Source organism: Antechinus flavipes, chromosome X (assembly GCF_016432865.1).
Source record: "Antechinus flavipes isolate AdamAnt ecotype Samford, QLD, Australia chromosome X, AdamAnt_v2, whole genome shotgun sequence".
NCBI lineage: Eukaryota > Metazoa > Chordata > Mammalia > Dasyuromorphia > Dasyuridae > Antechinus > Antechinus flavipes.
Window position 1 is genome coordinate 19,115,898 of NC_067404.1, and position 72,089 is coordinate 19,187,986.

Consider the following 72,089-nt stretch of genomic DNA (forward strand, 5'->3'; position numbering starts at 1 on the left):
TAGCACTAAAAAAAATAGATTAGTTTAGGTAGTATTGTAATCTTTATTATATTCACTCAACTTATCCAAGAGCACTTGATATTTTTCCAGTTGTTTAGATCTGACTTTCTTTGTGTGGAAAGTGTTCTGTAATTGTGTTCATATAGTTTCTAACTGTCCCTTAGCAAATAGATTCCCAAATATTTTATACTATCAACAGTTATTTTAATTGGAATTTCTCTTTGTATCTCTTGCTGTTGAATTTTGTTGGTAATATATAAAAATGCTGATGATTTATGTGGATTTATTTTGTATCTTGCACTTTGCTCAAGTTGTGGATTATTTCTAATAACTTTTTGGTAGCTTCTCTGAGGTTCTCTAATTGTGCCATTATATCATCTGCAAAGAGTAATAATTTGGTTTCCTCATTACCTACTTTAATTTCTATAATCTCTTTTTCTTCTCTTATTGCCAAAGCTAACATTTCTAATACTGTATTGAATAGTAATGGTGAGAGTGGGAAGCCTTGTTTGACTCCCAATATCATTGGGAATTTTTCTAGTTTGTCCCCATTACATATGATGCTTGCTATGATTTTAAATAAAGCTTAAAACCAAAAAAAATTGGTTTTAAAATGCTACTGATCATTTTAAGGAAAAGTCCATTTATTCCTATACTCTCTAGTGTTTTTAATAGGAAAGGATGTTGGATTTTATCAAATACTTTTTCTGCATCTATTGAGATAATCATATGATTTTTATTAGTTTGTTATTGATATAGTTGATTATGCTGATAATTTTCCTAATATTGATCCTGCTCTGCATTCCTAGTATAAATCCTGCTTGGTTATAGTCTATTTTCCTGGAGATGACTTTCTATAATCTTGTTGCTAATATTTTATTTAAGATTTTTTGCATCAATATTCATTAGGGAGATTGGTCTATAATTTTCTTTCTGTTTTCACTCTACCTGATTTAGCTATCAGCACCATACCTGTGTCATAAAAGGTATTTGTAAGACTCCTTTGGGAAAGGTTCTTTGTAATTCTCAAAGCACATGTTATCTCCAGAGTATTCCTTAGCATTCATAGATTCTCTTTGGGAAATTCAAAATTTCAAACATATATTTGGCCTAGGAACAGGTTTTTGGGCACCTTAATATGAGGTCCTTGAATGAAATTATGGATTCCATGTTTGTTCCTTCTCCTGACTCAGTTGCTTTAGCCACATCTGCTTTACATATCTTGTTTTACACATTGTTATTAAATTAGCTTCCATTTCTCCCCCTTTATATTATTTCCTCCCTCCTTATTCTCTTTATCTTTATAGACAGACAGATACATAGATAGAGGTATATATATGTGTGTGTGCCCATCAGCTTTCTCCTCAGATGATTCGGACTTCCATTGGCATTCACTTCCTTTATTAAAATGTTGAAAAGGGGATTGGGGAAGAAAAATCAAACCCACTATCTGGCTTCTACTTTGTCCATTTCTCTGATTTATTCCTGTTGTCAAGACTGTCTAAAATAATATGGTATGATATAGACTCATGCTTTAAATGTTAAGCTGATTACATCCTTGTGTTTGTATTTTTGTTTCTGACATTTATTTTCAAGGTGCTAAGAGAAATTAAATTATCACAAAATTAGAAAAAAATAAAGCCTCTTAAAAAAAAGAAGAATGTTTCCCCCAATGGCTGAGGGATACTTATAAAATTGGTCTACTAAAGAGTTATTACTAGAATCAGTAACTCAGGATAAGATTTCCTTGGTAACAGACAAGTTGCCATGACAACCAGAGATTGGGGAGCCTAGCTAATGCAGCTTTCAACAACACAATTGTTCCTCTGCAGGGTCCACAGCCCATAAGGGAGGGGCTGCGGCAGAGAGTCCATTTTGGTATTCTGTCATCCTTTAAAGACTTTGCTGGCATTGCACTGCCCTCCATCCCCACAAGCCAAAAAAAAAAAAAAAGAGAGAGAGAGAGAGAGAGAATTAGGATAAAATAAAATCAGTATTAATTGACACAAGAGGAGCACATTCATTTTTAAAGCACTCCCTTTAGTCCTCCTCCCCCACCAGCACCCATATTCCCAGGAAGATGAGGTGTAGCTTCCTAAAACCTATGTGGACTTCTTCCTTGCTGTAGAGACTTTATCACATCTCCTTTCAATTAGCAGCAGACATGGCTTCTGTACAATCACTTCAGAAAGAAAAGGTGGGAGGTGGGATTGAAAACATGCTCCTTTCTGTCTGGGGCCAGTCCTTGGTTAGGGAGTCTTGGCTTTGCAGAGACAGATCAAATTATACTTTAGAACTTTCCCATTTTGAGCCTTCAATGACCATAATACAGGGCAGCTCTACATTCAACCAAGACAGAAGGGAAAGTGTGGACTCAAGTAGGATCCAAGCTTGTTGCCCTATCATCCCAGTGCTTAGCCCAATACTTAGTACATAGGAGGTGTTTAATAAATGTTTATTGATTCATTGATTGAAGTCCAAAACCAAAGACCTTTCATCTGAGTCACAATGAATGAGTGGAATTTGCAGGGTGAGAGCAGGAGGAATAGAGGTTGGTATGGGGCTGGCCAGCTACAGTGGTCTAAATGAATTTTTGCTTACCCACCAAAGAGGGAAGATCAGGGTGATGGATGGGGGGAGATTCCAAAACTGCAAGGATCAAGTCCTCTCTGGAGGTCTGAAAAGTGAGTGATGAGAATAACTAGAATAATAGTAATAGCTAGAGTAATTTGGGTTTAAGGCATGATCTTTAAGACAGAAATCTAGTTGGTAAACCTCAAGATATTTTGGGAAGTTTCAGCAATCCAACAACAGCAAAAACCATTACATTTCTTTGGGCAGAGTATCAACAGGTAAATAAAGAGGAAGGCAGAAATAGAGTGTTTGTTGCCCTATCCTCAGTGGGAAAGTGCCATCAAGGAGCTCACAATCTAATGAAGAGGGAGAAAAGAAGGAAACCAGTTGAAAAACCTTTTCTATTAAGGGCCTAATATGTGCCAGAATGGAAATACAAAGGAAGATGAAAGAGAGTCCTTAGCCTCAAAGAACTCAATATAATCAGCTAAAATAATTCATTTTAAGATTAAGTTTAAGAGCAGGAAAAGAAAGAAAGACAAAGAATTATGGAAGCTCAAAAGAGTCTTATCAGGTTAGAGTTTATACGGTGACAGAACTGGCCCTTAAGACAGGAGGATACTAAAGAGGTATGAGTTTTAAGAGGTGATGTGATATTGCAGGATATTGCAAGATTTCTAAAATCATGTTGGAGGGAAAGGAAGAAAGGAAGGAAAGGAGAGAAAGGAGAGAGAAAATGAAAAAAAGAGAAGAAAAGGGGAAAAAAGGAGGGCTAGGGAACAGAGCAAGGAAGGAGTTAATAAGAATCTCTTCTGTGCCTGATGCTGTGCAAACCATTTTATGGGTTTTTTTAATAAATATTTTTAATAAATTTTTGATCTTATTTGATCTTGGGGATAGGTACTTTTATTATCTCCATTTTACAGTTAAGGAAATTGACACAAAGGATAAGAGATTTAATCAGGATTGCAGAGCTAGTAAATATATGAAGCTGGATTTTAACTCAGATATTCCTAACTTCAGGCTCATAAATTTATCCATTTAACCATCCAGCTGATCAATAGGAGATACAATATGCAAACGACTATGTACAAACAACATCCATATACAGGATAAATTGGAAGATAATTACAGAATGAAGCCATTAAACATTAAGGGGAATTTTTTTCAGAAAGTGGGGTTTTAACGGAGAACTCACAAATGTTTTATTTTTTGTCCTTTCCTATGATTTCACAAGTGTAGATTAATTCCCCATAACTAAATTCTCTCAAATCAGTGTGTTAGAGTAAGGTCAAGTCTCTGCAGAGAGTGACTAACTCAGGATATCAGATTTCCTTGGTAACAGACAAGTTGTCATGACAACCAGAGATGGGGCCCAGCTGATACAGCTTTCAACAACATAATTGTTCCTCTGCAGGGTCTCACAACCCGAAGGGAGGGGCTGCGGCAGAGAGTCCATTTTGAGATTCTGTCCTCCTCCAAAGACTTTGTCAGCATTCCCCTGGCAGGACAAAAAAGGAGAATTAGGATAAAGTAAAATAAGGATTAATTGACACAGGAGGAGCACATTCATCTTTAAAGTACCCCTTTAGCCCTCCTCTCACCATCATCCACATTCCCAGCAAGGAGAGGTGTACCATGTGACTTGTGGCTTCCTAAGATCTATGTTGACTTTTTCTTTGCTGTAGGGACTTTGTCACATCTCCCTTCAATTAGCAGCAGACATGGCTTCTGTAGAGTCACTTCAGAAGGAAAAAGTGGGAGGTGGCCATTGAAAATATGCTCCTTTCTGTCAGGGGCCAGTTCTAGGTTAGGGAGTCCTGGGTTTGCAGAATTATTCAGTGCCTTCAATGACCATAAAGCATGGCAGATCTGTATTCAACCAAGACAGAAAAGGGAAAGTGTGCCAAGGAAGGACCTGGGTAGGATGCCATGCTAGTTGCCCCGCCGTCCCAGTGCTTAGACCAATGCTTGGTACATAGAAGATGTTCAATAAATGTTTATTGATTCATTGATTGAAGTCCAAAACCAAAGAATTTGCAGGGTGAGAGCAGGGAAACAGGGCTTGGGGTGGGGCTAGCCAGCTACAGTGGTCTAAGTGAATTTGTGCTCACCCACCAAGGAGGACAGCTCAGGGTGATGAGCTGGGGGGAGTTTCCCAAACTGCAAGGATTAAGTCCTCTCCGGAGGTCAGGAGGGTGCGTGATGAGATAGGTATGGAATGAAGAAACAACTGGCTGTATGACCCGGCCTTAGTCCCCTGGCCATCCTGAAAACAACATACTTTCCAGGCAAGACATTTCCCTTTTCGAGTCTCTGTTCCTTCATCTAGGCAATGAACATCTTAATACTTTCACTTTTTATCTAGGAGTTAGAATAAAAACCCTCCCAGGAGGCTTGTAAAGATTGAATGTGGCATGTGAAAGGTGTTATAGTTCTAAAAGTGCTTATGATCTGTAGAATATTCTTTAATATTCAGATATTCTCTTAGAAAAATCAAGATTTGCAGACAAGATTTCAGGATCATGGACAGATTTATGTGCACCTGATTAGATGATCAAATAAATGGCTTGAATAGAATGATGGACAGCACAATTCTTCTTCCTTATGACTCAATTCTTGCATCCAGAACTGGTTTGTATGTCTTTGTGAATTTATTATTGACTTGGTTTTTGCTTTTTTTCTCTCTTTTTCTCCCTATTTCTCTGTTTCTGTCTCTTTTTCTCCTTCTTTTCCTCCATTAGATTGTGAGCTACTTGAAGAGTTCACTTGACTGTCTTTTACATTTTTTCAGCACTGGGGCAGCTAGATAGTACAGTGGATAGAGCACCAGCCTTGAAATCAGGAGGACCTGAGTTCAAATCTAGTCTCAGACACTTAATACTTCCTAGTTGTGTGACCCTGGGCAGGTCACTTAACCCCAATTGCCTCAGCAAATTAAAAAATAATAATAATAATAACATTTTTCAGCACTCACCACTGTGCCTGTCATAAGGCACTTAACAAATGTTCTTTGATCAGTTTATTAATATAAAAATATATTGATTTTATTGATAAAAATAGACATTTTTTATGATTCTGTGGATTCCAATAGATTCCGGGGTTTTAGCCAGCTCATAATCAAGAAGTAGTAAATGTTACATTTTCCCTAAATATATTTCCCTTTCTGACTCAATAATACCTGGACCTCCCAGAATAGAAACCTAATCAGAATGAAAAGTAAAGTGGGTTGGGGGAGGGAGTATATTAAAATGATAACCCCAGCTTTTCATGGTGGTTTTGATAATCAGCAGTGCTTCAGGGCTCAAAATAATGGGACTTCTTTTTGCTGATGCCAAGTATCAGGAGATATAGAGGTAAGCTGCTCATCATTTCTTACAGTACAGTTCCACCATAATCATACAACAAATCCTATTCAACTATTCCCCAATTGAAGAATATACCAGCAACCTCCAGATCATTGCCACCATAAAGAAATATTTTAGATCATATAGGTTCTGTTCCCTATTCCATAACTGTCTTTGAAAATAGACCAAGTCGTGGTATTGATGGGTCAAAAAGCATAGATAGTTTAATTATTCTTTGATATAATTCCAGATTGCTCTCCAAAATAGTTGTATCAGTTCATAATTCCATCAACAATGAATTAGTGTACCAATTTTTCCACATCTTCTCCAACATTTGCCACTTTTCCCTTCTATCAGTTGTTTTAATTTGCATTTCTCTAATCAATAATGATTTAGAGCATTTTTATATGACTATAAATTGTTTTGATTTCTTCATTGAATATTACCTGTTCATATCTTTTTGATCATTTATTAATTGGGGAATTTTCCCAAAAAAATTTCTGCTTTCCTTCTGATCTTGTCTACATTTGTTTTATTTGCACAAAACTTTGCAATTCAATGCAATCAAAATCACAACTTCCCACCGATTTCAATGACAAATCTTTTGACAAACCTTGACGGTTTTCAAAAGAAAAGAATCCCAGTTAAAACTTTGAATATTCTTCATTAGAAATGTTTGCATTTTATTTTGTTTCATTCTGAATTTCACATCCAGAAAAAATAAAGAATATTGACACATACAAAATAGACCAAAATATAGAATTCATTCAGTGCAGATGTTTAATTTGGTTTGGTTTTTGAGAAAAAATAACTTTCAGCAAAATCACTTATAGAAAGAAAATAATGGGATTGTAGCCAATGATCTCCAAATTTTCCTTCAGCTTTGATATCCTAAAATTCTAAGACCCTATACCCTTTCCTCCCTCCATGCACTGCAGTCAGGGAAGGTTTCTTTCAGATTTTTTGTGAAGGATTCCAAGTACTCAATTTGAAGAGGACCTGTCTGACAGGGAAACTAGATTTTGTTTGGATTCCTGGGAGGCTGAGGAGGTGACTAAATGGACTGAGAACAGTGAGCTTACAAAGGAAAATTGGGCTTTTAGAGTATCTAGTAGTTTGATGTGAAGAATACTGGTTTGAAAGTTAAAGATCCTGCCTCCTACTTCAAGGCTCCCTGCCTAAGCCTCTCTTTGTTCTTCTGTACAATGAAGGGAAGAGTTTTCCTAGAAGATCTGAGACCCTTCCAGCTATAGAACCTATGGGCTTCATTCCCAATCTGGACCTTTCAAGTCACTTCAGTAAGCATTCACTGAGTCTCTACTGGGAGGTGACAGGGCTCTTGTTGCTTCCTGATATGATTTATCATATAAAGTTAATTATATAATAGCCTTTGGGTAGGGAGTGATGGTTAAATTTGTAGGAATAGAGAGGCAAAAAGGGAAGAAAAGTCAATATAAAATAAAAATAAACAAGAAAAGATAAAAAGGTCAAAAGCAGGCATGGAAACAAATTAGATAACTTCTTTAATAAATACTTTAAACCTACATATAACAGAAACTTTGTGTATCACTTATGATCCTCTTTGTGTGTGTGTGTGTGTGTGTGTGTGTGTTTGAGTTTTTCAGTGATTGCTAAATTCATAATCCAAACATAAAACGCTGAATTTTTTTAAACCCCTAACTTTAATGACTTTAGTCTGCTGGGAGTTGTGAATGGGGGGTGGAAGCAGAGTGAAGTGAGAACAAGGATGATCCAGAGGAAAACTCCAGTGATTATGCAAACTCTAAATGCCAAAGTTATTAGTCTGTGTGATGGGGGTGAAACTGTGTCCCCTTTAATCTGTAAAATAATCATTCTGCCCCTTTGATTCCTGGCCTTTCAGACTCCATAGGGTCTGAGAGAGCATATTTTCCAGGCTGGGCTTTTCTGAGGCAAATCACCCCCCCCCCCATTGATCTTTTGGGGATGCCGACCCTTTTCAGGAAATTCCAAATTCTTTCAAGCCTTCAAAGGGATTTTCATTCAATTGGGAGATCTGGGTCTGATATTGAGTGGCTTGAAACTCCAAGTATCGAGGCCTGGGAGCATTGGCTTTCTTTTCAACTGGAAGCTTTAGCCTCAGAGTCCCGTAAAGGACAGTTTTAAACTCCACATTTTTCCAGCAGTCCTAAGTAGAATGCTTTGCTCCTTGGCATAGCTGCCTGCCAGTACTCCTGCCTGCTGTGAAAAGACCCTCTTCTCAGTGCCAATAAACTTCCTTTTTTGCCACTAATATTTTGGGTTCATGAATTTTTTCACATAGGACCTGCACCGACCAAAAGGGGATTTCCACCTCGACTCTCTTCACTGCCACTAGAACAGCATCATGTGGAAGAAGCAAATGAGGAATCCAGGAAAGAAGGGACTTCAGTTAAAGTAGATGGAGAATCAAGGATTTCCAAGCATGGGAGCCTGTGTGAGTAAAGGCGTGGTGGTGGGAAAGAGTAAGGAGAAAGGAAGTAGTTTGATGAGTCAATTCCATCCAGGGCTAATAGAGAGCAAGCAACTGCTGCTCAGCAATGAAAAGGCATTTGGTTAATTAGTACAAGGGGTAAACACAGGGTCAGCAGGAAGAAGTGGACATAGAGCAAAGTTTTGAGAATTAGAGGGCTTGAGTTCAAATTCTAAATCTCCATGACTCTGGGAGGTGAAATCTTCTGAAGGCTCATTTTCCTCATGTGTAAAATGATGGGATTGGACTAGTTGACCTCCAAAATCCCCTTGCGATTATGATATTTATATTCTAATATCTTCCCAGATCTAATTCACATAATGTAAATATTTCACATCCACATCCCCCCTCAAAGAAGGAGGGTCAAACCAAGGACCTGTGACTAGCATCTTTATCCTAATCTAAATCCTAATTCTGAGCTGCTGAATTTGACAATGACCTCTCTTGTCTGTAGAGATCTTTGTTTTTAAAAAGCCTGAAGCATGTTGCCTTTGCTTGTCTGGCTGAGCCAGATCTTTAGTTGCCATAGTGACTGGTCTGTCTCCAAGGATACTGTCAATACTGAGTTGCTGACCCTCATGCCAATTCGGTATAGGGCTTGTGTTATAATCTCTAGGTCAAAAACAGAGGTGGGCACAAACATCAATTAATTGGAGCCACAAAATAACAGGAAACGTGTGTGCACAACTAGGTACTTCATAAACCCTTCTACATATACTGAAAAAATAGGCAAAAACATCGAGTCAGAGATAGAGGAATACAGAAGCTCCCCTAAAAACATATGTAAATCATCTGTGGCTACAAGACTTGAGAAAGGAGAAGGAACAAATGTGCCCATCAGGAATCCACCAGAATTCATGGGTCATCTCCGAGCCACGTGCCAGAAAGTCTGTCCGCAGCCTAAATCCATAACAGAAATCTTACCTTTCCCAAGATAGTTTCTGAATTGTTGATGGCATATTAAGCAATTCACAAGTGCTTTAATATTTTACAAAACCTTTTTCGTAGGTCTTATTTAATCCTACAAGACCCTTGTGAAGCAGAGCATTTAAGTATTATTTTCCATTTTCTAGATGCAGTTATGTCACAAAGAAGGATTTATGAGAGACTATCTATGTGGTAGGCACAGTGCTAAGCTCTAGGAATACAAATAGAAGTCTGCAGAGTGGAGGAATGTTCCAGATGAGAAGACTGCTGGGTGATGGTGGGGAAAGATGTCCAGAGACTCAGCAGCAACACTTGAAGCTTTTAGTCTCTCCCTTCTGTAGAAAGAGGAAGGGACACCTATTAGTACTGGTACACTTCAAGAATCCAATGTTTTATGAGTGCAGGTAGTGAAAGAAAATCATCTCAGTGAGCCACCTTCAGCCTGCACTTCAGAAGGCTTAGCAGAGGAACTTAGAGCTAGAGCTGGAAGGATTTCAGGGCTATGGAGTCCAACTCTCTCATTTTACAAGTGAGGTAAATAAAGCTCAAAAAGGGTAAGTGATGCCAAATGTGGTACTGTGGTAACAAATGTGAGTGGCAAGATTTGTTCTTTCTACTGTATAACTGTCTCACAGGAAGCCTTCGGCCCCATACTCATGGCTTCCCCAAGAAATATCAGAACTTGGAATCTGCCTAAGTCTCCAAAACAATAAATAAATTAAAATAAAAGACTCTAGTTCCCAATAAGTATAACAACACTGAAAACATAGAACAGGTTTTATTTTACCTGATGGAAAATATAAAGTTCAAAGGATCTGTGCTTCGTTACAGTTCCTGACACTGATTTGGCGGTGGAAAACACTTGGGGTAAGTAGAGTCCATGCTATCCTATTTAATGGGCCCCAATTTCTTAGGGATTTCTTTCTCTAGACTGATAGTATTCATCCATCCCATTCAACCCAAAACAAACTTTGCGTGACCTACTCTACAGAATTGCAGGGGAAAAGAACGTTGCAAATCCGACAATTTATATTGATGAAAGGTAATATTAGCTTTATTATTCTCATTAGGCCTTTGTTTTTTGCATGATCATTCTTGGAAGTGTTTGGCTCACTGATGGAAAGGCAGATCTCGATTCATATGCTGTCACCAGAGACCTTGAGTACCATCTGTTGAGTGAGGCTACACTGCCATCTGGTGACCAAAAACAAGATCCCACCGTTTGCTAATACTATCCATTCCAATCAATAAGCATTTATGGAGTACCTTGTATGTTCCAGGCACCGGGGCTACAAATACAAAGAATGTAACAACCCCTACTCACAGGAGCTAAGAATATTTCTTAAGTAGCTCTCAGAGGTGACAATCTGACTTACAACTCTGATAAGCCATCTCAGAGAGGAAGATTATTGATCTGAAGTAGGGACTGGGATGGCAAGTGGGATTGTCCCAGGGAGCCCATTCCCCACAGGTGTAAGAACACAAGGAGAGCCCACAACCTCCTTTGGCACCGAAAGATTACTGTGCATGTCCTGGTTCAATAACTTCATTCCTTAGCCTGGTTGGGGGCAGAGTAAACTACTGAACTATGCATTTCTTGAGAAATGAAATGTTTTCCCATTGGATAGATTCTGATATAGGCAACAGTGAAGCTTGTTTATAGGGCTGACCTTTTCAGTGTATGAAATGTGATTTCAGAGACACAGAAAGTGCTCTATCCTCTATCCCCACTGACTTGTAAAATCTACTCATGATACAGTAGAAAGGCATTTCCTTTTGGATTTGGAGTCAGCAAGTATTAGCTGTTCCTTAACTTTCCTTGGCTTCTTTGTCTGAGCTGAATCAGCATCTACTATATCTCTTTGTCAGACTTTACAACCTGGAGATCCCTATTCTAGGGCCAACTGTAGGGAGAAAATAGCATATTTTCAGTTCTCCCCTCCCTCTTTCTGAATAAAAGAGCAGAAAGCAGTATCTATTGCTTATTGTAGAACAATATGAGAGTGGAACAGGGGCCAAAGAATATGTTAGCAAAATCTCTGAAGCAGGAAAGGAGTCCCAAGCACAAAGCAGGTGGCCCTGATAGAAAAGGGGAGATTGGTAAAGAGGGGTTCTGAGTGAGTTTTTTAATGAATTATTGCACTCTTTCAGTTTAGATTCAGCCAAATTTTGTCTTGTCGAGTTTTTCTCTTTGTTATTCTGTGGATTTTAATATAATTGCTCTACATCTGGTGCATAATTCAACTTTATTGTAGGTTTAGGGATTGAATAGGGTCTGGACAAAAATAATAAATTTTGTTTGGTTGAATGGCCCAAAAGGTTTTCTGTTCCTCTTGAAGGAGGTATAATATGCCCTTGGCACAATAATCCCATTCCACCAAGTCTCAAAAATTTGCCTCCTTGAATTAGGTTACTCTGACTATTAACCTCATTTTTGTATATTTTAGTTGACCATATGTGGACAGGGTTTGATTGTTATCTATCTATCTTCTTAGGTATCAATCTCCTGGAAATTACTGGTTCTCTTGAATTTAGTGCTATGATTTGAGATTGGAGGTCAGGAAAGAATTTGGAGTTGGATACATAAGTTTGAGGATCATCTTCATGGAGATGATTATTGAACCAATGGGGGCTGAAAAGTTCACAAAATGAGAGTATACAGATCAAGAAGAAAAAAAGGATCCAGTCAAGACCCTTGGGAGATGCCCTGGCTTGATGTGACCTGGATCAAGGTCCAGAAAAGGAAACTTCTAAAAATAATTAAAATTTTTTATCTTTATAATATTGCTGTTGTTGGGTAGATTCCTCTGTCCTTTGTCTTTTTTCCTATATCACTACAGTATTATATCACATCATTGGCCATAATTTCTTCAGCCATTCTTCAACTGATGGATTCAGTTGTTGATTTCCCCACCTCCCCTCTAGTATTTATCATTTTCCATTTTTACCATTTTATCTAATCTATTAGATATGAAATTTTTATAGGAGTTTAGGGTTGTTTTAATTTACATTTTTCTAATTCTTAGTGATTTAAAAACAGGTTTCCATAGGTTTTTGGTAGCTTAGATTTCTTCCCCTGAAAACTGGCTATTCATCCCCTTTGACCATTTATCAATTGAGGAATGGCTGTTATTTGTGTGAATTTGACTTAGTTCATTCTTGGGGATTTGAGAGAGAAGAGTTTCAATTGAAAGTTGAAGTGGGTGAATGACCTCAATTTATAGAAGTGACGACTCCCGTGGGAGAATTAGACTCTTTGAGTAGGTTGTAACCTTTGTAATACTCAGCCAAGAGGGAATCAGGGGAAGGACTGAGTTACATCCAAAAAGGTAAATGCCAGGGGATGATGTAATGATGTAATTAGGGATGGGTGATTCATACTTAAGTGGAATATTAGGTGGTCTAGATAGGCTGTGACCTCTGTGGTACTAGTCAGTGGGGAATTATGGAAGGGACTTATATTTCAGTTGACAAGGTATAAAAAGACATCTCTATTGATTCCAAGTACTCCTGTTCTATAGTCACCTAACTTCTGCAGTTGTGTAATTAAAAACGTTTAACTTCTCCTTTCCCAAATCCAGTGGAGTTATTTCTCACAGGCTAGTCTCTGAAAGGGCTTTGTTGTTTTTTGTTTTGTTTTGTTTTGTTTGTTTTTTAGTTGATACTAATATGTTAACTTAGATTTTTGGCTATAAAAGGCACACTTTTACTTGACTACATGCTTATCCTGGTAAGATTAATTGAAATTATATTTATTTTAGAATTGGGAGACTTTATAAAACTTGTTCATTCTAATCTCAACTATAACTGATGACAATTTAAAAGTTGAGCTTAAGCAAGGTTTGAAATGAATACATTTATATATTGATATATTGAGGTACTATCTTGAGAATCATCTGATGAAAGTAATGGTTGACAAACACGTGGTCATATATTTGAATGACTTTTTAATTAGAGGCCAATTACATTTATTAATTATGTGCAGAACATTGTACTAACTGCTATGAGATGAACAAAACAAACTTGCTTAAATAGGACTAGTTATTGGTCTTGGAAATTGTATTATTGTATAAATTAGGGCTAGGAAACACTCAAGCCCTTGGAGTTTGATCAGGATCTGTTGGTTCTTTCTCTTCTTCTTTCTCTCCCTTTCCTCCCTTATATTAGTAAGCAATATGGTTGGCCATCAGTTTTCTAATGAGGTGTTTTTTTTAAGTGGGGAGGAAATGTTTTCTGACCTCCAAAATTGGGGAGGGAAGATACATAAGTAATATTTTTTTAATTATAAACTCTAACTTGGCAATGACAAAGTTGTTTTATTGCTAGCTTAATCTAGTAAGGTTTAGGCTCCAAATAATTGTTGGAAATGAAAAATATCATAAACGAGATGTTTAGTATAGTTTAATATATGTGCTAGTTTGTGTAGCTGTTTCCATATTCTGAGTTCATTCTATATTGTTCTTTTGCAATTGAAGATCACACTAATGATGATGAATACTTAAGAAAACAAATATGAGATCTGAACAGACTTTATCATACTGGGAGGTGAGGGATGGGGAGGACAAGGATGGCTGCAAGCTACCTATCTGTAAGATTGCCTTCTTTTCCCTAGAGCCAGTCTTCAAGGTTTGATTTACCCTACTTTACTACACTAAACAATAGTTAAATTAAAGTAGCCTTAGTAATGGTAATAATATGCAGTTATGTATCACATATTCTCCAGACTCTGAGAGTTGTTTGGATTATTATCTCATTGACCTATCCATGATTTTTTTTTGTCTTCAGATTGGTAGATAAAAATCACCTATGAGGACATTTTCATCAATATTTACTATACAAACTTCATTTAAATTTGTTAATATTTTTTGACTACAGAGTGCTGGGATATATTCTTATATATATTTTTTAGAATAAAGAATACTCAGAGGTCAGCCAAATATTTTTGTCCCAACTCACAATCAAATCTGCTTTTATTGTTAATATTTCGAATGTGCTTTTTGACCTTGCTCCAGCATAATATGTGACTTATAGTGTAGCCTTTCAAACCTAAAGGCAGTTCCTTGTCTTTCTACTTGGGAAAATGAATACTTAGATGCCTGAAAAGATTTTTTAAAATAATATAAATACAGGTCAATTTTATCTGACCATTTCCCAGTCTGGTTAAACTCTACTTAATTCAAATAGTATTCATAGAATCATGACACTTAGTCCTGGAAGACCCTCCAGATTAATTTGATGTACTTTTAGTTACTTTACCTCATTTTATTTTTTTCAAAACAACATTAATTTTGTAATACTTAGAATTTAAGCTCCTTAAGGTCAGGGAATGTTTGCTTTGTCTTTGTATTGTGTTTAGCTGTGTGTCTTTCTCTTTTTTAAAAAATGTATTTATTGCATTGAAAACAAAATAAGAAAAAAAAGACAGAATAGAAAAAAGAAAGACAGAAAAGGCAAATAAACAAAACAGAGCATTGTCATGTTCCCAGCAGAACATCAGGGAGGATTCAAAATATATAACAATAAATTTCCACTTCAAGAAAGCATAAAAAATAATACAAGAAATTACATTCATGAGCATATATATATATATATATACACACACACACATATAGAAAGATATATACATGCACACATACACATACACACCCATCCATAGACCCACCCAAATACACACACACACACACACACACACACACACACACACACATACATAGAGCAGAAAGCATACATACTTACACTGAGACACAGATACACATATTTGTACACATACATGTATGTATTTATACATGCATTTACCTATATGTAAACATTCATCTAAAACAATATTAATATGGCTGACATATAGTGCAGATTTCTGTCTTCATTGAATCTTTAAGTTTGACTTTGTCTAAGGTCAATGATTACTAGACCTACTTTTTTTCTAATAAATTCTGCTCCTGATCCTTAATATGTTTGTGCATATCTCATATTTCCTATCCCTGCTAACTCTTCTATTTTAATTCTGCTCCTTAACTTGCCTTGCTATTACTTAATCTTCCCTCACCCATGGATCCCACCCTTGAATTCTTCCCCTAACCTTTCTTTTGCTCTATTAATCCTAGTCCCTCCCCCCCCCTTTATTGCCTTATAGATTTTGGAGGGTACTATACCTTTCAGTGTGTGTGTGTGTGTGTGTGTGTGTGTGTGTGTATAATTTCCTATTTAACCCAATCTTGATGTGAGTAGGTTTTCAGAATTACAAGCCCTCTTTCCCCCACCCTAATGCCTCTGAATTGATTCTTCCTGTACCTCATTTGTATAACATAATTACTATTTTTACATTTTCCTAGATAGCATTGCTTTTTAGAGTCAGACCTTACTCAACTTTGCCCCAATCTTTCTTTTGAGCTATCCAATTACTGATGTCAGTATTAAATATATGGTATACATTTCCATGTACAACACATAAACAATTTGTTCAAATTGAGTTTCTTGGAATTAATCTTTGATATTGGCTTTTATGTTGAATTTTCTATTAAGTTCAAGTTTAGTTGAGACAAAGTCCTGAAAATCTGCAAGTTCATTCGATGTTCATTTTCTTTTCATTTTGTTGGATGTGATATTTTTGGCTGCAGGCCTAATTCTTTTGATTGCTGGCATATATTATTCCAGGGCCTGTAGTCTTTTATTGTGATTGTTGAAAAGTCTTGTACAATTCTAACTGTATGTAGTTCCAGCATATTTGAATTTTTGTTTGTTTGTTTCTGGCAAAATTTTCTCTTTGATCTGGGGGTTTTGAAATTTGACAATAATATTCCTATATGTTTTCCACAAAGAATCTCTAAGGTGGTGATAGGTGGATTTTTTTCCATTTATACTTTCCCCTCATGTTCTATCATTCCAGGACAATTTTCTTTGATTATTTCTTGCATTATTTTGTCAAAGTTCATTTTAAAGTCACAGTTTTCAGGTAGGGGTAAGAGAGGCTTTTTTAAAATTTCACTATCCTCCTCTGAAAATGAACCCCAATCTTCCCTATTCCCCAAATTTTTATGGTTGGGTTCTTTCTTATTTGTCTGTTCATTTAAAAAAAATAAAAATGATTACTATAAGCACTCTAATCTTGGGGTGGAGGGATTGTCCCTCTATCTTTACTTCAGCTCTCCCCTCTGACTCGGAACTTCAAACCAAGAGCTCCCCACTCCAGCAAGTGCCCACAGCAAACAACATTTTTGTCCCACTCCCTTTGCACTCATGGATGTGCTAGTTCTTTCTTGCCCAGGGTCGCCATCTTAGCAGCACATCCAGGCCTGGTGTCCCTGGTTAACAGTCTTTCCACACTCAGAGGCATGAGGACTCTTCTTGCTATCCAGAAGGCGAAAGTTTTTATAGTTTCTAGCTGTTTCTGCAGACCTAGCCTGAAGGTGTTTGCACTTCACACTGGTTAATACCTGAGGTCTTTTTTTGGGTCTTTTCATGTTATCCCAGGAGGACCTCTATTCTGCCCTAAATAGTCTTTGTTTTTTCCCCACTCTATGTTCACTCTGAGGTGCAAATTTGTTCTGTTGGTGGGGGATATCTGGAGAGCTGGAAATTTTCTAACCTACTCTGCCATCTTCCAAGAATCCTTCCTGTATTTTTCTCTTATTCCCTTTTATTTCTACCCTGCCATCACCTTTTTAATGCTATAATAATTTACTTTTATATTTGGCTAAAGAATGACCTGAATTTCTTCAGGTTTGCCTAAATCATTTAATAAAATGCTTGTTGATTGTTAATAGGGATGAGAAGCCATGTGACATCATAATTAGAGAGTCATCCTCAGCATTAAGACTTGGGCTCAATTCTAATTTCTGGCTGAGTGACCCTGTGCCAGTCATTTAACCTGATGATGCCGCAGACAACTTACTACCAGAAGTTCCAGAATAATGCCCATTTATGCTAGTGGAGGGGCTTTCTCACTAAGATTTCCCTACTCAGATGAAATCACAAGTTAGGTCAAAAAAATTACTAAGATTTATATTAACCTAGTTGTCCAACATAAAATTGAGAAGTCAGGGGCTGGCTTTAATTATTACTGAAGAAAGACCTCAAATATTTACTCTTGGTGAGAATGCTTGTGTTTTGTCTTCTACCCTCTCCCTCCCAATGTGCTTCAGAGAATTTCTGAATGTAAAGAATGACCAGAAGTTCAAATGATTCAAAGTGTAAAAATGAAATTAATTCTATATTCTCCCCTATAATTAGAATTAATTATAATTATCATTCTATAATTCTATGGAACTAATTCTATATTCTCCCCTCAAATATCACAGTGAAATGCTGATAAGCTATTTCTGGTACGCTAACTCAAACATCTCCCTCAAACTTGTCTTCTAATTTCTTGCTTCTATTGGTAGGATTGCCATTCTCCTATTCATAGGATTTAGAAGAATTTCATAATTGGAAGGTAGTCAGTCATGTAGCCTAACCCAGACCAGTATAATACAACCAACAAGTAGCTCTTTAGCCTCTTCTTAGAAAACTGTGCAGGGAAACTATATCATTTCCTGAGGCAGTTCATTTCATTCATTCATGGTTCTAAATCTAAGGAATTTTTTTTTCTGATATTAACCCTAACTTTTTTGCTTTACAATTTTCACCCATTTCTCCTGGATCTTCCCTCTGGAGTAAACCAAGACAAATCTAATAATCCTTCCATGTGTCAGTCCTTCAGATACTTGAGCATATCATACAGTTTCCCTGGGTCTTCTCCAGGCTAAACACCTATAGTTCCTTTAACCCCACTTTCTTCATATTTTATAGACTCTAGCCCTTTCATCAGCCAGATTGTTCTTCTGGAGGCTCTTAATCTTCCTAATGTTCTTCATAAAAAGAAGTATAGAAGGCTGAACAAATTATTCTGGATGTAGTCTGAGCAGGGCAGAATCCATTGGGATTTGAAGCTCCTTATTCCTAGAAAGCTCACCTACTCATTAGCTTTTTAGATTGCTATATTATACTGACTCGTAATGCTCATCCAGTCAACTAAAACCCTTAAATCTTTTTTCACATAAACTATTACCTAATTAAACCTTTTCCCATTTTGTACTTGTAAAGTTGATTTTTTAAATCTAAGTTTAAGATGTGACACTCCTATCAAAGTTCAAGTTAAATTGATCCTATAATAGTCCTATGAATTCTTTCTGGGTTCTATTGGGTTATTTATCTCTTTCAGCTTTGTATCATTTATAATTTTGATAAAATTATTAAATAGAATAAAACCAAGGCCTCTTCTGCACTTACTACCAATTTGATGTCCAATCATTAATAACTTTTTGAATCTACCCTCATGCAGTTAAGTCATATAGGCATCAATCTTCAGGCCATTTCTTTAAAGGTAAATTTTTATTGATATCCACATTTTTGTGGATTTGATTCTGTCATTGTCTGAATTTTCCCCATCTCCCTCCCAGAGGACCATCTCTTAAAATAAAGAAAGTGAAAGAAGAAAAAATTCAAACAGATCTCTTTGCATCATTGCAATTGTATATGTTGTTCTGTACTTCATCAATCCATGCATCTTGCCAAATTTTTCCAAATCCTTCAGATCAATCATTTCTCATAGCAACACCAATAAAATAAAAAATACTTAATTTTCATATTTAATGCTATATTAAATTACTAAGTGGATATTTTAATGGCACTAAAGAAAATAGCAAAAAAGTTTTCAGAACACAATGCAATAAAAATGACATTCAATAAAGGGCCAGGGGAAAACAGACCAAAAAGAAATTGGAAACTAAATAATCTCATCCTAAAGAATGAATGGGTAAAACAACAAATCATAGACACAATCAATAATTTCATTCAAGAGAATGACAATAATAAGACAACATACCAAAATTTGTGGGATGCAGCCAAAGCGGTAGTAAGGGGAAGTTTTATATCTCTAGAAGCCTATTTGCATAAAAAAAGCCTACTTACAACTAAAAAAGCTAGAAAAAGAACAAATTAAAAGCCCCCAAATACCAAACTTGAAATTCTAAAAACAAAAGGAGATTAATAAAATTGAAAGAAAAAACTATTGAATTAATAATAAAACTAAGAGTAGGTTTTATGAAAAAACCAACAAAATAGATAAATCTTTAGTTAATTTGATTAGGAAAAGGAAAGAGGAAAATCAAATTGTTAATCTCAAAAATGAAAAGGGAGAATTTTCCACCAATGAAGAGGAAATTAGAACAATAATTAGGAGTAATTTTGCCCAAATTTATGCCAATAAATTTGGCAACTTAAGTGAAATGGAGGAATACCTACAAAAATATAGCTTTCCCAGATTAACAGAAGAGGAAATAAATTACTTAAATAGTCCCATTTTAGAAAAAGAAATAAAACAAGCTATTAATCAGCTCCCTAAAAAATCCTCAGGACCAGATGGATTTACATGTGAATTCTACCAAATATTTAAAGAACAATTAACTCCAATACTATATTAACTATTTGAAAAGAAGGGAATGAAGGACTCCTACCAAATTCCTTTTATGACACAGACATGGTACTGATACCTAAACCAAGTAGGACAAAAACAGAAAAAGAAAATTACAGACTGATATCCCTAATGGATATTGATGCAAAAATCTTAAACAAAATATTAGCAAAGAGATTACAGCTAATCATCTCCAGGATAATACACCATGACCAAGTAGGATTTATACCAGGAATGCAGGGCTGGTTCAATATTAGAAAAACTCTTAGTATAATTGACTATATGAATAACCACATTAAGAAAAACCATATCATTCTCTCAATATTTGCAAAAAAAGCATTTGATAAAAAATCCAACACCCATTCCTATTAAAAACACTAGTGACTATAAGAATAAATGGACTTTTCCTTAAAATAGTCAGTAGCAGCTATTTAAAACTATCAGCAAGCATCATATGTAATGGGGATAAACTAGAATCGTTCCCAATAAGATCAGGAGTGGAACAAGGCTGCCCACTATCACCATTACTGTTCAATATTGTATTAGAAAAGCTAGCCTTGGCAATAAGAGAAGAAAAAGGGATTAAAGGAATTAGAGTAGGTAATGAGGAAAACAAATTATCACTCATTGCAAATGATATGATGGTATACTTAGAGAACCCTAGAGAATCAATTAAAAAGGTATTAGAAATAATCCACAACATTAGCAAAGTATCAGGATACAAAATAAATCCACATAAATCCTCAGCATTCTTATACATCACTAACAAAACCCAAAAACAAGACATACAAAGAGAAATTCCATGCAAAATAACTGTTGATAATATAAAATGTTTGGGAATTTATCTGCCAAGGGAAAGTCAGGAACTTTATAAGCAGAACTACACAACACTTTCCATACAAATAAAGTCCAATCTAAGCAATTGGAAAAATATCAAGTGCTCTTGGATAGGTCGAGCAAATATAATAAAGATGACAATACTCCCTAAACTAATCTATTTATTTAGTGCTATTCCAATCAAATTCCAATAAACTATTTTATTGAACTAGAAAAAAATAACAACAAAATTCATCTGGAAGAACAAAAGGTCAAGAATTTCAAAAGAATTAGTGAAGAGAAAATCAAATAAAAGTGGCCTAGCTGTACCAGATCTAAAACTATATTATAAAGCAGCAGTCATCAAAATCATTTGGTATTGGCTAAGAAATAGACTAGTTGATCAGTGGAATAGGTGAGGTTCACAGAACAAAACAGCCAATGACTATAACAATTTAGTATTGACAAACCAAAAAGCCCCACCTTTTGGGATAAGAAATCACTGTTGGACAAAAACTACTGGGAAAATTGGAAACTAGTATGGCAGAAAGTAGGCATAGACCCACACCTAACACTGTATACCAAGATAAGGTTGAAATGGGTTCATGATCTAGACATAAAAAATGATACTATAAACAAATTAGAAGAACATAGGATAGTTTACCTCTCAGATTTGTGGAGAAGGAAGGAATTTATGACCAAAGAAGAAGTAGAGATCATTATTGATCATAAAATAGATTATTTTGATTATATTAAGTTAAAAAGTTTTTGTACAAACAAAACTAATAAACAAAATTGATTAGAAGGCAAGCCATAAACTGGGAAAACATTTTTACATCCAAAGGATCTGATAAAGGCCTCATTTCTAAAATATATAGAGAATTGCCTCTAATTTATAAGAAATCAAGCCATTCTCCAATTAATAAATGGTCAAATGATATGAACAGATAATTTTCAGATGAAGAAATGGAAACTATTTCTAGTCACATGAGAAGGTTCTCCAAATAACTATTGATCAGAACAATGCAAATTAAGACAAATCTGAGGTATCATTGTACACCTCTCAGATTGGCTAAGATGACAGGAAACTATAATGATGAATGTTGGAGGGGATGTGGGAAAACTGGGACATTGATACATTATTGGTGGAACTGTGAATGGATCCAACCATTCTGAAGAGCAACCATTTTGAACTATGCTCAAAAAGTTATCAAACTGTGCATACCCTTTGACCCAGCACTGTTTCTACTGGACTTATATCTCAAAGAGATCTTAAAGGAGGGAAAGGGACCTGTATGTGCAAAAATGTTTGTGGCAGCCCTTTCTGTAGTGGCCAGAAATTGGAAACTGAGTGGATGTTCATCATCAGTTGGAGAATGACTAAATAAGTCATAATATGAATGTTATGGAATATGATTGTTCTATAAGAAATGATCAGGGGGATGATTTCAGAAAGACCTGAACAGATGTATATGAACTGATGCTAAGTGAAATGAGCAGAACCAGGAGATCATTATACACAACAATAAGGTAATACAATGGTCAATTCTGATGGACATGACTCTTTTCAATAATGAAGTGATTCAGGCCAGTTCCAATGGTCTTGTGATGGAGAGAGCCATCTGCATCCAGAAAGAGGACTGTGGGGCCTGAGTGTGTATCACAACATAGTATTTTCACTTTATTGTTGTTGTTTGCCTGCATTTTGTTTTCTTTCTCATTTTTTCCTTTTTTGATATGATTTTTCTTGTGCAGCATGATAATTGTGGAGATATGAATAGAAGAACTGCATGTTTAGCATAATATTAGATTTCTCACCATCTAGAAGAAGGGGTGACAGGAAGGGTGGGAGAAAAAAATTGGAACACAGAGTTTTGCAGGGGCGAATGTTGAAAACTATCCATGCATGTGTTTCAAAAATAAAAAGCTGTATCAAATAAATAGATAAATGAAATTTTTAAAGTTTTTGCACAAACAAGGGAATACAACCAAGATCAGAAGGAACACAGAAAGCTGAAATGATATTTATTGCCAGTGTTTCTGATAAAAGTTAAAATATAGAGAGAACTGAGTCAAATTTATAAGGATACAAGCCATTCTTCAATTGATAAATGGTCAAAAGATATGAACAGGCAGTTTTCAGAGGAAGAAATTCAAGTTATTTATAGTCTTATGGGAAAGAATGGTCTAAATCACTGTTGATGAGAATAAATTAAAACAACTCTGAGATATTACCTCACACCATCAAATTGGCTAATATAACAGAAAAGAAAATCATAAATGTTGGAAAAGATGTTGGAAAATTTGAATGCTAATCAACTGTTAGTTGAGTGATGAACTGATCCCGTCATTTTGAGAGTTATTTGGATATGTGTTAGAGTCCAGCTCCTGTAGTGATGAAGGATGTGACATATAGGGGCCAGGTGAAGAAGTCCTGTTTATAAACTCTTCAAAGTTTATTGATCAGACACACAAATATATGTGTGTGTGTGTATATATATACATCTCAAATGATCATAGGTTTGATACAAAGTACATTCTTTTAAAATTCCTATAGCCTAACAAAATTCTACTGTGATGTAAATGATTAAACCCCTTAAATCCCAGATCTTGGGTACTTAGATAGAGATGTGAATAGTTGAGATACACATCAGAGTAAAGTTTATTATATCATAATCTCAGGTATCTTTCTCCCAAATACCTTTATTCTTCTTGTGGACATTCTTTCCTGTCCTAAATTCAAAGGTTTAGCTTTTAATCCAAAGAGTAGTGTTTTGCTTCAGTCGCTAGATTATTAATTTATTATATTGACAAGTAGTCTCTGCTATTTCAATAAGGGAGTTTTGGTAAGCCAAGTTACTATAAGACTCAAAACCTATAATGGAGATAATTCTGGCCCTCTACAGATATATGCCCCAAGAAACAAAACTGTGATACCATTTGATTCACCAGGACCACTTCTAAATCTGCATCACAAAGAAATCATTAAAAAGGGGATAAGGACCTGCATATATAAAAATATTTAAAACAGTTTTTTTGTGTGTGTGTGGTGGCAAAGAATTGTGAAGCTATGCTCACAAGATTTAAGAAGGAAGCAAGCTGATTTCAGAAAAATCTGTAAAGACTTATATGAACTTATATAAAGTGAAATGAGCAGAAACAGGAAAACATTGTACACAATACTGTACACAATAACAGTAACATTTTGTGAGGATCGATTATGATTGACTTAACTCTTTTTAGCAATACAGTGATCCAAGACAATGCCAAAAGACCCATGGTGGAACATTTTATCTGCCTCCAGAGAAAGAATTGATAGAGTTTGAATGCAGATTGTAGCATAATAATTCTACTTATTTTTTTAATTTTCCCTTTTGTTTTGATTTTTCTTTCACAACATAATAAATAAGAAAATATGTTGTATTGAACAGATATAACCTATATCAAATTGCTTAGTGTCTTAAAAAAGGAAAGGGAGAGAGAGAATTTGAAACTCAAAATTTTATTTGAAAAGATGAATGTCACAAAGTGTCTTTAAATGTAATTGGAAAAAATTAAATGCTATTAAAAACAATATTCATCCAAAATCAAGTGTCAATGTAATTATGTATTTGTCTTGTTTTGTTAGTAATGTAGCTTTTTGTGTTTGTAATTTTTTATTACATAGAACCAAGTCAGCATTCCTAATATAAACTCATTCAGGCCACAGTAACTATGTATTGTATCAATTCCTGGACTAGAAAAAGAGGCGAAAACAGTCCCTGCAATAAGAAAAAAAAATGCATAAATGAGCTGTCTGTGGGATATATAGGAAATAATTAACAGGGAAAGAATTCAGAAGAGTTGGGAAAAGCTTCCTGTAAGAGATGGGATTTTTAGGTGGGACTTGAAGAAAATAAGGAAACCCAAGAAGCAGAGATGAGGAAGGAGAGGAAAATACCCAAGGTCAAAGATGGACTGTCTAGGGGGTGGAACAGCCAGAAGGGCAATGTTAAAGAACTGAAGAGTACATGGAAGGGAGTAAAGTGTAAGAAGATTGTGAACATAGGAGTGAGCTAGTTTAGGAAGGACTTGGAATGCCAAATAGAGGATTTTGTGTTTGATCCTGGAGACAATAGGGAACAAGTGGAGTTTAGGGGAGAGAGAGAGAGAGAGAAAGAGAGAGAGAGAGAGAGAGAGAGAGAGAGAGAGAGAGAGAGAGAGAGAGAGAGGAGAGAGAGAGAGAGAGAGAGAGAGAGAGAAAGTGAAAAAGTGAGTGGGAGGGGAGGGGAGGGTTGTTGAAGTTTGGAGGGGAGAAAAAAGGGGTGGTATAGTCAGACCTGTGCTTTAGGATAATTCCTTTGGTGGCTGTATGTAATATGGACTGGAGTGGGAAGAGACCTGAAGCATATGAAGTAAAGGAAAGTATTAGTAGAAACTCTTTACAAAAATGTAAAGTACCCACATTAATTGAACCAACAACCACAGATGAACAGGTTGGGTTGGGAGAAGGAAATCCAATGAATCCATGTATTGACAAAGGAATTCTTGCAACTCTTTAAAGAAAAACTAACTTCAGTTTTACATAATTTATCTCATAAAATAGGGAAACTCCTCTGAGAAAAATATGACTTTCAATACTAAAGCACTTGTTAAATGTTAATTAATTGATCTTCATCCCTTTGTTCTGTTAAAAAAAAAAATCTTAACAATGTATTTGACTATCCTTTAAAAAAAAAAAAAAGAAATCAATTAGCTGTTTGTTTAGCCCAAATTTTATTCATTTCTTGTTTTATTTTTCAGATTTTTTATGTTATATGTTTTCTTTTCCTAATTTTTTTATCCAGATTTTATTTATTTGTTTTTCCTTTCGGTCTTTCTGTTTTCTCTTTTATTCCTGAATGTATTTGGAAAGATAAATTGTACATAACATTGCTTTCCCTGAATCTTGAAAATATGGGTGTGTTGAGCCATTTTATCAGTTTATTCTAGAGATGATTTTTTTTTCTAATACGTCCTATGTCTTTTTTTTTTTTAATTTCCAGTTCTTCCCCAGTGTCTGCAACATAGTAGGAGCTTAAGTAATATTGATTGTCTGACTGATTTGATCTGCTGGGCAACACCCTCACCACCCCCTCACTCCCCCCCTCCGCACTGCGTCACGATCCGCGTTCCATTGGCTGAATCAAGCCCCGTCTCCCAACGTAATGTCACAGGTCTCCTCCTTTCTGCGGTTTTTCAGCTGGGCTGGGGCATCCAATATTCTGTGAAAAGGGGCTGCTGGCAGCTCAAGCTCCGGTCTCCTCCTGCCCCCGGATCGCCTGCAGCTCAAGTTCCAGTCGCCTCCCCCCGGATCCCCAGCATCCAGTCCCGGTCGAGCCGTCGTGGGAGTGCCCTGTGTGCTGGAGGTAAGACCCGTGGGGCGTCTCTTTTACTCCCTTCCTTCCCTCCCTCCCCAGAATCCCAAAGGGTGTCTCCCGACACCCCAGACCTCCCTCCAGGGCCTTTTGGACTTCCCCCAAGGATGGATCCGTAGCTGGATGTGCCCAGAGGTCTGTCTGTCTGGAGGGGTGGGGTCCTCCGGGAACACATCCAATGACACCCCCTCCCACTTTGGGCGTCTGCCTCTCCACCGTGCCCACCCCTCCACCGTCCCCACCCCTCCTCCCACTTTCCCAGCCTTTCTACTGAGCGAGACCCCGAAGTAGGGACTGATGGATGGTGGTGGGCAAAGAAGATCCGGGCTACCAAACATCTCTTATTTTGGTACCTTTTCATTTCCATTCATTCATTTCTTATTATTCTAGACGCCACAAAATCCCTATCAAATAAGCATTCCCATACATCACACTTCAGGAAAAAAGGGATTGTCCATGCACCTGTTGATCTGTGTAGTCTATTCATAGCTAAGGTTTTTTTTTAATATTTAATAAATTTAATCTGTATTTTTCAAAGCTGCTATTGTTTCTTTCTGGCCTGCCTTCTCTTCTCCTTTGTTTAGTTTTTTTTTTTTTTTTTTTTTAAGATGCCTTAGTGATAGTCTTCCCCCACCCCTTTCCTTCTCCCTCCCTCTCTTCTCCATCTTCTCCTCCCCTCACCTAATTAAAAACAAGAGAAGAAATAAAAAAGCCTTTTTACAAAATATATATATGTATAGTCAAGAAAAACAATTCTCCACTTTAGCTATGTCTGAAAATGTGTCATTTCCTCACCTGTCACAATATGGATTTCATACTTCATTATGGATCTTTTAGGATTTTAATTGGTCATTGCATTGATCTGGTTTTTTAAGCCTTTCACAAGGCCAAAACCCACCTCTTTTAGGCCCACTGAACTGGATGCAGAGATAATATAGCTTTATGAAGCCAACCAAATATTGGCAACTCCCTATTTTAAACACTTAAAAATGCAAAAAAAAAAAAAAAAGGATGATTCTTATATAAGACAGCTAACCAAAATGGGAAGAGTAATTCTCTTATTTTAAAGATTTTTTAAAAAATTTTTTACAAGCCTTTGTCATTTCCTCCCCACAACAACAATAACAATAATGATGACAAAACCCTCAAATAAAGCTGTATATTTCAGCAAAACCAATTCCCATCTTGATCATGTTCAAATAGGTAGGTATTCTGGATTTTCAGTCCATCACCTCTCTGAAAGGAGGTGGGTAGCATGATTCATCTACAGTCCACTGGACTGCATTAATTAGGGTTCTAAAAGCTTTAAACATTCTTTCTGTATAATGTTGTCATTGTGCAAGTTATTCTAGTTCTCACTTCGATGTGTGACAGATTTGTTTTTTGTTTTTGCTGAGGCAATTGGGGTTAAGTTGATTTGCCCAGGGTCACACAGCTAGGAAGTCTGAGATCAAATTTGAACTCAGGTCCTCCTGAATTCAGGGTTGGTGCTCTATCCATTGTGCCAATCTGTGGCAGATCTTAAGAGTTCTTCCCAGTTTCCTATGAAACTGTCCACTTCTTATGGCACAATAAAATGTAATCCTGTCATTATATTCACAGACCACAGTTTGTTTAGTTATTTCACCATAGGTGGACACCCCTTAATTTCCAATTTAGGGCTATTTCAAAAAGCACTCCTATAAATATTTTTTGTATGTATAGGTACTTTTCCTATTTCTTTGCTCACTATGTGGTCCAAGTCCAGTGATGTTTCAGTTGGGCCACAATTTAGTAACTTTGGGGACACAATTACAAATTATTTCTCAGTATGTGTGGAGCAGTTTACATCTCTATTAGCAATGTTTTCTCTATGCCTATTTTCCTGCAGCTTTTGAAACATTTGTCATTTTGTTCATTAACAGTCAGAAGATATTTAAGATCTACTATATGCCAGCCACTATGGTAAGCACTAGGGATACCCATACCAAAAAAGCAAAACACAGTCCCTGTCTCAAGAGTTTACAATATAATGAAGGAAAGTAACACACAAAAGAAAACTAAGAAGTATGTGTAAAGGGGGAGGGATGTGTGTGTCATTTTTCAGTTTCTGCCAGCCTGTTTGATGGCTGAGAGGTGGAATCTCAAAAGTGCTTAATTTACATTTCACTAATTATTAGTAACTTGGAGCCTTATATCATATAGTTTTTGATTGCTGAGATTTCTTCCTTTGAAGCCCATCTCCTCTTCATAGCCTTTAACCATTTATGTATTGGTGAATAGCTTTTAGTTTGATAAATTTGAAGCAATTCCATATATATATATATATATATATATATGGAATTGCTTCAAATTTATCTGTATATGTATATATGTACATACACACAAGTGTAAAATCTTTAATAGAGAAGTTTGCACACTTTTTTCTTTATTGACCTGTTTCCCTTCTCATTTTAATTCCATAAGATTTATTTGTGCTAAAGCTTTTTCAATTTATACAATTGAAATTATTCATTTTCTTTTCTATGGTTGTCTGTAAAGCGTATTTGCTCCAAACCTCTTTCCTTATCTGTAGATGTGAACAGTGATTTCTCCTCCTTGCTCCTCTAATTTTTCCATACCAAAATGGGCTTGCTCTCTTTGCCATGGTAGTGGACACCGCAGATTTTTTAGAATGCTACAAGATGTGAATGATGTTGCCACATGTATTTCGATGGGACAAAATACATATTGATAGCCAAAAACAAAAGGTATTCCCCATTCAATTCTGGATTGAAAAATCTCAAAATTTATGTAATGACAGAGGACAGAGAGACCTCTGAATGTCTAGGGGGTTATACACTATATATTCACCCCATGATGCTATACTCATTATAGCATTAAATTTGTATGTAGTGAACTGGGCACCCTCTCCTAACCCAGGGGTAGAAATGTGATGAAGTGAATACCTCTATTATACCTGTGTCTCTTTTTATTTAAGAATGATGCAATCCCCACGAATACCCTCAGGCTCTTGGATTGAACAGTTGAAAAGAATGGTAAAAGATAGTTGTATTTCTCTCAAAGAGCCAGCCTTCCTGATGGATTATTGGTAATATATAAAAATGATAAATATTTGTTTGGGTATATTTTTTATTATGCTATATGACTGAAGGTGTTCTTTTTTTTAATTAGTTTTTTAACTTGATTTCTTAAATAAACCATCATATTATCTACACAAAGTTGTTTTTTTCTTTGCCAGTGCTTGCTTATTTCATTTCAAGATGTTTAATTGTCTTATTTCTATGCCTTGGTACTTTTTGTCATTTTAAGGAAGTTTCCAGTTATTCCTATGCTTTTCTATTTGTTTGTTTTCAAATAGAAATTGGTATTGTATTTTATCAAAACCTTTTTCAGCATCTATTGCCATTCCTGGCATAAATACAGCCTGATCATAGTATATATTACATAGTACTGCTAATATTTTATTGAAAGTTTTCTTTCTTTCTTTCTTTCTTTTTTTTTTGCTGAGGCAATTGGGATTAAGTGACTTGCCCAGGGTCACACAGCTAGTAAGTATTAAATGTCTGAGGCCGGATTTGAACTCAGGTTCTCCTGACTTCAGGACCAGTGGTCTATCCACTGTGCCATCTAGCTGCCCCGAAAGCTTTCTTATCAATAAATATTATCCAAATTGGAATATGGTTTTCTCTTTTTGAATCCCTGTATTTAGTTACAAAGATCATATCTGTGTCATAGAAGGGATTTTGTAGCATCCCATCTTTACCTCTTTTCTTCAAACAGTTTATGTAGAATTGGAATTAATTGTTGTTTAAATGTTTGGGAGAAATCACTTTTTTTGCTGAATTAAAAAAAATCAACATTCATATTTTATTTTCAATTCTAAATACTCCACATCCCTACATTCCCTCCCTACTCGTTGAGAAATGCAAGCAATATGATATCAATTACAAACAACATATTTTTGTTTTAGTCATGTTGCAAAATAAGAAGCAAGAAAAATAAAGAAAATGAAAAAATATGCTTCAATCTGTACTGAGAGTTGATCATTTCTCTCTTTGGAAGTGATCAAGAGTGATTTAGAGAATTTTTATATGCCTATTAATAGCGTTGATTTCTTTTTCTGAATACTTCTTGTTAATATCAGTTGAAGAATGGTTTGTATTTTTAAATCGTTTGCCTTAATTGCTTTATCCATATTTCTGACAGGTAAATTTTTCCATGCTCTCCTAGTTTTTCTAGATCCTTTACCTATTTTTGACCTAATGTTAACATATAGTGTGAGATGTAGGTTCTTGCCAAGTTTCTGCAAAGTGCTTTCCAGTTTTCCCAGCAACTATTTTGAGATTCTGAGTTTTGGCCCCCAAAGTTTAGATGTTTGGATTTCTCAAACACTAGGTTACTATGGTCATTTACTATTGTGCATTTAATCTATTCTGTTGATCCATGACTATTTCTTAGCTAGTATCAGATTATTTTTAATGATTATTGCTTTGTAACATTTTTAAATATGGCACTGCTCAGCAGCCATTCTTCACATATTTTCCAATGTTTTCCTTAGTATTCTTGACCCCTTATTCATCCAGATGAATTTTGTTAATTTTTTCCTATCTCTATAAAATATTTTTGGTAATTGGATTGGTATGGCATGGAATATCTAAATTGATTTAGACAGAACTGTCATTTTTATGATATTGATTTGGCCTATCCATGAGCAATTAATATTTCTCCAATAGTTTAGATCTATATTTATATGAAAGGTGTTTTGTAATTGTGTTCATATACTTCTTAGTTTTGTCTTGCAGATAGATTCTCAAGTATAAATGGAAGTTTTCTTTCTAGTTTTTTCCTATAGATTTTTGTGGGGAGAGGGGATATAGAAATGAAGTTATTTTTTGTTGGTTTATTTTATATTCTAAAACCTTGCTGAAGTTGTTTCATTATGAAATAATAGTGGGGAAATTGAACATCCTTTTTTCCTTCCTGTCATTAAAGAAAAGATTCTAGTTTCTCCTTTGTGTATTATGTTTCCTTTTAGTTTTAGATAGATACTTTTAGGAAAATTTTAAAAATTCTCTAAGCTTATACTTTGTATGAGATTTACTATTTACAAGTATTGCACTTTCTTCCCAAATTTCTTGAGATAATTGTGTGGTTTTGGATTTTTTTATAAGATTGCATTATTTTTTTTTTCCTAATGTGAACCATTCTTGCTTTGCATATATAAATACAACTTGATCATAATGAATGATTTCTTGGATACATTGCTGTAGTTTGTTTGACTGGTTTTTATTTTAAAATCTTGAATCAATCTTCATTAATGAAACTGATTTGTAGATGGCCTATGTTTTATTCTTCTTTGGTTTATGTATTTGTCATAAAATGATTCTGGTGTAAAATGCTTTTTCAATATGTGAGAATGATTTTTTTGTTTGGGCACTAATTGTTCTTTGAAAGTTTGCTAGAATTATCCTGTGAATCACTGAAGTCCAGGAGTTGTTCTCCCTCCTCACCTTTACATCCTTTACATGTAACTTTATTTCTTTTTCAGAGAGAGATTTCATTATTTAGGAAGTCTATTTGATCCTCTGATAGTTGAGTATTAAATATTTTTTAAAATAGTCCTCTATTTTCTTTTTTCTTAATTTTGGTTAGCCTAAATGTGCATAATAAGTTATGATTAATCTTTTAATTTCTTATAATTTTGTTGTGATTGGCCCTGATTCTTTTCTAATTTGTTGATTTGATTTGATGCCTAAAGATTAATTGGTAAATGTAAAGTTTTATTAATTATATTTTAATTACATTTGTCTAGTTTTGTTAACCTTTTCTTTTTTTTAATTAAGAAAAAAAATTCTGACAAGGCAGTTAGGTTTAAGTGACTTGCCCAGCTAGTAAGTGTTAAGTGTCTAAGGCTAGATTTGAACTCAAATCCTCCTGACTTCAAGGATAATGTCATCTAGCTACACCAATTTTGTTAACCTTTTCAAAGAACCAATTTTTAGTTTCATTTAGCATTTCTAAAGGGTTTTTGGGTTTCTACTTTATTTCTCTTCTAATTTTTATTATCTCCCCATTTTTGCTTATTTTAGATATGTTTATTTCATGGATTTTTAATTTTAAAGTACATATTCAGTTCATTAATCCTCTCTTTTTCTGTTATGTGAATTTCTATTTATAGGAATATTTTTTATATATTTTCCAGGGCTGCGTTAGACATATACTAGAAATTTTCATGTGTTCTTTTAATTATTACCAATTTTTTTTACAGATTTATTAGTTTCTATGATTTTTTCATTAACCCATTCATTGTTTAGGATTTCATGATTAAGTTTTCCTTAGGCTCTAGCGCTTTTGTTTCTGCTTCCTAAACTAATGACTGTTTTTATTGTACATGATATATTAACTATCTCTTTATTTTTACATTGGTTTGTTGTATTTCTGTTCCTAATACTTGATCAGTTTTTATAAAAATTACACATAGTGCTGACAAATATTTCATTTCTTTTGCAGTCACATTTAGAAGGTGCTTATAAGTCTTTCAGCTCTGGTTTCCCCAGAAATTTGTTTAATTCCCTATTTTATCTTTTGTTTCTAGAAAATCAGGAGAGGGACGTTTCCATATACTAGCATTATTGTGTCATTTTTTTTGTGTGTGTTTTCTCATAGTTCAGTTAATCTTTCCCTGATGAATTTGGATGCTAAAGCAATTAAAAATATAACTTTATTGTTTATTGTGGTTTGTTGCCTATTGTTCCTTTCATCAAAATATACTTGTTTGTGTCTTTTCATTTTTTGAATGTTTGTTTTTGTATTGTCTGACAGCATGGTTGAAAGTCCTGCTTTTTTTGGATTTATTTTATGTATAATACAAGTGTTTTCTGTAATACTATTTTTATTCTGTGTATGTCTTAGTTTTTTAAATGCTGTTTCTTATCAGGCACAGACAAATCTATTATTCTTAAATTATGATTCCCCCATACATCTACTATAAACACAAAATAATATCTCTTCAACTCTTGTAAATTAAAATTTTTTTAAATTCAAATTTTTTTCTTAAAAATTTGGATTTTAGGAACATTCCTACTGGCCCCAGAATAAATTCATGAGGGAGAAACAGAGAAAATTTAGAACTCAGTTTAAAAAGAATGTTAAAAATTGTTTTTACATATAATTTGGGGAAATAAAATATTATTAAAAACAGAAAAAAGTGGGAATGGAATCTTAGATTATCAAATTTGCAATTATTTTCCACTTCAGGGATATCATGCTTATTCCAGGATAAAATCATGACCAGAAATATCAGACCCCTGGAGATTTCATCAGCTTAGGTACTCAACAGTTTTTAAGAATCCTAAATTGACTCTTTCTTTCTCTGTTGCTACTCACAATTGTAGCAAAATAAATAAAAACAAAGTTTCTATCAAAGCCTCTGACCTTGGAGAGTTCAGAATTTCCAACTCTTCACTCCTTACCTTTTGCCCTATGTGGTTAAGATTCAAAGAAGATTCTGCTTCCTCCAGAATGAGGAAAATTAATATTATGCTCTATTATTTAACAACAAATATTGCCAATCAGAGTAATATAATAAGCAAATGAAGAGAGTATGGAATAGTTTATCAGATTTGTGGATAAGGAAATTTATAAAAATACAAGTCATTCCCTAATTAATAAATGTTCAAAGGATATGAACAGGCAGCTTTCAGACAAATCAGTCATATAAATAAAATGCTCTAAATCATTATTGGTCAGAGAAATGCAAATATAAAACACCTCTGAGGTATCATCTCATACCCATCAGGAGTGGCTAATATGAAAGAAATGGAAACTATTAGATGTTGAATGAGTTGGGGGAAAACTGGGACATTAATGCATTGTTGGTGGAATTGTGAACTGATTGGGCCATTTGGGAGAGCAATTTGAAACTGGGAGAAATGCTGAAAAGCTGTTTCCACAGTACTGAAGCTTTGAGGTAGTGTGGGATAGTGGGTACCACTGAGGAAGAGGCTTTCACAATGTGAGAGGTTAGGATTCACAGAACAATTAAGTGATCAATAGAAGCCTTGAATAAACAAGGAACTGGGGGGCTAGGAAGTCACAAGTAGATTCAGACAATCAGAAAGAGTCTTGTGGTTTTGAGAAAACCACAAATTTAAGATAATAGCCCATCCAGCTCCAACTAGTTGGGATCAATGACAGGACTTGACCCAATCACTACTGCCTGCTTAATAGGCTAATTGAATATTAAACAACACACCCCATAGGAGGAGTTTTCCACCATTTTTGAACATGGAATGTATGATGGGGGGGCATATTTTAGACATATTAAGGGGCATATCAGAAAGATTGTAACCTGGATGAAATGGACCGATCCATTCTCTGAAGGGAGGAGATGGACCACACTAGCAATTAGAAAGGTTCTCCCACTTCTCTACTCAGCACTTTTTCTTCTCAAAGAGGAGTAGAGCTCTCTTCTGGCCAGAAACATTAAGATGATTCCTTAAGATTCTTCTTTAATAAATTTTCTTCAATATTTGATTTTCAGTATCAAGAGTGTATTTCTAACAAAACTATACCCAAAGGGCTATTAAACATTGAATACCCTTTGATCCAGCAGTACTACTACTAGGTCTGTATCCCAAAGAGATCATGGAAAAGAGAAAATACAAAATTATTTACAAAATATTTATAGCAGCTCTTTTTGTAATGGCTAAGAATTGGAAATACAAAGTGATGCCCATTATTTGGAGAGCTAAACAAGCTGTAGTGTATGATTGTAATGGAACATTATTGTCTATAAGGAATAAGCAGAATGATTTCAGAAAAAAACCTGGAAAGGTTTACGCGAACTGATGTTGAGTGAAGTGAGTAGAACCAGGAGAGTATTGTACACAGTAACAGCAATATTGTTGGATGAAAAAATGTCAGTGACTTAGCTAGTCTCAGAAATACAACGATCCAATATGATACCAAAGGACTAATGATGAAGCATACTGTCCAATTCCAGAAAAAGAATTGATATTGACTGAATACAGACCGAGCATGCTATTTTTTCTACTTTCTTTCATTTTTTCTCTTAATAAAGTCTTCTTGGACAAAATAAATAACATGGAAATATTTTACATAACTGCACATGTATAGCTGATATTTGCTTACTATGTAAGGGAGAGGGAGTAGAGGGAAGGGTAGAATTTGGAACTCAAAATTTACATTAAAATGGTAAAAAATTTTTAAAGAAAAAAAGAGAGTTATACAAAATAAGTATTTATGGTTCATATGTAATTTCATCTTTAATAGGCCACCATCAACTACCATTTTTTCATTTATGTTTATTTAATATTTTAATTTTTCCCCAGTTACATTTAAAACAATTTTTTACATTTGTTTTTAACACTTTGAATTCTAGTTTTTCTCCCTTATCCCCAATTCCAGCCCCCATTAAGAAAGCATATGGGAAGTTATGCAAAACATTTCCATAAAAGTCATTCTATTACCATTTTTTTCATGGAGTTTCCTATAGCCTGGTGTATGGAAGTTTGGGAAATACTGTTCTACCCAAAGAAAGGGAAAGAATGAAATTGAAACAACTAAAGACCACATTGCTATGAGAGTAACATGGCACTCACCCAAAAACAAAAATATTACTATATAATCCATCTCAGCACCTATTTTGTCAAAACCCTCTAGTTCAAAAGACACTCAGTCTGAACTGTAGGTGTTTAAAAAATCTTGTGAGCCTTCACTTGGGCTCTTTGGTCATTGAGAGGTCACTGATCCTTTTTTTGTTGTTGCTAGTCTTAATAAATTAATCATGCTCTCTCAACTGTGACTTTTTGACTGAGATGGCCAGTGTAACAATTTATGTGTTACTGTTAATATAATGTTTTCTTTTTCTGGAGAAAACTATGTCTCAGCATCTCTTTGTTGCAATTTACTCACCATGGTTTTGAGGGCTCCCCAAATTCCTTAGCAGAACCTTGCCCTTCTTTGACCCTTTGTGAAATTTTCCACAAAAGGAATTCTCTGCCAAGAACTTGTGTCTGAATGGACTATTCCTCTGAAAACACAAGATCTTCTCCGGGCAAGGAGGTAAGAACCCCAATGGAAATAACATTATATTAAAAAGTTGTAACTTTGGATTTATATTTTTTTGGGGGGGGAGGAAATGGCAATGAAAACCCTGGTATCTTTCCTGTGGCCAATCCTTTGAAGGAATTTTATTGCCTTCAAGGAACATCTTCCCATAAAGGATCAGGAAGGTAATTGATTTCCTTGAAAGAATTTTGTAATTTTTGTTGTTATTCCAAGCCTGAGGGAATGAGAAAAGTCCTATCTTTCTACCCCAGATGTGATATCACGTGTTTTCATCAGTGTCCTTCAAAATTTGGAGAATTGAAGGAACATATAGAAATATTTCACTCTGGCCCCCTAGCTGTGTTAAGGAATAACCAAAAGGATAGGAAATTGATTTCTATCACACTGTTGTCATAAAAGGGACTGTTGCTTTTGTATGTATGAGTATGAGTGGATATAAGGCTTTTCCCCCTTTTAGTCTAATCATTCTGGGATTGTGGCAATAGCAGCCTGCTTATTTTTGTTCTCCTTAGCAGCACTCAGTGAAAACATTTCTTGAATTTATTTTAGGGAGAAACAAAGACAGTATCTAGATTAGAGGTCTGATAACTGCCGTCTATTAACTTATGAGTGAGTCTCCAAACAAAGTACTGAACCCATTGGCAGCCACATTTATGTTGGGTGAATATGGCATTGTGAACTCCAGGCTCATTGGGGGAATTCTTTATCCTCCAAGGAGTTTTCATTTCGCACCAAAAGCACTGACATAACCCATGGGTTTTTCCTTAGCCATTAATTAATCCTCAATTCTGATGCTAAAAAACTGATATCCAATTTTTTGACAACTTGAACAATCAGAAAGGAATTCCTGCCAAGGTCTCATGAAACATGATTAGATCCATAACTGAGCATCCGACCTGTGGCATGGTTGTTCATCTAAGCATGTGTTCCCTCAGGCAGGTTTCTTGAAATTATTCAAACCTTAAGCAGAGAATTCTGGAAGATTTTCTCCACAAATATTTTCCCTATGTTTCAAATTGGTCTAATGAAAAAATCATTTTAACCAGAATAGATGCTTTTCCTGATAAGAAGTAAAATCCAAAGGTAACTATTGAACCCTCAAATTAAGAGCTAGAGAGAGAACCTCCATTATCTTTGAGTGTATGTGTGTTTCACAGATTCTCCTTAATTGTATTTAAGAATTTTATATGAATGCATACATTTACATATATAAATACTTAAAGGAGGGAAAAAATAAAAGATGGAGAGGGAATGTTAGAATAAGCAAAAATAATATACCAGCAGAATCTCCTTTAGGGAGAAGAAGCTCCTCAAAACAAGGGATAAGGGAGACCTCCCAACTGAGGCAGAAATGACCAAAAAAAATAAGTTTTGCAATATCTGGTTTAAAACAGAAAAATTTAGCTGGTGAATTTTATTATCATAAGCTGAATGACGATGAATGAATGATTAATATATAGAAAGCAAAACAGACTATTGCTATTTGTGGAATGAATTAATTGATCTTTTAAACAAATTTAAATCATCTGATGACATTTTTCCTCTTTAAGAAGTTGTAAGTCATAATTTAAGGGGGTGATAGTTTTTTATTAATATTTTGTTTTTTCTCAATTATATCTAAAAACAATTTTAACTTTCATATTTTTATAATTTTGAATTCTAAATTTTCTTCTACCTTCCTTCACCTGCCACATCATTGAGAAGGCAAGTAATTTGATAAAGGTTACATGTGCAGTCATGCAAAGCATTTTTATATTAGTCATGTGAAAGAAAACACAGATAAAAGAAGCAAGGAAAATAAAAATAGTTTTAAAAAACAGTATGTTTCAATTTGCATTCAGATTCTGTAGATTCTTTCTCTGGAGATAGATAGCATTTTCCATCATAAGATTTTTGAAATTGTCTTGGATTCTACATGTATGTGCCTTTTCTCCAGTTGTAATGCATGTCTCATGGAATTGTGATATTGTTTTGGTTAACAGGGTTGGAATGTGATGAGAGAAAGTGACTCAGACTGGCCAGAGACTTCAGATGCAGGGTTGCTTTCCAATATGGGACCCCTTTGTGTCCCATCTGTATTAGATCTCTGGTTTGGGGGATTTCATCTTAGACTCCTATCTCTTTCAGCTGAATGCCATATCACAAGAGAAATCAAGTTGTCCATGTTTAAGGGGTAAAAGATAAGGCCCTTTATTTTTAAAGGGTATTCCAGGTGATGCAAATTCGAATGTCCAGTCTGGATATTTTGGTTGGATGATAATGGTTTTCTTAACGAGGATAGGATTGGGCTACTGCATTACAGATTTTGCTTGTTGCTAGCTGGAAGACTTGGTCAAATAGAGTTCTGGCTCTCTTTATAGGTATTGTTGGCCTGAGTAATGGTCAAAGATGACTTGGGTGAGCCCAAATCTGTGTGGTCCAGCCAAGGTACAGTAAAAGATGGCTCACCTGATATTTTTGCTTATCCAAACAAAAAAATTAATAAATAGTAGGTATGAATTGCAAATATAAAATTTTAGGCATTTTTTTTGTTATTGTGTGTGTAGTGTGTTCTCTATGGGTTATAAAGCCAAAGATGGCTTTATCCCCACTCCCAAGGATACTACCATGGGCCAAATGGTACAACTACATGATTTTCAAAACCTGCAGGTATCTGGGAAAAGGTTAAAATATCTAGAATTCCAGTCAAATGCACATCTTAAACTTCATTTGTAGATATATAACCTAGGCAAAGATGAAAACTTTCAGTGCTGTTAAGAGAGTCCTTGGAATGGCAATTGCCCTCTATATCATAAATGGTTAAAGAATAGCGAGAAAGTTTCTCTTTTTCTTTTTTCCTCTCCCTCTATCCCTTTCTGACTGTGCATACTAAGAGGACAGGAGAGAAGCAGAGGTGGAAAAACAGTAAGGCAAAAATTATTTGGGATATAATTGATAAAAGAAGTGTCAGGTCAGAATATTGCAAGAAGAAGATACAATTTTAATAATTTCTTAGAATATATATATATATAGCATATATATTTATGTGTGATAGAAAACATGGCCTCTTTGATGATACATAAGCAAGGAAGGCAAAACTAACATGTTGTACTATGTGTTTCCTATGTCGTGTGTCTCTCAAAGTCTGTAATTATCTTCCTGGAGTTTATAAGGGAAAACTTTGTAAGCAAAGCTGTGTCTTGTTAGCTAGGTTTTTAGAAAGATTCTGTTCTCTTCCTTTACATTTCTGAACGAGTTCTTTCCACTACCCTCTACAGTTAAACAGCTGTGAAAGGGAAGTCTTAATAAGTCATCGTGTTTAACAACAATCTATGCTAACATTATAAAAGAAAATATACAGTGGAGTGAATATAGTTTGGAATATGGATGAAATGTTGTATTTGAGTAAGGAAGAGTTGTATAGTCAGAATAATTGGTTTGGAAGATTTGGAAAGACAAATAAAGCTAGTAAGAAAATATGAAAAGTAGATCAGAAAGTTGGGGGACAAATTCTGTCCTGGGCTCCGGATACTCTTGTGTCAGCTTCAGAAAAATTAAGCATCTTGAACATGTTTGATTGTATTGAAAGAAAAGGGTTGAAAAAGTTTTGGCTTTAAGTGGAAAAGTTGTGTTTCATGTGTTTATCTTATTGAAAACTATAATAACAAAAAGTTGATGTTTGTTTCTCTATTAACTTCCAAATCAATTATAGAAAAAAAATGGGAATAAAATTATAAGTAGTGGGTTCTTTTTGAGATTATAAAACCCAGAGTTGAACTAAATTAAAATGTGCCCTTAAGTATGATGATTGGGGTAGATTAAAATCTAGTGTCACACTGCCTCTTTTACAATCTTTAGCAGTGGATTGGCTGGAAATAGTGGAACCCATAATATGAAATGCTTAGAATAAATATGCAAAATACAGTATTGCATAAATTATGAATTGAGATTCATTACCATTTGGAATTTAGTTATTATTAGATTTAGTTATAATCAAATTTATTCTGGCTTTATTTTAAGTGAAAATATGTCTCTTCTAATATGTTTATGATGCATCATCAGAATTTATTATGCCATTTGACATTAAGAGTAATGGGGAAAATGCATGGATCTGAATTTTAGCTAACTAGGTGATTGTAAGAAAGTTAACTCATGATTTTGCAAGGGGAAATGTTAAAGAACTGTCCATGCATATGTTTTGAAAAATAAAAAGCTTTAATAAAAAAATCAAAGGAAAAAAAGTTCCTTGAGGTCAGAGATTATTTGACTTTGTTATTCTCCAGGCAAGCATAATGCCTCTACCTAGTAGATATTTAATAAATGCTTATTGATTGGTTAAAAAAAATAAATTTTTCTGCTATCCATAAAAAAAAAAGAAAGTTAACTCATGTCTCTTTACCTCAGTTTATTCATCTGTAAGGGGATAATAACAGCACCTATCTCCCAGAGTTGTGAGGATTGCATGATTATAAAACACTTACCACAATGCCTACCATAGCTCAAGCACTACATGAATGCTACTTATTGTTATTTCTTTAGTTAAATGTAATTGCTTGATACATGATACTTATTACAGAATGTGATTGGAATACAGTCCCAATGATGATAAAAAAAATTATTTTCTGTGGAAGGTAATTAGGAAATCACTGTTAATGGGTGTGTTCCAAGTCTCAAATACATACTATTGTTTATGGCATTTTATGCTTATAAATTTTCTTATATTGTGAAGTTGTTAACCTGATGTATCTATTATGCTGTTAGAAGAACAACTTTTCATGATTTGGATGTCGTCAACTGGACTGGAACTGGCCTCTAATCTGTGGGTGGCTAAAGCCACACAAAACAGGCTGGAGACAGGAAAATCAGGACACAAACAGAAGTTTAATTAATTTTAGATTGAAAAAAATGCTACCTGCAGGTGAAAGTCCACCTCCTAAAAGAAAGGCTTAATTTTGATAATGCTGGGACCACTTATATATAGGAAAGGGGTGGGCCTACAACAGAAGCATTCTTAGATCTGGAATCTCGAGATAGTCCTTGAAGCTGGCATTTCTTGGGAATATATAGGTATTCTTGGGTCCTCTGTAAATATTCATTGTCTCAAGCTTTAGGGGATCATGGCCAATCTACAGGGCATAGAACCAGAGTCATGTGACAGGGGCAAGAGGGCAGTACCTATCAATAACAAGGAATAGGAAGTGTGAACATGTGATGGACGGCCATGGGAAATAAGGGGAGCTATCTCAGTGAACACCTGATAGTGGTCCAAGCAAAACATTTTGCCAAAGATGATACCATCCTGAGCTTAAAGAATTATTGTTACACCAAGCCCAGGTCACAGCCTGCTTGCTAGGCCTTAGCTCTGGAAAACAGATTATGGCCAAAATATTTTGACAATGTTTTTAGAATATAAAATGAACAACTAAGAGAAGGTGAAAAAAATTGTTTGAAAACTGTTATTTTTTATCAGCCCTGCTAATGCTGTTTTATGATGTTTGGTAATGCAATTTACAAAACTGGACATTTCCATCTTTGCCTATTGTTCAAAGGAAGTTACAGCTAATACCGTTTGGTGATCACTTTTGAAAGTTATAAGAATGTCGTTTGGGATTATGTTATAATGTTAAACCCTAGCAAATATTTTCATAAGTACTTTAAAAAGGGAAAATTGCTCATTGATTAATGTGTAAGAAACAACAAAGAAAAGACCTTGTAGACTCTTCTTATATTGTAAACTTGACAGATTCTTGGAAACCATCTATGTATGGAAGGTCATCAGCTCTGTAAAAAGAACTTGTTGTGGGTTATGGAATGCCTAAAAAATGAAATTGATTTATTTAGAATTTTCAAGTTTGTGTATAATATAGAAGTGATTTCTAATCATCAATCCTTATTACCAGGATGTGTCTAAATTCAAGAAGAAGAAGAAAAAAAGAAAAAAGAAGTGAAGACTGTTAAGTGAAATCTCTCACGTATGTGTAAATCCTGGTAAATTTTTATTGATTATTGCAACTTCATGAGCATAAGAAACAACTATGTAGCCCTAATCTGTGATTAGTAAGACTTGTATTTGAGATAAAAAGCTTTTGGGACTATAACTGATACTGTTTTGAGTTTTGAATTCAGGTATAATTGTCTGATGGATCATTAAATCAGTAATCCACCATTTGAAAGAAATGCCACAAACTACTCAGGGAGTGTAACCCTGAACTGTTAAAGGTGGAGGTGTGTATCTGGGAAAAAGCCATGAAGACAAGCTTGCCTAGCCTAAGGTAGGATCCTTCTGGCTAAGTTTCTCTATTGTATTACTTCCTTTTGAACAGGAATGTTTCCTACCTGGCAATTCCTGAGTCTGGCTATGAGGTGGAATTATTACTGCATGATTGCTTATCAAATCTGACTCTTATCTGAAGTCAAAAAGACTGAAGGATGCTTTATTCTGCTGTATTTGTATGGAATCATTAAGGAACAGTTGTGATGCTGGCTTTTTTACAGAAAATTTTTATAATCACAGCAAGTGGTCAGTAGAAGATAGCACAATACAAGTATGTAAAATCTTACTGTTGTAAGTCTAAAGGTATAGTCATTCCATATCCCCGACAATTAGGTAACTTAGTACTTGGTCACTTACATAATCATGATAAGATTAATTCCCTGTGATAAGATCATTCTTTCTGAATGCTATGGGGAAAATTAGACAAGGGTAAAAGAAACTTGTGAAACAAAGATACAAACAAAATATTAAATCATTATCCCATAAGCTAATACATAGAACACACTTTAGCTACTATATGATCTGAACTATTTATTCAGTCTGGGATTGGAGTCCTTTCTATATCCTAAACAATTTAGGAAATAAATATTTGATCTTGTCATCTGCCTATTACTAGATATATATTTCTGTATAAAATGAGGTCTTGAAATGTTTCAAAATAATGTAAGAACAATTGAGTGTTTTTGCAATAGTTTATGGGATCAAGCTATTACTTAAAATGAAATCAGAAATATCTTCATTGTGGTTTGGAAGAAATTGATTTTAATGTAATCAGTCCTCCTAGAGGAGAACAATTTGTGTTAGATAAATGGAAAAATTCAACTTTATTTAAGATTCTTAATTAATATAGAAATAAAACTTGTTACCTGTCATAAAAGCATGTTTGATTATCAACAACTTATTTGAAATACATTGTCGTGAAATTGATTACTGAAGAGTATCTCCACATGCTATCCCAAGACTTTTGCAACAATGGAAGTTAACTTGGTAATTTTTATGAAAATTCAGTTATCATAGGTCATATTAACAAAAGCGTTTTCTAATACATGTTTTTACTTGAGGAATGGATCCTTATCTATCCCTACTCTTCCTAAGGGGAAAATTGAATAATTGAATTGGAATTAAATTAAAATTTTATTTAAATTTAAATTTGGAGTACTGAAATAATACTTAAAATAAAAATTGTGAAGCAAAAAAAACTGAATAAAATATTAAGGAAACAACAAGATCAAATGGGTAGATGTAATATGGAAGGTTTTAAGAATTCTGCCTTCTGTGGTATTTAAAATACTTAGTTTCTATTTTAATGTCTTACATATATATCATTTTAACTGTAACCTTTTAGCTTGTTAACAATGTTTATGTCAGCTACAGAAGTTAGATAAAAATAGAAACAGCACGGGTATTTATGAACCTAAATTCTCTGAAATTTCAGGTGAATTATGAGTTCCTAATTTGATGTTCCCCTTATAGCTCTGTTACTGATATGATCAGAACCACAAAGGTTGAACTGTTTTCTATCACATTTAATAGTTGTTAGAGAAATAAACTTTGTGACTAGTATTGAAATGTCTCGTAGAAGCTTTCAGCAAAAATGTCTAAAGAATATTTACAGTTAACTTGCATCCAGAAAGGAAGTCCACTGAAGTGGTGCCCCAGAGGATATGATATTTTTCATACTGCCCCAGGAAGAGATATACCAGGGATTGGTTGACTGCATGGTATGGCTGAGGTCCAAGATGAAATATCTTGACTGAATGGATATTGGGAAGGGTTACTAAACTGCAGGGAGACAATGTTTGGTAATATTGATATCCATTATTTTACTCCTTTGGTTTTTATTTCTATATCTGTATATTAAGTTCTCTTGATTTTCTTGATGTTGTATGATTTTTCCCTTTGAATTAGTCCCTGTTTTTGAACATTTTTACTATGACTTATACTGTGCTTTTTTGTTGTTCTGGTTCTGATCTCACATTGTAATTGGAATTATTCTGTGCCCAAGATCTCTTGCTAGTTTTCTGTCGATTGACCATTATCTTTGTGAAATGTTTCTTTCTCTTGTCTCCAGAGACCCTTCCTGGGTAATATCTACTGGAATGTTTTGCTAAAAGTCACTGATATACCCAGGGTTGTCTTTGAGTGGTGGGAGCAAGAGGGGGAAATTAAAGGGTCCCCTGAACTTGTCTTCTTAAGTTGCCATATTTTGCGGAAACACTGGACATGTCAATGATGCCCCCTCTTAGCTGACACTATTGATTTCACTCCAAACTCAACTCCCTGTGTTCTTTAGAGTTGGAAGCCACCAGTCAGTTTGCACCAGATTAAGAAACTGTTTTTACAACTGGGACCCTTATAGTTGATCAGAACATCTCATCTTCATGATCCAGCACTTTCCAAGGGAAAAAGAATGCTCCTTTTGCTATTTTTCTTATTCCTGATTTCTCCTCTCCTTTGGAGGGGATTGATCTTTCCCCCCTTCCATATGACTTCCTCCTTTCCCTGTAACTTAGATATCAAAGCTTTCCCTGCATTCCTAGGTTCCTTAGTATAGGAAGTTCCCATATTCAAATACCTTTCTCTTAAAAAAAAAAAAACACAGTTGCAGTGCATGTCACATGGACTTGTGATGTTGTTTTTGCTTAACACTGTGCATAATATGCTGATTATTTTTTCTGGTTTTATTGATATTTCACTTTGCTATTGATTTGATTTGACTTGATTTTTACAAAACCTCTTCTTTTTAATCATATTAGCTAAAAGTTTATCCATTTCATTAGTCTTTTCAAAGAACTAACCTTTGGTTTTAATTATAATTTCTTTAAAGTATTTTTGTCTTCAATTTATCTCATTCTCCTATATTTTAAAAATATATTTGTGCTTATTTTAAGCTTATTTATTTGTTGACTGATTTTTTCAATAAATATTTTCATTTACATTCTTATTATCTATGTTAATATGTTTGTAAAGATATGATTTTTTTTCTTTCCTTAAGATGGCTTTATTTACATCCTGCAAATTGTTGTATGTTTCATAATCAGAAAAGAACCATTCTTTTAAATAACTATATTTTTAAAAAAATTATTCTTTGAAATTCTCATTATTTAGTATTTCAGTTTTTAAGTTGCCATTTGTTTTTGTCTTACGTTTGTGATGTCAGAACCAATTACCATTTTTATTAAGCTATGGTCTGGGCAGAGAGGTGCCCTTCTTCTCACTCATCTTCCCCCTCTGCTTCCCAGTTTCTCCCTCCAGAGCCCAGTGAACAAACATCACAACCCTGACTCTTCAAATCATGAGTTCCTACCCTGCTCTGATGGCCACTGGCAGCACTGTCCACAGCCCGAAGTACCGGGTTCTAGTCCGAGTGTCTGAGAACTGCCCTAGAATGGAGAGGAAACTGCAAAAGTATTTCCAGAACCCATGGAGATCCGGAGGAGGCAAGTGCAAAGTCAAACTTGGTCCTACAGAAGGCACTTTCTGGGTAGAGTTTTATAAAAAACAAGCCAAGGAAGGAGTGATAGCAAAAAGAGATCACTCTGTGGTTGTCAATGATACATCACACGTGGATGTCTTCATAGAATCAAGTGAAAACCCAGAAGAGAACACCACTTTGGAAATAAGCCAACCTTCCCCTCAGACTCAGTCACTCCCAGAGGAAGTTCCATGTGAGAAGCACCCAGAAGAAGGAGGTGCTGCGAGCTCCTCTAATTCCTTCATTCAAAAGGTATTTCTTTATGTGGAGGCCCAGCTGAACTTCAAGCTTTCTACAGAGCAAAGAGAGAGAATCATTAACCTCTGCCCAAATGTCAAAATAGAGGGAGGACAAGATGGAATTGAGAAAGTGATTGGTGACTACCAAGATATTGAAAAAATTTATCAATTCTTAAATGAGAAGATACTGGGAAATGACCAGAAAGAAGATTTTTCCTACTCGGCCTCAGCAAGAGAAATTGAGCACATTATGTCAGATGAGAGTGATGATCCTATCCTTGACTCAAGCCCCACACAGACAGCAGAAGAGTCAGACCTTATTACAGTTCCTTCGCATCTGTATGAATATTTTAAATATTTCTTTGCCGAAACTCTAGACAGGATAGAAAGTGAGCATCAAGTACGTATCAACAGTACTTTGGTGTATCCCACAGGCAATGTGTGTTTAGAATTTGAACCAGCTAAGTCAGGGGACAGGAAGGGAGCTCAAGAAGCTTTTACCAGAGCATTTCAGAGGGAAATGCAGAATGTGTCCCGTCAGGATGTTCATTTCACAGATAGTAAGCTAGCATTTGATGTCCAAAAAACACTGACTGACATGTTTCAAAATCTCCACGTTAAAGCTGAAGGAAAAGTCTTGATGCTCTGGGGAAATCCACAAGATATTTTAGGAGCTCAACATTTCATTGAAGCAAACTTCTCCCGCACACAACCTGAGGAAATGATGGCTTCCCAAAACATGATGAGGAATGGAATTGAGGTTGATACGGCTCACTGGCGTCTTCTGTGTCAAGAACTTGCAGAAATAGAGAAAACATATGATACTGCAATGGAATTGGTGAACAATCCCCAAACTCGGAAAACCTTCATTGTATTTAAACCAAAAGACAAAGGCTTAGACCTCTCTGCACATGCCTATGAAGATTTCCTTGATGTCTTTCAGATGCTTTCATCTCAGATTGTCAAAGAGGTAGTGGACCTGAAATCATTCGACCAAGAGAGAAAATTTTGGCCTGAAAAGACATTCTTTGAAGACTTTGAAAGAAAGCACCCCCATGTAAACTTGGAGTGGAATGGACAAGAACTGACATTGGCTGGCTTGCCCAAGTACCTTGCAGAAGCAGTGAAATATATTAAAAGATATTTTGGTATTGAAGATCCTGCCCAGCAGAGAGGGCTAGGTTTTTCCCTTGGAGGGAGTTGGAATAGATTCTCCAAGTCCCCCTTGGACAACATTGTTGATGATTTCAGAATGGCTTTACCTGACATTGAGGGATTGCCTAGCTATGGGGTCTTAGGGAGAGAGGAGAAGGAGAGAGAAGAGGATGAGGAAGAAGATGAAGAAGAGGAGGAGGAAGAAGAGGAGGAGGAGGAATGTGTCATCTGTATGGAAGTCATTCATTACAAAGAAGTCCTCCCAAAGTGCAAGCATGCGTTCTGTGGCCCTTGTATCCGAGAGGCTATGAAACATAAGCCAGTGTGCCCTGTATGCCAGACCTCCTATGGCATTCTGAAAGGAAATCAGCCAGATGGAACAATGACAACGTCCTACAGAACATCTTCACTTCCAGGTTACAATTCCTATGGCACTATCGTGATTCATTATGACATGCGGGGAGGCATCCAGACAGAAGAGCATCCCAACCCAGGAAAACGCTATGAAGGAACGAGACGGGTGGCATACTTGCCCAATAATGAAGAAGGACGGCAGGTTTTACATCTCCTCAGAAGAGCTTTTGACCAAAGGCTGATTTTCACAGTAGGACAGTCTCGCACATCAGGCGTCAAGGATGTGATCACCTGGAATGATATTCACCACAAAACTCTACAATTCGGCGGGCCGGAAAACTTTGGTTACCCCGATCCCAGCTATCTGCAACGAGTCAAACTGGAACTGAAGGCAAAAGGAATCGAGTAAGAATGCTGACTTCAAGGATGCCTAGAAAGCTGAGCTTACAAAAGCTGTAGCTGTGGAAAAGAATCAAAACAGTCATTTAAATATGTGTGTGTGGAAATCAGAGAATTTAAGAAAAAATTAATTTGCTTCAGAACAAGTGAAAAGAACTGATACCTATTAGCTTGTCTAATTTCTTGGAGTATTTGTTTTTTTTTCCTTTTTATTAAACAAACTGAGTAGAAATGTCCAAATTGTCTTAGTGAGAACCCAAAGTGTAACTACTCCATGCTTTGCTGCTTGTCTTCATTTTGCCATTACCAGGGTTATGGAAGTTAAGGAATCTTCTATTGCACCCTTTGCAGGAGGTGATGACTGACTCTCAAGTGCATTCACATTTTTATGCTAAACTGTTGGTGGCCTCGGAATTCCCCAGAGTTTGCTCCCTTCTAACTGGAATGGTAGCCAGGAACATTAAAAAGAATGGAATACATCTTGAAGAAAATTAGTCTCTAAATATTTATGAGTACTTCATTTGAGAAAGAAACTATCTGTCCTTGGAGCTCTGGCAAATTTAATGTAACTCGAGGAGTGGGGAACGATGTTTTTGTATTCAGTAAAGTCCAGTGACATCCAATTAGAAACTTCTGTTTGTCATTCAGAGTCCCTTAGAAGCTTTCTCCTTCCTTTACTCTACCACTACGGACTCTGATTCTGTCATACAAGACTCTGATTTTCCTTGCAAAAGAAACTCCATCTCTCTGGATTATACATCTTTACTGAATATTCTTCGAATTGCCTTCCTTAATTCCACCTACTGCATTTCCTGACTTCTTTCATGCCCTACCTAAAATCCCATCTTCTACATGAAGCCTCTGCCAAACCTTACTAGTGACTTTCCTCTGTGGATTATCTCCAAATTGGTCTATATATAGCTTGTTTATGCATAGTTGTTTGCATAGTGTCTTTCCCATTAGAATATAAGCTATTTGAGAGCAGAGACTGTGTTTTGTCTTTCTGTTGTATTCCTAGAACTTAGTATAGTGCCTAGCATTTAGTAGGAATTTGTTAAATACTAGTTAACTATGTGCAGACTTATTAACTTGCCTGAGAATCAGAATCTCCAGATTAATAGGCAATTGGCATTGACGTTTGTGATGCCCTGGTTCTCTTATTCTTTTTGGGGGTCCACCTAGTGGCAGTTCCTCTGTTTGTTTGCCCTTAGTGAGAACACATTCATACCCAAATATTTTCCAACCTTTATCCTCTAAAAAATTATCTACTCAATTTGCCATTATCATAGATACCCCCTCACAAGTGTAGTGTTAGGGCAATAGATAAAATGCCCATTCATCTCTGTGTAAATCCAGCTTTTGTATTTGCTACAAAAATTAAGCAAAAATATTAGGAGCTTACATATTGGCTCCTTTAGCATTGCTTGAGAAATGAAGTAGAACTCATGATTGAGAGAGGTTCCTTTCCCACTTACAAATAATTATTGGTGATAATGCAACACCTTATTGCCATAGAGCAACTATTGTTCAAATGATCTTTAGTTGGAGGTTCTCTAAATAATTTAATCATCTAAATCTGACTTATGTTAGGGGAGGAATGTTAGGGAGGTTAATGACTGTGTCAGATGCTTCTAATAAAGTCAAAACTGTCTTGTGATCAGAAAAAAAAGTTATGATTGTAAAAAAATTATTAACTATTTCTGTGTTTTTTCCATTTGTTTGCGATATTTCTGTGCTCTAAAGTGACGTGGTCAATTTTTGCAAAAGTTCCATGTGCTACTGTGAAATATGTATATTCTTTTGCACTCGCATTAGAATATGCCAGATGTCTTTCTGATATATATTCTCCAATTTGTTCAGTTCCTTGTTTTATTTTTGTTTAATATTCTATTAAAATCATTCCAAACTGAGAAAGAGATGTTGATGTTTTATTATGCGTCAAATTCATCTATACTCTTATCTTTTTATGAGGTACAAATCTACAGTTTCCTCATGTGAGCCAGGAGGATACTTGAGTCTCAAGTGTGGAGAATGCAGGAGCCAAAATTATTGGGGACCCAAATACAGCCTGAAGGCTGGGAAAGCTCAATGAACTGAGATGGACTCTAACTTTCTTCCAAATATCTAGAAAAGATAGTAGGTGAACCACAGGATGCTTCTATTTGGATAAACCCAATACACAAGTGAACTTTATTTAATTTTCCTTCTTTTCTTACCAGTAAAATTGTGTACTACACATGCACTCCCTCCATTTGGTGAGTATTTTTCTGAGTCTTCAATTACTGACTGAGATCCTTCAATTTGAATTTTAGACAGGGTATTGCTTAATACATGGCCATATCTTATCCTTAAAATTACTGATTATAATTTATAATTTATCAATCAGAACCATTCATAGTCTTGACTCATAATGCAGATTGAGTTTCCTTGACTTCGGAGTACTTTTCCAACATGGAGTAAAACTATCACTTTCCCTTTTCATTTTCCTGAACCTGAAGTTGCATAGTACCCAAATTAGACTTTTCCTACTGCAGTTCCAATAACATCCCCTCATAATTTACTCATATGTTCTCTTCCCAAGAAATCAACAAGCAAGTGATAGTAATGATAAAAAGCATGATTTTCAATTAAAGGATCTATTTAAACAGTGACTTTGGAGATACTGAGACAATTTTAAACTGTTTTATCTTTTCTTTCATTTTCTTCCACTATCTTCTTTCTGACTATTCAAATCCTTATGTTAGTTGGAGGCTAAATACCCACTTCAAAGGTACTATTAATCCATTTGTTTTGGATACAGTGTTTCTCAAAATTCCACGGAGTATACTAATTTAACCTACTTCAAAAGAACCTTCCTCTAGCTACCAAAAATTTGACTTTTCAGAAATAGAAGCTTTTCATACATGACAGAAGGATATTAACGTCTTAAGTTAGAGATCTGCCAGCAATGAACAAAGCCACCCATATTTCTTTACCATTTTAGCCAAGGGGAGATACAGATTGTGCACTACCCATTTTTTAGTTTACAACACTCAGGTTCAAATTTTGTCACAACTCTTTAGTTCCCAAGGCATTGGTTGGTGGAGTCCTGCAATGGAGACTTATCAGAAAGTCAGAGTCACTCACTTACCTGCTAGAAAGTGGCCATGAATACCAACAGGGATGTCACTCACCACTCCTATAATACCTAAGAATATTGCCCAGTCAACCAAATTTTCAGGTTGAAATGAGTTTCTATAGAAGCAATTCTTGAAATAAAATAAAAATATTTGAAAAGAGGAAAACAGTATTATCCAGAGTATATTCATATATGTACTGGCAGTCTGCTATCAGTCAATCAGAATTATGCACCTACCCTGTGCCACACACCATGTTAAACACTGGGGATACAATAAGAAGCAAAAGACAACATGCAAAACAAATCTAAATAAAATCTAAACAGAATAAATAGTAAATTATTAATTCTGAAAGCACTAGTATTAAGAGAGAATGAGAAAGTCTTCCTGTAAAAGATGGGACTTTAATTGAGAGCTAAAGGAAGTCGGGGAAATCAATAGGTGGAGTTGAAGTCCCAGCATGAGGGGCAGCCAGAGAAAAGGTCCACAAATATGTCCTATTTGTTCAACATTTAGGAGACCAGCATCACTGGATCAAAATATACATGTTGGGAACTAAAATGTAAGAAGACGAGAAAAGGAAAGATGGGTAGGAAATGAAGGGCTTTGAATACAAGACAGGTAATAGGCAGCCACTGGGAGTTACAGGGGAAGTTGAGGGGGGGTTGGAAAATGACAAGATAGGACCTACTCTTTGGGAAAATAACTTTAGTGGATGAATAGAGAATGGATTGGAGTTGGAAGAGGCTTGGAATAGGCAGACAGACTCACCAACAGGGTATTGCAGTAGTCCAGACATAGGATGGTACATCAGAATAGTGGTGGAAAAAAGGAGAAAGGGGGACACATTCAAGGTGAAGTTAACAGATTTTAACAACAGATTGAATATGGGGGGCAGGGGTGAGAGATAATGAAGGTTTGAGGATATGTCCTAGATTGGGAGCCTGAGGGACTGGGAGGATGGTGTTGCCTCTTAACAATAATAAGGAAAGTAGGAGTGATGGGGATGTTTCAGGAGGAAAATAGTGAGTCCTTTTTTGGATGTGTTAAATTTAAGATATTTACAGGATATCCATCTCAAGATATCTGAAAGGCACATGGAAATATAAGACTGGAGATCAGTCTGGGGTAGGAGAGGTAGAATTTAGAATCATCAGCATGGAGATGGTAATTAAATTCATGGGATTTGATGAGATCCTAGTTTAGAGGGAGAAAAGAACAGGGTCCAAAATAGAATCCTGAGGCACTGCTGTCATTAAAGTTTGTGATCAGGAGGAGCATCCAGGGAAGAACACTGGGAAGGTCTGGTCAGATAGTAGGAGGGAAATGGGGAGAGAATGGTGTCTGAAAAATTTAGAGAAATAAGAGTGTCAAAGAGAAGAGGGAGATCATCAGTGTCAAAGGCTGCAGAGAGGTCAAGGAAAAGAAGGACTGAGAAAAGCCCATTGAATTTTTCAACTAAAAGATCATTGATAACTTTGGGGAGGGCAGTTTTAGTGGAATAAGTTTGGAAGCCAGAATGTAAGGAGTTACAAAGAGTGAGGAGAGAAAGCAGAGGCACTTATAGTACAGGGACTTTTCCTCTTAGCTACAATAACCAGAAGAGAGAAAGTCAATAATTAGTGAAGATAAAAAGGTAAAAGTGAAAGTTTCTTAAGGATGGGAGAGATATAAGCCTATTAGTAGGCAGTAATCATGGAGAGATTGAAAAATAAATGATTGAGTAGGGATGACAGCTTGCTCAGTTGGAGGACATGGGAAAGAATGACATTGCTAGAACAGGCAAAGGTGTAAAACTACCTAATAACATGGGAAGAGTGAAGGAGGAGATAGTGGCAGAAGGAATTTGAGTTTTCACAGATAAGGAAAAGGGATCTCAGCTGAAAGAGTGGTGGAAGGGAGTGCCATGAGAAGTTTGAGGAAAGATGAAAAGATTGGGAAGCCTACCATGGAGGGTGGGATAGTGAGCTGAAGGGAGCCATAATAGGATTGCTTACCAGCAGAGAAGGCCCAGCAGAGGTTGTGTAACTTCAGGACCAAATCAGAATGCTTCTGGGATTTTCTCCACATTCACTAAGCAGTGCATATGGAGGAGGTAAGGCAATCACACAAAGGTGTGAGTATTTCAAGGCTGAGATGTGGATAGGACATAATTGGTGACATAAAAGATCTAGGGAATCATTAGTGGAGGATAGTGTTGGGATTAATTGCTTTGACAAGGGGTCCAGATGGGGGGGGAAATAGAGTGACCAATTTAGGTTTAATGGCTCAGAAGAGAATTAAGGGGTCAGGAGATTGGAAATAATGGTGTGGACAAAGAGTAGAAGTCTGTAAACAAAGGCAGAGGGAGGGGTGAAAAGCCAATAGGTTATGGTTGGATAAGGGTATTTTGTCATTCTTAAATTTGGAAGTGATATGTTTGTAAGTGATGGCAAGATCAAGTTTATGACCATCTTTGTATGTGGCTGAATTATGGTGGAGTGAAAAGTGAACAGGATGAGGGTGGTAGAGGCAGAGTCAATGTGTGCATTGAAGATCTTTAGTATGAGATCAGGAGTTGAAGAGGGAAGAATTATTGTGAGCCATGTAACCAACCTGATTAAGAATGGAAGGGGAGTGATCTGGGAGTTTGTAAACAATAGCTACCAGCCTGTTGATTGGGTATTAGATATAAATAGCATAAACTCAAGGGAAGAGAGGTTGCTGATTGACAGAGGTTGGAGGAGAATCTGGAAATGTCAATGAAGAAGGAGAATTTTAATTCTACCTTGACCAGTGAACTGAGGAGAATGAGAGAAGGTGCAGCCGGTACTGGAAAGGATGAACAGGGAGGGAGTTATCTAGGGGTAGAGAGGTTTCAGTGATGTCTACATATAGAAAGAGTGGGAGAAGAAATGATTTAGAATAAAGGGAAATGTATTGCCTATAGACGAAATATTCCACAAAGCACAGTGAAAGGGTTGGGTGGTGTGAGAGTTACTTGTGGGTAAGAGGACTGAGGGGGATGAAAATAAGTGGGTAGGGTGCATGAAATGTGATTTGGATGTTGATCTCCACAGGGAGATCACGGAGATGAGAAGGGTGTGACCAGGTTTGTGAATATTCATCCCTGAGTGGGGGGCACCATCCTCATCCCAGTGGAGACCAGACATAGTGCTGGAGGAAGTGCAGTATGAGAGGGAAGGCTTACCTTCAGATGGGAATTCTTACTTCACTGTTCCTTCCCTCTAAAGGAGGGAGTTTAGGTAGGAAGAGTGTACATCAAGACGTGAAATCAGAAAGTCTCAGAAATTCCATTCACCACTAGCTTTCCTCTTGCCTCAAGAGACAGCAGAGCAGGAGATGGAAAACCTGAACTGAAAAGGTAGGTTTCTCCTCTTTGCACCAAAAGTTCTCCACGTGTCAGTTACTACAGATAGTAAACTGGTAGTAGGAGGCAGAAGTTGCTTTTTATTTGCACAGATGACAGTTGTTCGTTTGGGACAGAAGGAAATCTCCTGACCTGGTTCCTTGCCAGCTTTCCCAAAAAAACTTGCTATGCCCAGCAGGGGATGAAAAGGACAAACATGTGGTTAGAGAAATGTTAGACTCCTCTTCTCAACTGAAGAAGCTATTGAAAAGTAGGTAACAGGAAATGGTAGACTCCTCATGGAAGGGGAAGTCCTTTGGGGCAGATGGAAGATGTGGGGTCCTTTCCCACTTTCTCTTAAAGGATGCTGTGGCCACTATATTTAGTTTTTTTCCCCCAACTAGTTTTTCTTTTTCTTTGTTCCTTTTCATTTCCCTAATTTCTTTATGTGTTGCATGTAAGGAGGAAAAATAGACATTGTGAGTGGCAAAGGATGTCCTAGGTCCAGGTTGGAATCAAGGGTCAACCAGGGAATCAGTTTCTTTCTTTTTTTTTCCCTGTGAATCCATTAATGTTAACATTATGCCTGCACCACTTCATCCTTAGGAATATACCCAGAAACGCCTTAGCAGTCTAATTCCTGTGCACAAATATCCTATCACAACCAGCAACTTTACCTTTGAAAAGTGAGTTTCCTTCAGGTTCTCCATCTTTTTGCCTGTGAATCCCTTAAAGTTAACATGATTTCTCCATTTATGCGTCCTAGGATTATTCCAGTGAAGAGCTGCACAATCTCCCTTTTCTATACAAATTGCATTTTGGAAATATCACTTATTTCAGAAAGATGAGTTTGAATTTGCTTAAGAAATTTAGAGAGGCTGGGCATTAGACAGTGCAGGCCTGGGCTGGTGCCTCCTAATGGACCAATGAAAAGATTCCACTGCATTCCTGAGACATCTTTCTTTGTAAGTTCTCCTATGCCTCTTACCAGTTAAAAGAATAACTTGCAGGGCAGCTAGTTGGTGCAGTAGATAGAGCACCAGCCCTGAAATCAGAAGGACTTGAGTTCAAATCTGGCCTCAGCACTTAATATTTCCTAGCTGTGTGACCCTGGGCAAGTTGCTTAATCCCAATTGCCAAAGCAAAAAAAAAAAAAAAGCATAACTTGCTCATATAAAGAGAGTTCTATATTTGAGTCACCTTTGAGACTCTGAGCATACTCTGAAATTAGTAATTTTGTTATCCTGATGTTGCAGGCAAAAATCAGAGGATTAAACAGGTTAAGTGACTTAATTACTTTGACATATCTAGTAAGTGAATGAGTTGGGGATAAAGTCCTGACCCTACAAGTCAGATTTGACCACCAACTGATTTGGAATGCTGCCTGTCAACCATTATTTTTCCTCCCCTGACACTTATGGATTCATTTTTGCCATCCCTGACTTCCCTAAAAATCCTTGGTCCATATAGCTGGAAACTCTGGGCCTTTTTAAGATACCTCTATTCAGAAGATCCTTAACAGACAACTGAGAAAATGAGGCCCTCATGTTTTCCAAAGTCCAGGTAGAAATAATGTATCTGACCTATGCATTAGTTCCCCTGCTTGGAAGACATCAGATGCTTGCCAATGGATACTGCCTTGAGGGTGCAACTAAAAAAGCTAGAAAAAGAACAAATTAAACCCCCTCAATCAAATACCAAACTTGAAATTCTAAAAATAAAGGAGAGATTAATAAAATTGAAAGTAAAAAAACTATTGAATTAATAAATAAAACTAAGAGTTGGTTTTATGAAAAACCAACAAAAATAGATAAAGCTTTAGTTAATTTGATGAAAAAAAGGAAAGAGGAAAATCTAATTGCTAGTCTTAAAAATGAAAAGGGAGAACTATTCACCAATGAAGAGGAAACTAGAGCAATTATCAGGAGTTACTTTGCCCAATTTTATGCCAATAAATTTGACAACCTAAGGGAAATAAAGGAATACCTACAAAAATATGGAGTGCCAAGATTAACAGAAGAGGAAATAAATTACTTATATAGTCCCATTTTAGAAAAAGAAATAGAACAAGCTATTAATCAACTTCCTAAGAAAAAATCCCCAGGACCACACAGATTCTATCATTTAAAGAACAGTTAACTCCAATACTATATAAACTACTTGAAAAAATAGGGATTGAAGGACTCCTACCAAATTCCTTTTATGACACAGACATGGTACTAATACCTAAACCAGGTAGGACAAAAACAGAGAAAGAAAACTATAGACCAATTTCCCTAATGAATATTGATGCAAAAATCTTAAACAAAATATTAGCAAAGAGACTACAGCTAATCACGCCCAGGACAATACACCATAATCAAGTAGGACTTATACCAGAAATGCAAGGCTGGTTTAATATTAGGAAAAGTATTAGCATAATTGACTATATCAATAACCACATTAAGAAAAACCATATGCATATCTTAATAGATGCAGAAAAAGCATTTGATAAGATCCAACACCCATTCCTATTAAAAACACTAGAGAGTATAGGAATAAATGGAATTTTCCTTAAAATAGTCAGTAACATCTATTTAAAACCATCAGCAAGCATAATATGTAATGGGGATAAACTAAAATTAGTCCCAGTAAGATCAGGGGTGAAACAAGTTTGCCCACTATCACCATTACTATTTAATATTGTATTAGAAATACTAGCCTTGGCAATAAGAGAAGAAAAAGAGATTAAAGGAATTAGCATAGGTAATGAAGAAACCAAATTATCACTCTTTGCAGATGATATTATGGTATACTTAGAGAACCCCAGAGAATCAATTAAAAAGCTATTAGAAATAATCCACAACTTTAGCAATATTTCAGGATACAAAATAAATCCACATAAATCCTCAGCATTCTTATACATTACTAACAAAATCCAACAACAAGACATACAAAGAGAAATTCCATTTAAAACAACTGTTGATAATATAAAATATTTGGGAATCTATCTGCCAATGGAAAGTCAGGAACTATATGAGCAAAACTACAAAACACTTTCCACACAAATAAAGTCAAATCTAAGCAATTGGAAAAATATCAAGTACTCTTGGATAGGTCAAGCAAATATAATAAAGATGACAATATTCCCTAAACTAATCTATTTATTTAGTGCTATACCAATTAACTCCCAAGAAATTATTTTGTTGAACTAGAAAAAATAACAACGAAATTCATCTGGAAGAACAAAAGGAAGTCCAAGAATTTCAAAAGAATTAATGAAGAGAAAAGCAAATGAAGGTGGCCTAGCTGCACCAGATCTAAAACTATATTATAAAGCAACAGTCACTGAAACCATTGGTATTGGCTAAGAAATAGACTAGTTGGTCAGTGGAATAGGTTCAGTTCATAGGACAAAATAGTCAATAACTCTAGCAATCTAGTGTTTGACAAACCCAAAGATCCCAGCTTTTGGGATAAGAATTCACTATTTGACAAAAACTGCTGGGAAAATTGGAAATTAGTATGGCAGAAAGTAGGTACAGTCCCACACCTAACACTGTACACGAAGATAAGGTCGAAATGGGTTCATGATCTAGACATAAAGAATGATACTATAAACGAACTTGAAGAACATAGGATAGTTTACCTCTCAGATCTGTGGAGGAGGAAGGAACTTGTGACCAAAGAAGAACTAGTGATCATTATTGATTTTAAAATAGATAATTTTGATTATATTAAAGTTAAAAAGTTTTTGTACAAACAAAACTAATGAAGACAAGATTAGAAGGGAAGCAATAAACTGGGAAAACATTTTTACATCCAAAGGATCTGATAAAGGCCTCATTTCTAAAATATAGAGAGAATTGACTCAAATTTATAATAGTTCAAGCCATTTTCCAATTGATAAATGGTCAAAGGATATGAACAGACGATTTTCAGATGAAGAAATTGAAACTATTTGTAGCCACATGAAAAGGTGTTCCAAATCACTGTTGATCAAAGAAATGCAAATTAAGACAACACTGAGGTATCACTGTACACCTCTCAGATTGGTTAAATGACAGGAAAAAATGACAAATGTTGGAGGACATGTGGGAAAACTGGGACACTGATACATTGTTAGTGGAATTGTGAATGGATTCAGCCATTCTGGAGAGCAATTTGGAACTATGCTCAAAAAGTTATCAAACTGTGCATACCCTTTGACCCAGCAGTGTTTCCACTGAGCTTATATCCCAAAGAGATCTTAAAGGAGGGAAAGGGACCCACATGTGCAAGAATGTTTATGGCAGCCCTTTTTGTAGTGACAAGAAACTGGAAACTGAGTGGATGCCCATTATTGGAGAATGGTTGAATAAATTATGTTATATGAATTACTTTTGTTTTATAAGAAATGACCAGCAGGATGATTTCAAAGAGGCCTGGAGAGACTTACAGGAACTGATGCTAAGTGAAATGAGCAGAACCAGGAGATCATTATATATGGCAACAAGAAGACTATATGATGATCAATCCTGATGGACGTGGCTCTCTTCAACACTGAGATAATTCTAACCTGTACCACTTGTGCAGTGATGGAGAGAATCAATCATCTACACTCAAAAAGAGAACCATGGGAACAGAGTGTGGAACACAATATAGCATTCTCACTCTCTCTGCTGTTGTTTGCTTGCATTTTGTTTTCTTTCTCAGTTTTTCTTTTTCTTCCTTCTTGATCTGATTTTTCTTGTGCAACAAGATAACTATATAAATATGGAGACATATATTGGATCTAATATGTATTTCAACATATTTAACATGTATTGTACTACCTGCCAATTAGGGGAAGGGTGGGGGGAAGGAGGAGAAATTTTAGAACAAAAGGTTATGCAAAGATCAGTGTTGGAAAAATTACCCATGCATATGCTTTGTAAATAAAAAGCTTTAATTAATATATATCTTTAGGATGCAGACTAGTAGTGATATTAGTGTGTCAAATGTTATGTCCTTCAGGCATACTTCCAAATTGTTCTCCAGAATGGTTGGATCAGTTCACAACTCCACCAACAATGCTTTAAAACCCCAATTTTCCCACAACCCTTACAACATTTGTCATTTTCCTTTTCTGTCATATTAGCCAACCTGAATGGTGTGAGGTAGTATTTCAGAGTTGTTTTAATTTGCTTTTCCCTAATCAATAGTGATTTAGAACACTTTTTATGTGATGGTAATCACATCACAATTTGTCAATCACATTCTTGCTTTCCCTTAAGGACTAAGTCTCTGACCACCTAGCTGCATTTGATGCAATATCCTGTACACATTTGCTGACATATTTGAACTGTTTTTATTTCATTATGAATGTTATCAACAAAATTCAGCTTCATCTCTAGGGATTAGTCTGTCAGTATATTGCTATCTCGATGTACTTTTAATGAACTCCTTTTAATATCCAGAAAAGCTCAAATGAAGAATTTTCTTATTAGTAAATTAAGAGCCATGAGGAGCTTTGGAGGATTTTCACCCTAGCCTATCACTGTGGATTCACCCCTGGATTCAGCAATCAGGTACTGCCTCATGCAAGCACTTAGTTAAGCTGTGAAGGGCAGAGAATTTAGCTCCCTAAAACTAGGATGGAAAATGGAGAAATAAGTTGCATAATAAAATTTTGATTTTATTTTCATTTATGTACAAAGAAGGGAATGTAAAAAGACTCACTAAGAAGGCCTTGCATGCTTTTGCATGGGAATACCAGTATTCATAAAAGACATTGGAGGAGTGAGCCTTTGGGGATACAGGCATAGACTAATAGCAAAACCTTGGGACACATCCTGCCAGTTATGTCTACAACTGAACAGTGAGGATAAGGGAAAGAAGGAAAAAAATACTTTGACAAAATAAAGGATGAGACCTTAGGTATTGAATTCGGTCTGATATACATTCTTTTTTTTTATTTAATAATAACTTTGTATTGACAGAATCCATGCCAGGATAATTTTTACACAGCATTATCCCTTGCAATTACTTATGTTTCGTTTTTTCCCCTCCCTACTTCCTCCCCCCCCCAAGATGGCAAGCAGTCCTATATATGTTAAATATGTTGCAGTATATCCTAGATACAATACATATTTGCAGAACCGAACAGTTCTCCCACTGCACAGGAAGAGTTGAATTCAGAAGGTAAAAATAACTCGGGAAGAAAATCAAAAATCAAATAGTTCACATTCATTTCCCAGTATTCCTTCTTTGGGTGTAGCTGTTTCTGTCCATCATTTATCCAATGAAACTCAGTTAAGTCTCTTTGTCAGAGAAATCCACTTCCATCAGAATACATCCTCATACAATATCGTTGTCGAAGTGTATAATGATCTCCTGGTTCTGCTCATCTCATTTAGCATCTGATATACATTCTAAATATAATTTGAAGATCTATAACCTAGGCAAACAAGGGATTTTTCAGTGCTTTTGAGAGAGGCTTTGAAACAGCAATTAGGGAAGGTGATTTAGGTACTTGCAATACTTTTGGAAAGGCTGGAGTAGAAATTTCAAGGCTTTTAAAATAGAAACATAAAAAATGAGAATCTTTTTCACTATGGCCAAGTTAGAGGGGCAGATGAGAGAGAATGAGAAAAAATTCAGTAAAGTGAAAATTATTTTTCTAGATAATTTGCGACATGATTAGCAAGGGAAGTATCTGGTCAGAATATGAAAGAAACCAAACTACTATGGGCAGTTGTGAATGGCTTTAATCTGAGCTTGAAGAAAGGAGGAAATAAAATTTAACAAAATTAGAGAAAAGAAGTAGGTAGAACGTTAAGGGGGGAAATGTAGTCTTTTTTGCAATGATAGTATGAATAGAGGGTTGAAAGTAAAACACTGAAAATTTGAAAAGAGAAGTGAAAAAAGTTTTTTTTTAATCACATTCCAATAAAAGCATATGAGAAACTTTATTTGGTTATTCTACTTAATATGGAAAATATAGAAATATGTCTTTTAACTTGCTGTCCCTCACATATCAGGTCACCTACTACCTTTTAGCCTTCATGTACTAGCAATGCAGGGATAGCTGAGATGCAGTGTTTTATCCCCTTATTGATATGGATTTATTTGAAATGTCTATTTTTTAGATAATCTGTGTCTGAGATCTTAGTGATCAGCTAGTCGACATGTTACTACATAGATGTACTTTGAATAAACTCATTTTAATTATCTTTTTCCTCAGTTTTGCCTCATCAATTAGGGTGGAAGCCTGAACAAAGGATTCTCCTTTGACTCTCTGTCACCTGGAGGAAGTGGTATTGTTATGAGAGTAAGGCAAATTGGAAAAGGAGAATCTCCAGGGCAATCTTTACAAGGAAGTGGCAGAAAACTGCCTAAAGGAGAGAGCCCAAATTAGATTTTTTCATTCTGTGAGGAATACAGAGAATAGAAAGAGACTAGATAATTATAAAGGTCATGGGCCAGAGAAAGGAGAATTAGAATACAGAGAATGGATAAGAGAGTGAAATAAATCCTTTGGAAAGGGGTGCAAAAGTTAAATAAAAATAATGAATAGAACTAATTGAAGAGGAAGAGAAGAAAGTAAAGAGATGGGAAAAGAAGGGAAGAATTAAATAATTAGACAAAAGCAGGAAAGGGAATTAAAGTTTTAATTTTTAAAAAAAGGAAAGGCGTAACAAATGGGGAAGAGGAAGATTGCCAGAGGGAATAGAGGTACTTTTTAAAAGATTAAGCTATAATAAATATGGAAAATGTATAGAAGAATTGCACATGTTTAGTATAGGATTACTTGCTGTCTATGGAAGGGGACAGGGGACAAGGGAAAGGAAGAGAAGGAGAAAAATTTAACACAAGGTTTTGCAAGGGTGAATGTTGAAAACTAGCTTTGCATATATTTTGAAAATAAAAACAATTATGATTTAAAAAAGAGTAATCTAAAGTAAATGAAGAGACACAGGAATATATTTACAGCATAAAAGAGAAAAAAGTCAACTTGAAAATAAGATTAGAGGCAAATAGAAAAAAAAAAAATGAACCTAACTTCCATAGACTTAAATATCAATGGATTAAAGATAATAAATAATTAAACAAACAAAAACAAAGGCCAGAATGGATAAGAAAATACCTTACAATTTTTAGCTTACAGGAAACACATTGATAAATAAAAACACCTACAAAATGAATCTAATGGGGAGGGGGGGGAAATTTACCATGCATCAAGTGAATCCAAAAAAAACCCTCAAAAGTTGTAATCATGCTTCCGACAAGACTAGAACAAATTCAATTTTTTAAAAAATAACACTATATTGTGTTTAAAGGAGTCATAGACAAACTAATATCAGTAATAAAATTCTATGCTTCGGTTACCTTCAACACGAGAAGAAAGTGCCCAGTCATACAATCAGTCTGGCTTGCCATCCAAACACCCCCACCTTCCAGCCAGCCAGCTTGGGGATGCATGTGTGCTCTGGTCAGAGACCAACTAAGGAGGTGCCCCAGGTGCTGCCCACTGACCAACAGCCTGTACCAAGCACCTAATAAAACTGGTCAGCAAACTGCCCCTAACCAAGTAAGGAAGCCTATGCTGAGTTTCCATAGGCCCAAGACGTGTAGGGGTTCATGTATCAGGTGGAGGTGTGATATGAACAAATCAGGTGTATGGTATGTTACTCAAGAGGGAGACAGAACAGTGTAGCCCTGATGGGTGCTAGGGTCAACTCTGCTTCCTTACCTGGGAGCACATCCTCTCCCTAGCCCCAGGACTTGAACCTGCCCCAAATAGTCCAATGACCAAGTCCAGTAGTGCCAACAGCAGCCCCAGGAGCAGTCCCAACAGCAGTTCAAGATCCCCTAATAATCAGAACAGCAACTTCAGCCCCCGCTTCCTCAACAGGCACACTGCCACCTCCTCCACCAACTGTGCATACCCTTTGATCCAGCAATGTTTCTATTGGGCTTATACCCCAAAGAGATACTAAAAAAGGGAAAGGGACCTGTGTGTGCCAAAATGTTTGTGGCAGCCCTGTTTGTAGTGGCTAGAAACTGGAAAATGAATGGATGCCCATCAATTGGAGAATGGCTGAGTAAATTGTGGTATATGAATGTTATGGAATATTATTGCTCTGTAAGGAATGACCAGCAGGATGAATACAGAGAGGCTTGGAGAGACCTACATGGACTGATGCTAAGTGAGATGAGCAGAACCAGGAGATCATTATACACTTCGACAACGATATTGTATGAGGATGTATTCTGATGGAAGTGGATTTCTATGACAAAGAGACTTAACTGAGTTTCAATGGATAAATGATGGACAGAAACAGCTACACCCAAAGAAGGAATACTGGGAAATGAATGTGAACTATTTGCATTTTTGATTTTCTTCCCGAGTTATTTTTACCTTCTGAATCCAATTCTCCCTGTGCAGTGGGAAAACTGTTCGGTTCTGCAAATATGTATTGTATCTAGGATATACTGCAACATATTTAACATATATAGGACTGCTTGCCATCTTGGGGGAGGGGTGGGGGGAGGGAGGGGAAAAAACGAAACATAAGCGATTGCAAGGGATAATGTTGTATAAAAATTATCCTGGCATGGATTCTGTCAATACAAAGTTATTATTAAATAAAATAAAATTTAAAAATAAATAAATAAATAATTTAACCCTAAAGAATGAGTGGGTAAAACAACAAATCAGAGAAACAATAAGTTCATCCAAGAGAAGGACAATATTGAGACAACATACCAAAACTTAAGGATGCAGCCAAAGCAATTCTTAGGGGAAGAGAGAGAGAATCTTTGGAGTCTGAATGCAGATTGAAGCATACTATTTTCACCTTTTTATTGTTGTTGTTTGCTTATTTGTTCTCGTGGTATTTCCTCTTTGTTCTGATTTTGCTTTCACAACATGACCAATATGAAAAAATGGTTGTACATGTATAACTCATATCAGATTGCTTGCTGTCTTGGGAAAGGGAGAGGTAAGAGAGGGAAGGAGAAAAAAAGGAAACTTAAAATCTTACGCAACTGAATGTTTAAAACTATTTTTACATGTAATTGAAAAAAATTATACTGTTGCAGGGGGAGTAGGAAGATTGTCAAAAATCATTGACAACTATTTTATTAGCCTTAAAAGAATCATGTGAGCTCATTTTTTTTCAGGAGTCCCTATTTTATATATATGAAGAAACTGAGGCAAAGAGAAATTAAGTGTATAGCCCCAGATCACAGATGTTTTTCATATCTGAGGATAGTTTTTAATCCCTTTCCAGAGGTCTAAGCCCCATTTCTTTTAAGTGTACATTTTGAAGATGAAAGTGGTCAAACAGTGGACCACTTCCCAGAACTAATTCTTAAAATCACTTTCATGCTATATGAACAAAATAACTAGAAACGTTTGACAAGAAAAATTTGATACAATTTTTTTCACCATCTACTTGAGTGAAGGTTACTTCTTCATAAGGCTAAATACATGGTCCTAATTTAGTTGACTTGACTACAATTTAGCTGAAAGTGATGAAAGTTCTTCAAGAATCATTAAAGCAAGATTTTTCAGGAAATTAATGTTAGCTAATCCCTTTGCCAAATCAGGATTAGGAGAAGAATGAGAAAAATGCATGTACCTAATCCAGGGTAAACCTGTAGCAGCTACTAAACTCCATGCTGCCTTTTTCCATTCCAGGACTGGACCAATTCAAATAATTTCAATTTCAAATTCTTTAGCAAAAAATTGTAGTTCAGTTTGATTTTCATAAATTGCTGATATATGAAATACCTTTTATTCAGAAATATTTTAAATGCTTAATTTCTTTTATCAGATATCCTATTGTCAGGTAATAACTGCACTCAATGATTTTAAACATTGCCAAATAATGATTTTAGGAATATTTTCTAATATTTCTAAAATGTGACTACTCCAGACATTCTTCCCAACATGGGGGATCAACCCCCATTAAGGCACAATGCAATGAAATTCACCTTTAGATACTCATTATTAAAAGCCAAAATAACTTAAAGTGAATAACAATATACTGGAAAAAGTGCCCTTCAGTGTTTAAAACTAATTCTTGTAAAGCAACAGAGAAGGTTACAAGCTCAGGAACTGATTGAATTGTCCACAGGCTATGCATGACATTAGAAGGATTACATTAATATGAAAAGGAACAGTATTTTGCCTTTCTTGTATCCCCAATGCTTAGCAGAGTGCGCAACAGTTAGCAATTAATAAATGTTAATTGATCGGCAGCACAACTAGCCTTCAACATTCCTGAAAAAATAATCCCTTAATGATTCAGGCCAATTCCAATAGACTTTTGATGGAGAGAGCCATCTGCATCCAGAAAGAGAACTGTGGGGACTGAATGTGGATCACAATATAGTATTTTCACCCTTTTAGTTATTTGCTGTTTTTTTCTCATTTTTTTCCATTTTGATCTGATTTTTCTTGTGCAGCATGATAAATGTGGAAATATGTACAGAATTGCATATGCTTAACATATATTGAATTATTTACTATCTAAGGGAGAGGGTGGGGGGAAGGGAGAGAGAAAAAATTGGAACATAAGGTTTTAAAAGAATGAATGTTGAAAATTTGCTTTGCATATATTTTGAAAATAAAAAAGCTATTATTAAGGAAAAAAATGAAAAAAGAATCACCTAAAAGAATCCCCCAATCATTTCCTGAGATACCAAAATGAAAACTCCCAAGAATATCACAGCCAAATTCCAGAACTTTCCAGTCAAGAAGAAAATATTGCAAACATCCAGAAAGAAACAATTCAAGTATTGTGGAGCAACAGTCAGGGTAAAACAAGATTTAGCAGCTTCTACATTAAAAAATCAGAGGGTTTGGAATATAATAGATAGAGCAAAGGAGCTAGGATTACAGCCCAGAATCACCTACCCAGCAAAACTGAGTTTCTTCAGGGGAAAGAATAGATATTCAATGACATAGAAAACGTTTAAGCATTCTTGATGAAAAGACTAGAGCTGAATATAAAATTTGATTTTCAAATACAAGACATAAGAGAAGCATATAAAAGTAATCAAAAAGGTAAATCATAAGGGACTTAATAAAATTAATCTGTCACATTTCTATATGGAAAGATGATACTTGTAATTCAAAAGAACTTTCTTATTATTAGGGCAGATAGAGGGAGTTGAATATGAAGAGATGATATTTTAAAAAATAAAATTAAGGGGTGAGAGAGGAATGTACTGGGAGAAAGGGAAAGGGAGAGGTGGAATGGCATAAATAATGTCATAAAATAGGCAAGAAAAATATTTTAGAATGAAGGGAAAGGTGAGGCAAATGAGTAAACATTCCTCTCATCAGAATTGTCCTAAAAAGGGAGTAACGTACACAATTAGATATAAATGTCTATTTTTCCCTAGAGGAAAGTAGTAGGAAAAAGGAATTTGAAAAAGGGGAGGATAATAGAAGGAAAGGCAGATTGGGAGAGAGGTTAGTCAGAAGCAATCCCTCCTTTTGAGGAGGGATAGGATGAAAGAAGAGAGAGAATAGAGCAAGGGGAATATAGGTTGCAATAGCAATTGTGAAAATAATTTTGAAGCAAGTTTATCTGATAAAGGGCTCAAGCAAAAAGAAGCTATGTCAAATTTCTAAAAACTAGGAGGCATTACTCAATTGATAAGTGACCAAAAGTTATGAACAATTTTCAGATGAAGTAATTAAAACTTTATAGTTATTACTCTAACTCACTCTTGATTGAAGAAATACAAATTAAAACAATTCTGAGGTACTATCTCATACCTATTGTTTTGGTTAATAAGCCAGAAAAGGAAATAACCAATGTTAGAAGACATGTGGGGAAAACAAGTCATTAATGCACTACTGTGAAATTGTGAACTGATTCCATCATTCTGTAGAGTAATTTGAAACTATGCACAAAGGGCCATAAAAATATACATATCCTTTGATTTAGCAATACTACCACTTATGGAGTATATCCCAAAAGAGAAAAAGATTTTTTAATGAAAAAGCCTACATATATAAAAATATATATAGCAGCTCTTTTCTCAGGGCAAATAATTGGAAACTGAGGGAAGGTCCACCAGTTGGGAAATGGCTGACTAAATTGTGGTATGTGATTATGATGGAATACCATTGTACTATAAGAAATGGTGAGCAGGATGCTCTCAGAAAAAAACTTAGAAAGATTTCCATGAGATCATGAAAAGTGAAATGTACTGTGTACAAAGTAACAGTAATACTATAATATGATCAGCTATGAATGACTTTGCTATTCTCAGCAATATAATGATCATTATAACTCTGAAGGACTTATGAGAATTTATAAGAAATCCAAGTAAAACACTACCATTTGGAAAGGCAATAACTAAAACAGCAATGTCTGAGTTGGCCATAACAAGACAAAACTGAGTCAAAATTTTTAGTGATCTGAAATATCATTTTTGGACCCCAGATGTCAAGAAAGACCTTGTCCTTTTTCACTAAGACACTTTGTTATTTAATAAGCTTTTCTTAATCACCTATGAAGGATAAGATGTTCCTCTAGGTATTGGAGTTATAAAAATAAAATGAAGGAACTTTAATCATATTGGCAGAAAGAACCAAGGTTGACAACAATTCTTTTATAGAATTGAAGAAAAAAATTGAAAAGAGAGAGATGGAACTAGATGGTGGAAGCCAGGAACTTGCTTGAGCTCTTCCCAGTTTCCCTTAGAAACAATATGAAACCAAGACTCTGAATAGATTTTGGGACAACAGAGCCTACAAAGATATTGAATGAAACAACTTTCCAGTTCAAGATAGCGTGGAAGGACTTCAGGAAAGGTCAGTCTCATTTGGGTGAGCTAGTGTTGGGGCAAGATAGAGCAGCACCCAAGACCCCTCAGTCCTGGATCAATAGGATAGTAGCACAGCATTTAGTGGTGAGGCATCCAGTCCCAATGTAAAAGGCAAATTGTCATCCCTGGAAACTAGGAAGAAGAAAGCAAGAAAGAGAAAGAAATAAAAAAGAACCTTGATCATAGAAAACTATTATGGTGACAGGAAAGATCAAAACACCAACTCAGAAAAACATAAAATGCTTACATGTGAAACATAAAAAGGGGATATGAATTGGTCTCAAGTCCACATTGCCTTCTTGGAAGAGCTCATAAAGGATTTTAAAAGTCAAATAAGAGAGATAGGAAAAATGGGAAAAGAAATGAGAGATATGAAAGAGAGAATCAACAACTTGGAAAAGAAAGACAAATGTTGACTGAAGAAATCAATTCCTTTAAAAATTCAGTTGGCCAAATGCAACAAAAAACATCCTCTAAAGAAAGCAACACCTTTAAAAGTAGAATTGCCCAAACGGAAAACAAGGTAAAAAAGCTCACTGGAAGAAAAATCATACATCAAAAACTAGCATTATGCAAATTGAAGCTAATAACTCAATAAAACATGAACAATCAGTCAAACTAAAAAAAAATGAAAAAAAATAGAAGAAAATATAAAATACCTCTTTGGAAAAACAACCAACATGGAAAATAAATCCAGGAGAAATAATTTAAGAATTATTGGACTACCTGGAAACCATGATCAAAAAGAACCTGGAAAGCATCTTTCAAGAAATCAGCAAAGAAAACTCCCCTGATATCCTAGAACCAAAGGGTAAAATAGTCATTGAAAGAATTCATAGATGACCTCCTGAAAGAGATCACACAAGGAAACATTATAGCTAAATTAAAGAATTATAAGGTTAAGGAGAAAATGTTATCTGCTAGAAAGAAAGAAAGAATGCTTATCTGCTAGAAAGAAACAATTCAAGTATGTAGGAGCCCCAATCGGGATTTTCCAGGATTTAGCAGTTTTGATGTTAAAGGATTAAAGGACTTGGAATATCATTTACTGGAGAACAAAAGAGCTTGATTTACAACCAAGAATCAACTACCAAGAAAAACAGAGCATAATCTTCCAGGGGAAGAGATAGAAGTTCAATGAAGTAGGGGACTTTCAATCATTTCTAATGAAAAGTCTCTTTTAAAAATTTGAATTTCAAATACAAAATCCAAGAGAGGAAATTTTTAAGAATACAAGTCATTTCCCAATTGACAAATGGTCAAAGGATATGAACAAATTTCAGATGAAAAAATTAAAGCCATTTATAGTCAAATGAAAAAATGCTCTAAATCACTATTGATTAGAGAAATGCAACTCTAAGATACCACTTCATATTCTTCAGATTGGCTAAGATGACAGGAAAAGATAATCACTAATGTTGGAGGGAATGTAGGGAAATTGGAACACTAATGCATTGTTGATGGAGTTGTGAATTGATCTAGTCATTCTGGAGAGCAATTTGAACCTCTGCCCAAAAGGCTATAAAACATACCCTTTTGATCCAGTGGTGTCACTACTGGGTCTGTGTCCCAAAGAGATCAACTCATATGTGTAAAAATGTTTACATCAAAAAAAACTCTGACAAATTGAGTGAATGCCCATTAATTGGGAAATGGATGAGTTTGTATTATATATGAAGGTAATGGAATATTACTATTCTATAGGAAATGATGAACAGTAAAGACAACAAAGCCTGCAAAGACTTATGAAATGATTCTGAGTGAACTGAACAAAACCAACAAAACATTGTATCCAGTAACAGCCAGATTATATGATAATCAACTCTGATAGTCTCAACTATACAGTGATCCAAGACAATTCCAATAGACTGAGATGGAAAATGCCATTCATATCCACAGAGAGAACTATGGACACTGAATGAGAATCAAAGCATAATATTTTTACTTTTTTTGGTTTTGTTTGTATTTTCTTTCTCATGGGCTTTTCCCTTTTGTTCTGATTTTTTTTTTACAACATATCAAATGTGGAAATGTGTTCAAAATGATTGTACATGTATAGCCTATGTTTGCTGTCTTGCACAGGGGGTAGTGGTAAGGAAAGGTGGGGAAAAAATTGAAACTCAAAATATTACAAAAATAGGACTTCCGGGGGGCGGAGCCAAGATGGCAGAGCAGGCACACATGACTCTCTAAGCTCCTCTCATTACCCTCATAACCAACTATTTAATCCAGCCTCAAAAATAACTCTTCACTGCTTAAATTCATGAAGATTAGAAGCACTACAATTTACCAGCTGAAGTCCATCTGGAAGCTCGCCAGGAAAGGTTTGTCCTAAGGGGCCAGGAACAGACTAGCACAGGCAGCGAGAGGCTAGCGTCCTGAGCAGACCAGGGGCGGGGGTGATCTCTGGGGCTAGAGAAGTTATAGGGACCACTCTGCTATAGGCTAATTGCTCTGCCTTGATTACAAAGCAGTAAACTGGCAGAGAAATTAAAGCCTAAAATAGAGGGTCCTCTACAAAACACCAGAACCTAACGAGATCTGACTGTAACCCCTCAAACCATTATTAAATAAAAAAAGAAAAGAAAAAGAAAGAAAAATATAAGATTCTTGCAGAAATGGGAAACATTCCTGAAACAGCTCGACTGTATTGGCCTTTCTCAACTCTTTTCCAAAAAGTATTTTCTAATTCAGAATGCACTGCTTGGGTGCCTTATTTCAAACCAAAGAAAAATAGCTTGGAAAAAAGCCAGGTATATTGAAACCAATATAATTTTTTTAATATTTTATTTTATTTTATTTAATAATAACTTTATATTGACAGAATCCATGTCAGGGTAATTTTTTTTACAACATTATCCCTTGCACTCATTTCTGTTCCGATTTTTCCCCTCCTTCCCTCCACCCCCTCCCTAGATGGCAAGCAGTCCTATATATGTTAGATATGTTACAGTATATCCTAGATACAATATATGTTTGCAGAACTGAACAGTTCTCTTATTGCACAGGGAGAATTGGATTCAGAAGGTAAAAATAACCTGGGAAGAAAAACAAAAATGCAAATAGTTCACATTCATTTCCCAGTATTCTTTCTTTGGGTGTAGCTGCTTCTGTCCATCATTTATCAATTGAAACTCAGTTATTTCTCTTTGTCAAAGAAATCCACTTCCATCAGAATACATCCTCATACAATATCGTTGTCAAAGTGTATAATGATCTCCTGGTTCTGCTCATTTCACTTAGCATCAGTTCTTATAAGTCTCTCCAGGCTTTTCTGAAATCATCCTGCTGGTCATTTCTTATAAGAACAATAATATTCCATGACATTCATATACCACAATTTACCTAGCCATTCTCCAATTGATGGGCATCCATTCATTTTCCAGTTTCTAGCCACTACAAATAGGGCTGCTACAAACATTTTGGCACATACAGGTCCCTTTCCCTTCTTGAGTATTTCTTTGGGATATAAGCCCAATAGAAATACTGCTGGATCAAAGGGTATGCACAATTTGATAACTTTTTGGGCATAATTCCAGATTGCTCTCCAGAATGGTTGGATTCGTTCACAACTCCACCAACAATGCATCAGTGTCCCCGTTTTCCCGCATCCCCTCCAACATTCATCATTATTTTTTCCTGTCATCTTAGCCAATCTGACAGGCGTGTCGTGGTATCTCTGAGTTGTCTTAATTTGCATTTCTCTGATCAATAATGATTTGGAACACTCTTTCATATGAGTGGTAATAGTTTCAATTTCATCCTCTGAAAATTGTCTGTTCATATCCTTTGACCATTTATCAATTGGAGAATGGCTTGATTTCTTATAAATTTGAGTCAGTTCTCTATATATTTTGGAAATGAGGCCTTTATCAGAACCTTT

General features: G+C 35.5%; 1 protein-coding gene across 5 annotated transcripts; it reads left to right on the plus strand.

Annotated features, from left to right (window-relative positions):
- The first annotated feature begins 25,785 nt into the window (after positions 1 to 25,785).
- LOC127542805 (E3 ubiquitin-protein ligase DTX3L-like) lies at positions 25,786 to 49,861 on the plus strand. Of its 5 annotated transcripts, none has more exons than XM_051968627.1 (3): positions 25,786 to 25,989; positions 41,952 to 42,323; positions 45,568 to 49,861. In XM_051968627.1, the coding sequence occupies exon 3, from the start codon at positions 45,621 to 45,623 to the stop codon at positions 47,955 to 47,957; it is 2,337 nt and encodes a 778-aa protein (XP_051824587.1). In that variant the 5' UTR covers positions 25,786 to 25,989; positions 41,952 to 42,323; positions 45,568 to 45,620; the 3' UTR covers positions 47,958 to 49,861. The 5 variants fall into 5 exon arrangements, with proteins under 5 accessions (XP_051824587.1, XP_051824590.1, XP_051824585.1 ...); XM_051968630.1 differs by having other exon boundaries at positions 41,952 to 42,023; XM_051968625.1 differs by lacking the exon at positions 41,952 to 42,323.
- The last annotated feature ends 22,228 nt before the right edge of the window (positions 49,862 to 72,089 follow it).

Bases quoted from the DNA above. Each gene is read 5' to 3' on its own strand.
- LOC127542805 (XM_051968627.1), top strand. From the start codon at position 45,621: ATGAGTTCCTACCCTGCTCTGATGGCCACTGGCAGCACTGTCCACAGC.